The following is a 56,804-nucleotide window of genomic DNA, read 5'->3' on the forward strand; positions in this document are numbered from 1 at the left end:
AAATGATGATGGCTCCAGGCAGTCTTCCCATTCATGTTACAAGTGATAGACAAGTTCGAAACTTGCTGGAGATACTCAAAACCCATAGAGTATGTCTTTGTGTATCAAGCCGCAGCAAGGTCGAAACGGTTTCAGAGAAAAGGGATATTGATGAAGCTGGTGAATGGGAAAAAGATGTTGGTGATAATGATGAAGCTGGTGAATGGGAAGAAGATGTTGGTGATGATGATGAAGCTGGTGAATGGGAAGAAGATGTTGGTGATGATGATGAAGCTGATGAATGTTTTGAAGATGTATGTGATAATGAGTTTGTTGAAGATGAAAATCAAGATGGGGAGGAGGAAAATGGGGAGGAGGATGCTGATAATTCTATTGTTGGTGAAACGGATCAGAATGGTGGGGATTACAGTCTTTATGGAAAGGTTCCAGATGAGGACGAGGAAGATGATGATAATATTTGTTTTGAAGAAATCCAAAAGACATATGCTAAGACAAATGCTATTGAAGGAGGAAAATCGAATGGTACCAGTATCTATGTCAACCAGAGTTTTGTTAGCAAGGGTGCACTGCTTTCAGAGCTGCGGTTGGCAGCAGTGAGGGGTAAGTTTTCTTTCAGATTATACAAATCAACGAAAACTCTCGTTGTGGCAACATGTCGGGTTAGCTATTGTGGATGGAAGGTCAGAGCGAGTGTCAAACATGGGACAAACACGTTTTGGGTAACAAAGTATGTGGAAAAACATTTATGCTCAGCGGGAGACCGAATCGCTCAGCGGAGACACTGTACTCCGAAGTATGTAGGTAGTCTTTTCATTGATCGTGTTGGAATCATTGATGGGATAACTCCGCAGCATATCACTGATGCAATGAGGAACATGTTTGGCATGGCGCTTGATTACACCACTTCATACAGAGCACTGTTATATGCACAAAGATTGGTGAGAGGATCAGCAGAAGAAGGGTATTCGCGTCTGGCATCATATCTCGAGCAAATCTCCATTGCAAATCCTGATTCTATCACGGCGATAGAACTTGATTCTATGAAAAGATTTAAGTATCTATTTCTCTCTTTTGGAGCTTCTATCAAAGGTTTTAAGTATCAGAGAAGGGTCATTGTGGTGGATGGAACTCACCTAAGTGGAAAGTATGGAGGAACTATGTTAGTTGCAGCCGCACAAGATGGCAATTTTCAGATATTCCCATTGGCTTTTGGGATCGTGGATGAGGAAGATGTACCTTCTTGGGAATGGTTTTTCACAAAATTGGCTAGTTGTATATCTCATGACAAGCCTCTGGTGATAGTCTCCGACCGGCACAAGGCCATTAAAAGTGCGTGTGATAAGGTGTTTCCTTGGGCAACCCGAGGAATATGTTATTATCACCTTCAAGATAACATTGTCAAAAAGTTTAAAGGGAAACATCTCATGTACTTGGTGAAAGGGGCTGCTTATGCTCACACGGTTTACGATTTTGACCGGTACATGGCTGAGATACGGAGTGCAAACCCGGAACTTGCAACGTATTTGGAGAAAGCCGACGTCAGGCTATGGTCAAGGGTTTATTGTAAGGGGAACAGGTTCAACATAAAAACAAGCAACATTGCTGAATCTATTAATTCCGCACTGAAGCGAGCAAGAGGATTTCCGATTACGTTCCTGCTGGAGTTCATAAGGCAGAAGTTAGGAAAATGGTATTGGAAAAGGAGACAAGATGCTTTGAGTCTCACAACTGAACATAGCCGGGGTGTTGAATACTTGCTTGCTGTTCGAGAAGAGATAGCGGATACGATGACGGTCGAACCAATTGATGGATGGCATTTCTTTGTCAAAGGTGGCAAAATGGACTGTGTGGTTGATTTGGAACATGCAAAGTGTGATTGTGGTGTCTATGGAGTGGAGAAAATACCTTGCTCTCATGCTATAGCTGCTGGAACACATGCTGGTTTGCATATCTCCACACTTGTATGTCCACTGTACTCAAAGAATTATCTGTATGCAGGATACTCAGAGAATATATATCCTATCGTGTCACAACATATTGAGGAACGAGAATGCTTTCCTCCAGAACTAAAGCGTGGTCGGGGGAGACCGAAGAAATCAAGATGGCAATCTTGGTTGGAGCTATCTAGGATGAGAGGACACAAACCCAGGAAGAAACACAGGGCACGAAGATGCTCAAACTGCAAGGAAACTGGCCATACGAAACCACAATGTACACAACCAGTTGACTAGTTGTCCAGACGACCTAAATTTAAGTCGTCCAGTCTTGATTACCCGTCCAGACGACTAAATTTTTAGTCGTCCAGTGTATTTTATTTTTAGACGACCTTCTACTAAGTCGTCCAGTGTATTTTATTTTTAGAAGTCCAGTGTAAGTCGTCCAGTTGGAAAACCTTCCAGACGACTTATAATAAGTCGTCCAAACCTTCTAGACGACTTATTTGTAAGTCGTCCAGTTGGAAAACCTTCCAGACGACTTATAATAAGTCGTCCAAACCTTCTAGACGACTTATTTGTAAGTCGTCCAGTTGGAAAACCTTCCAGACGACTTATTTCTTCCAGACAACTTATATATTTACAAATCTATACAAAGACAAGCTGAAATACAAATACTTCGCTCGTTAAAAAATCATGTTCAAATACAAAGACAAGTTCAAATACAAACACAAATCTAATCATACATGCCCACGAACTTATCACCATCCACATTTTCTTTCAAATGCTGATCAACAAGCTCCTTCCATATATCCACCGCCATATTATCCCTCATTTTCTTCGCGTTGCACCTAGCAAAGTCTTTAGGGTCAAAGGAGACCCCAAGAGCATGACATTCAATGTACTTTACAGCGTACACGCCACAATCACCATTGTTGGCCGTGGGTACACCTTTCAGCGGTCTCTCATATGTGTATGGCTCCAACCCGTATTTGACCCGTATTTCGTCGGTGGCTGCGCACTCAACAAGCAGATAAGGGACCATCTGGAGAAAAGGCTCCATTATCGCATCCCATGCGTCTGGTACACTAGATGAAGGTATGCTGTCCCAGACGACTATGTGCCTCTTAGGGATCGATATCCAAATAGCAACCCAATGATTGTCGTTCAAGTTCACTGGCGCATAGATATCATCAATGTCCTCCCCCCACTTCTTGTTTGATTGGCAAAATGAAGGTATTGATCCGTCATAAAAATTCGACGCCCCACCAGGTAGAACTCTTCCTAAACCTTTGTGATCAGGTTCCGATGTTTTGAAGAGCTGATACTGCTCTCTCCAAGACTGGGAAAAGTTGTGATCCAGGAAGCACATTCGCTTGCTCCTGAAAGCTTGTGGGTTCTCCTGATACCTCTGCCTTAGCACATTAATCCAAGCATCTATATGCTGCATATTAAATATAACAAGTTAGAAGTTACCAGACGACTTAAATATAACAAGTTAGACGACTTTCCAGACGATTTATCTTTAAGTCGTCTGGAAAGTAGTCTACTTGGACGACTTTGTAGACGACTTAAATCGTGTGCAGAAGACTTACGCAGTCTTCCAGCCATTCTCTGGCTGTCCAAAGGAAGTGGTACCACCTTGTTGGTGATGTACGTGGTTTGTCCTCGGTCTTAGTTGAATAATGACTGCAAACAAAAAAGCAATCAGTTTTGGACGACTAAATCAAGCTATTATGGGTAAAGCAATCACTTACGGATCAGTTTTCAACCAATCAGCGAGTTCCTTCAACTTATCTTTGTTTACTGGCGGAAATGGATTATAGGCTGCCACTATATCTTTTTTTTTCTCTGCCGTATAAGGAGATCTCACAGTGGGAGCAGGTTTCTTCACTCGTTTACTCTTTGCACGCTTGTCCAATACAACCAGGCTCGGTTCTGAAACTGGATCACTTGGCTCGGTGGAAGCGAGGCTCGGTTGTTGATCGGTGGAAGCGAGGCTCGGTTGGTGATCGGTGGAAGTGACAGCAACAATCTCTTTGGAGGTGACACCATCTGCTTTATCCTCCGGCAAGATCTTATATACCGAGTTCGCCTCAGTTGCTGTATCCTCCGGCAACCATCTCTGCAATAAAAGTTGCACACAAGTTAACCCTGGACGACTTAAATAAAAGTTGTCTGGACGACTAGTTGACCCTGGACGACTTAAAATTAAGTCTTCCGTGGTCAACTAGTCGTCCAGACAACTTACGTTTAAGTCGTCCAGGGTCAACTAGTCGTCCAGACAACTTTTACAGTCGTCTGGACAACTAGTTAACCCTGGATTTGATACTAACCTCTTTGATTTGAGGAGGCTGTTTCTTTTGAGGAGGAGGCTGTTTCTTTTGAGGAGGAGGAGGAGGCTGTTTCTTTTGAGGAGGAGGAGGCTGCTATTTGGTTTGATGAGGAGGAGGCTGGTTACTAACCACGGTTTCATTGGCATGAGGGGTAGCTTGTTTGTTACTACCCCGGTTTCTTTGGCAAGAGGGGTAGGCTGTTTATCTTGAGGGGTAGCCTGATTGGTTAGAGGTGGAGGGGTAGCCTGATTGGTGACACCAACCTTCTTCTCCACAGATTCCAATCTATCGGACAACTTCCTAAACTCCCTCATGCACTTCTTAAACCCTTCTTTCATGCAGTCAGCTACGCCCTTGAACATAATTTCCAAATCCTCTCTGGTCACCCCTCTAGCCTCTTCTCTAGCCTCTTCACTAGCCACTTTATGAGCCTCTTAACGAGCTTTCTTCCGAGGTCTTGGATTGTCTTCCTCCTCCTCCTCCTCCTCCTCCAACACAACCATCTCTTTGGCTTTCTTCGATGGAGTCACAACCTTAGGTTTTGTATAGACCTTAGTACCAGTGACTTCCCAGCAATCCATGGTCCACTTCCACGGTCTCCGCTCATACATGACTTTAATGATGTTCTCCGCGGGCAGGTCCTCAACATCAGAGTCCCATTTTGGCCACATTTCACTAATGTCCTTCTCAACAAAGTTGATCACGCGGGTCTGCAGTAAATAGAAGAATCGAGTTAGATAAGTCGTCCAGCTGGACGACCTTCCAGACGACTTATTATAAGTCGTCTGCGCAGTCTTTTGGATTGAAGTAAATACCTGACTCAAGATAGTAGCTTTCATTGATCTGCGGCCTCTGCTGCCCTCGTAAGCCAGTATCGGTGGAGACGGACTGTCTGCTCTGGGACCACCAATACTAGCACCCAATTCCGGCATAGCTGTGTACGCCCAGACCTGAAGAACTTGTATAAACCCATCCACGGTGTAACAGCCAGTAATTTCTTTGTTCCACAAAGAGTCCATCAGCACCTTAAACGCGACTCTCCCCCATGGATAATTCTCAAACCGTTCTAAATCCATCACTAGCCTTGCCAGAGTAGATCGTGTAGCGGTTGAAAACTTTCTCCCTTCAATGAATCCAGTGAAGATGGAGAGGTACGCGAGCCGCTTGTGATCTTCCCTGGACCAATCCCCGCATCTCTTCAGTGCTGCTATTATCTGATCAGTAGTTGGCCCAGCTTCCAGATGAACTCCCAGCATCCCCCAGAAAGAAACCATCTCTTGGGTAACGTCACATTTTGGTGTCTCAAGGTCCTCGATGTACTCGCAGTTTAGACCAGTGAGGTTTTCAAACTCTAACAGTGAAAACCTCAAAGGTTCTGGACCAACGAGAGACCACATCTCATACTTCTTCTTAATGTCCAGCTTGAAACTGAGCATGTAGTGAACCAGCCTTGAAGCCCAACCAAATCCCTGCTCCTTGAACTTGATGAAAACTCCCAAACTCGACTCCTTCAACTCTTCAAATTCGTCATCAGTAAGAGCTTCCCTTAGAGCAGTATGCAACTTGCTGTTATCCGTATGATACGAAATGCTATTGTGGGCTTCTGGCTCTTCCCCTGATGTGTATAACCTACGGGGGAGTTCTGGAATATCCATCCTTTTTGTCTGCAAAATAATCAAAGACAACAATATAAGTCTAGACGACTTAGTAGACGACTTATAATTAAGTCGTCTGGAAAGTCTTCCAAATAGACGACTTATATTTAAGTCATCTACTAAGTCGTCCAGTTGGAAGACTTTCCAGACGACTTAAATTACTTACAAGTCTTCCAGTACAAAGCGGACATGATTAGTCGCAGAAGGAGTTGGAGTACTCGTCATTGCGGTTATAGATCTGAAAAAATAAACGTGAAACGGTGAGAATGAGTAAATTGATAGAGACAACGTTTTATGTTCATCTTTTCCTCGAGATTGATGACTTACCGGCATTAGGGTTTACAGAGAAACGGCGCTAAGGTTTACAGAGAAGAAGCGGCGGCGCTAGGGTTTAGAAGAAGCGGCGGCGCTAGTGTTTAGAGGAAGCGGCGGTGAGAACGTTGGTGACCACGGTGGCGAGGGCGACGGTTTGTTCGGAAATAGTGGAAGCGGTGGCGCTAGGGTTTAGAGGAATCGGCGGCGCTAGGGTTTAGAGGAATCGGCGGCGCTAGGGTTAGAAGAAGCTGCGGCGACAACGGTGAGAATGAAGTGAGATAGATAGCCGACGTTGAGAACGATGGTTTGTTCGGAAATCGTGGGAATTCGAAATCGCCTTTGAGAGAGAACTGTTAGGGTTTCTGAATTTCGCGAAAAATGAAACCAAAAAAAAAAATCACCTTATATATTGGGTAAATAATCTGGTTAGCTTTAAAAGTACATTGGTAAACTTTAAGGTTTGGTCCGGTTTAGACGACTTATTCTGGCTGATAATGTACAACAGACGACTTAATATTTAGTCGTCTGTTTTCAGACGACAAAATATTAAGTCGTCCTAGACCCTAAAATGAACCCCTAAACTAAAATGACTAGATTAACTAACTAACCACGTTATAAAATCAAATTATACTTAAATAGTGTTTACTATACACAGAAATGAACACACATAAGTAATTTTAAAAATTTTCAAAAATGGTTTTAATGCTTTCCAAAATCTAACCCTAAGAACACATACAATACTACAACATATGTTGATGAAACATAAACTAAAGAATATCATGACTCACTACTTTCACTCATCTATGCTGAAAACAATTGAAATTTGTTATATCTTAATTTATACCTCCTAAGACATATGTTAATTACATAATTCCCATTTTTCACTTATCAAAATATTTTTTACAAAATTTTTAAATTATGTTTAAGACTAACTGTCCAGACGACTTAACTGAAAGTCGTCTGGACGACTTATTTTCAAGTCGTCTAAACAGACGACTTTCAGTTAAGTCGTCTGGACGACTTATTTTCAAGTCGTCTAAACAGACGACTTGCGATCAAGTCGTCTAAACAGACGACTTGCGAGGGGTAGAAACGTAAAAAAAATTCCGTTTTTTTGTTTGGTCACAAGGGGATAGTTGTAATTTCAATAGCCTTTTAGGTTACTTTTGCCTTTGACCCAAATTAGGGTATTGTTTTGGGTTTGACTCCAAGTTTTGAGTCACACTTGGCAATTCTCCCAAAAAAGAAATGACATGTGTGTATACATATTGTGTAAATGTTTGTATTAATTATAATATACTTTAAAAGATTAGACACAATTGTATTAATAAACTGTGAAAGATTCAAATTTAATTTATTCATGCTAGATAAACTTACGAAAGTGTGTAGGTTGAAATATAACTATGTTAGTGTATTATGATGTTAGTGTATTACGGATAGTCGATGAATCTTTTTAATTAGAGGAGAAGTTATTTTGTTTAATCTAATAATAGTGAATGTTATATTTTTTTCTAATAAGCAGTGAATAAGTTCAAATTTAAATGACAACTTATTTAAATAGATAAAAAGTAGAATTCTAAAATAGATTAGATATTTCTTGTAATTGATGCACTTTTAGAATCATGAATAGTCGTAGTTCAGTAAACCATACCGGAACTTTTTGTAAACCGTTCGGGATTGTTAGTAAACTGTTCCGGTTGTTGGTAAAATGTATGGGAGGCCCTTCTAGATGATGAAGAGGCTTCTGAAAGAAACCAACGAGAGCGGTAAAACATGAGTAATATAAAATGAAAAGGTTAAAAAACAGCTAAGCAAGTAATCATGTCCACAGTACCAAGACTGTCTCTATAAAATGACCACCGACGTTAAGAGAGACAACATCTCTTCTTCTAACTCCGCCGCTTCATTTTATGATCTCCCACGGCTCTTCTCTGATTCCTTGTGAACTTTGTTGCCTTTGATATGATGATGATGACGTCGCTCGGTGGAGGAGGAGGAGTTGGTGGTGGCGGCGGAGGTAGGTTTATGACGTATTCGTCGTCTCTTTCGGTTCCTCCTTCTGCTCCTCATTCCCCTAGCTACTCCGGTGGTCTACGATCACAGTCTTCTCTGTTCGTTGAACAAGAGAAGTAAATGAATCTCAGCTCTCATCTTCTTCTGTTTTGTTTGTACTTTGCGAATCTTACTTTGGCTGATGAATCTGTTGACGTATTGTTCGACCTTTTTTTTTTTCCTTAGATCTCAATAGTTTTTTTTTTTCAAATCTGAAAAATTTCTTGATCTGGTTTGCTGTGTTTAGGATCCATGTTTCTGTCCCTGATGCTTTTGATTGAGTTTCAATTTTTGGGAACTAAAGTTATGTCCTCTTTAAAGCTAATCTACTTCTGATTTGTCTCAGTTCATTTCACCTTTTCTTGTTGTGTGGTTTGAGCATCAGTTCTAAGTGTCATGTCTGATTTAGAGATCATTGGTTATTCCTTCTCTTATTGTTGATTTCTGTTCTTCACTGATCTGCATCCACTGTACTTAAAATTGTGTATATATGAATCTAGATGCACATATTAACCAAAAAATTATTTGTTTCTTGATCATGGTGTGAGCTTTTTTGAGTGGATCTTTTCTGTGTTGTTGAGGCTTTCTACTGATTTGTATATTTTTGGCAGGTATCTTTCAGAGCTACTTGAAGAGCGTCATAAGCTCACTCCATTCTTTCCCGTTATTCCACATGCACGTCGGCTACTTAACCAGGGTGAGCATTGCTGTTTTTCTTGCTTATTACATGTAGATTTCAGCAAACTGAATATGTCATTTATTACTTCATAATGATGAAGCTCTCATACAGTTAGTTGATTAACACTTAACTCCTGCTGCTTTTATTGCATAGCTGTTGGAAATTATATAACAAATTGATTGAATAACTCCCAACTGTAGATATCTTACTAATCACACAGAGACTACAGGTTACAAGTTAGAACATAATAACATTTGACTTAGAATTTGATATTTTGCTGACTCATTTAACTGTGATGTATCTCCCCATTCATTGGGGGTACTGCTGACTGATTTATTGACTAATTCTAACTGGTGCGTCTTGCTCTTGGAAATTGACATTTTCTTGGAACAGAGATTATGCGTGTAACCACACTGTTGGAGAATGCCACAGTTTTGACTCAGAGCGGGCTTAACCCTCTAGGTAATGGAAGGATATTTCAGAATGCAAGAGCTGACCTTAGCGGATGGGGAGCCTCACAGTTTCCATCAGAAGTATGACTACTAACCACCCCCATTAACATAACTCTTTTCTTCTAATTTTATTTATTGACCTTAAGCGATACTGACATAACATTTAATTACTTTCAGTCGTAGTTTATCATGACAGACACTAAATACCTGTAATGATGTACAGGAGGACCCTGTCTTATTATATCAAAACTAATTAGATACTCCACCTTTTATCCTGTAGAGCAGGAGTTAAATGATGCTGTTATTGCTTATGTTCTCATAAGCTAGCTCATAAGTGTAACCACTCTAGGGCAAAAAATATTAGGATTATAGCAGCTACAGGTCACAGTGCTCAAGAGAGCAAGTTTCTGATATTCTTTTTTGTTATTTGATTATGCAACTCTACGTCGATATATTAACTTGTGTTTATGCTTTGTGGTTGATGATATCTAGAGATCTGTTCCATCTTCTCCGGGACCAAACTGGCTTAACTCACCTGGTAGTCCGTCCGGTCTGATCGCCAAGCGAACCCTAAGAGTCGATATTCCAGTCGACGACTATCCAAATGTATGAGCACGCATTTATATATAAATACATACTATTCGGTCGGAACATATAACTCCATATTTTTTTGTTATAACAGTACAATTTCGTTGGTCGCCTCCTCGGTCCTAGAGGAAACTCCTTGAAGCGAGTTGAAGCAAGCACTGATTGTCGTGTTCTTATAAGAGGAAGAGGCAGCATAAAAGATCCAGTTAAGGTATATATTATTTTCCTTCACATCTTCATTCATTTGTAGTCTATATATATTCCAGTGTTTAATAATTCAGTGAGTAAATATGTTTCTTCGTGTAGGAGGAAATGATGAGAGGAAAACCAGGATTTGAGCACTTAAATGAGCCACTTCATATCTTAGTCGAAGCAGAGTTACCAATTGAGATCGTTGATGCACGTCTCATGCAAGCTCGGGAGATACTCGATGATCTTCTTACTCCTATGGTTTGTTTTAAGCTCTTTCCCCTTTAGTTTCAAAACCGGCTAATGATATGAAGTACCGTTTCATATATTAGAAGTTTTCACACTTGTTTTGTGTTTAAGGAGGAAACGCATGATGTCTACAAGAAACAGCAGCTGCGAGAGCTAGCATTACTCAATGGAACTCTTCGTGATGAAGGATCTCCAATGTCCGGTTCTGTTTCTCCTTTCAATGGCCTTGGAATGAAGAGAGCCAAAACAAGAGAAGATGTGTAGAAATCAAATTCCTCAGATCGCAATTGTTGTTATCTATCACATCTCAAGGAACATTGAAACCGATCCAATTCGATGCAGGAAGGTCATACCCCTCGTGACTACACAGTACTCTTTTCTTCCCTTCTCCCTGTTATAGTCTTGTTGTATATATATATATAGGATTATGCATGTTTTTGTTTTATCTATTTATCATTGTCCTGGAGAGAGATTCAGATGACACAATTTCAAAGAAACACCACGGCATGATGAGTCTCTGACTCTCCTCTCCTAGACTTTGTGTTTGTTTTGTTTTATTTTATTTTACTTGAAAATTTTACCAAAAGAAAAAACATAAGATCATGATGGCATGTGTCTGGTAATGATAATATGTTTTTGGGATACGTAAGCGTTAAAGTAAAGTTTGTTTCGGTATAATGTTCTGTTCTCGAGTATTTTTCACATGTTTATTATTGAAATCGGCATTTTATATGTTACCAGTAAACTCTGATTTCAAAATCGAAAGGATTACTCGTTGGGAGGTTATTTACGATCAATGCCAAAAACTGGGAGATAATGGCTATTAACTTATAAACACACCAACCCCAGTTTCTTGTAATGCAAGACATCTTCTTTCACAATGAATTTACCAAATACTTATTCAAAATACAAATATCAAAAGGGGGTTATTGGGATATATGGAACAAAATTCGTATATCTGATTGTATCATTAACATATTGTATATTGTAAAGCAGCTGAAGCTGAGGAGGAGTTGGGAACCCAGCCTCAAGTGGTATGGAAAGGGTCAAGATTTTGTATATAGTTTGCGGGTTATAACTTATAACACGTTCGAGTATAAGTTTCACTGGTTCGTATTATTTCTTGGTAAACTGCAATACTTTTCCATGTTACTTTATAACTGAAGCCAACGAGGGTTGTACTATTTTGTTGCATACGAGTCTCATGAACTGGCAGACATTTCAATAGGTACTGTATAAGAGCAATACCATGGGTGGGGATGTAACTTGGGCACTGGTTTTCCCACTGTCACCCACAAATTTTGCGTTTCATAGCGGTTGTTGGTGTTTTGTAACAATCATATAAAACGCTATAAATCGTTTCAAATCGTTTTAAACCTTTAAACTTCAAAAGCTGGTTCCACCTAGCGTTTACATGTGCGGGAGGATAATTCTCTTTTATAAAAAACTATATAAAATAAAAATATTTAGTTATAATTTTAAATTGAAATAATAGAAATACTAAAATAGATATATTCTATTTTGATTTATATTCTAAAATTTTCAAACAAAAATATTTTATATACTTTTAAAAAATTTAATAGGATAATTTTATAAATAGAAATTTTACTTTTTTTATAATAATATGATTTTTGATATTTTACAATTATATAAATATAAATATTGATAATTTCTTTTTTCACTTCTACTGGATTTGATAGTTAATTAATCATAAGTATCCCATAAACGCAACAATTTCTAATTGTTGTAGCAGTCGTACAAATTGCTTAATAATTCTTAAAACCACCATTATCCGCATCTGCAAACGCCCGCAACCGCATTTGCAACCGCTGCGGTTATACCAGTCAGACCTTTAATATACCTCATCAATGAAATAATATTATTTTTGATACATATAAATTACATAATGAAAATAATTATATTTAACTTCTCAAAATATACCAAGTAGCAAAAAATATCTAGTGGAAATCTTAAAAATTCTCAAAGAAAATTACTAATTTTAGATAATTTTATTATATTTGGATTTTATTTTATTTTTAATTTGAAATTATATCATCAAAACTCCATCATTTAAGTCTCAACCCTAAATATAGACTAGTTAATCTTAGAATATAAATGTAGTTTACCTTATAATAAAGCTTCTTTTGGTCATTTTGAAAGTTATTTTTTGTGACAAAAACTTAAAAAAAAAAATTTCATATTTGAAGTGGGAAATACATCTATCTATCTATCTATCTATCTATCTATCTATCTATATCTTTATTTATATAAAAGGGTTTGAATCTCTCGTAGGCCATCCAGCTCAGCATCCAGCTAGGAAAGTCGAAGTTCCTGGTTGCGACACGTGTCCAGGCCTCTCTCTCCGCTGCGTTTCATTAAAACGAAGGGGACACGAGTTGGGCTTTGTGTCGTGCCATGGGCTTTTTGTTGGCCCTTCGCTTTGTCAACCTTTTTTAAGGTCGTGGCCGTTATTGCGACAACGGAGTTTCAATTAGGTTAAGGAGGACGACTTTTTCTGGTCAATCTACGGCGTAAGCCGTTGTAGTGTCGAACCGATAGGATTTCTTTTCTCTTGCAATGGAAAATCAGCAACGTAACGGAACTCAAACCGGATTCAATCAATGTCATTAAAGTTTTCCTTAACTTCATCTCCCCCACTCCTTCCATGATTCTTCAGCTCCCACCTAGCTTCCAGTCGGTGAAACTACATATATAAATAGGTGAGTCTTGATTCTGTAAACCTCATCATTTTATTCTTCACATCATATAAACTCTAAAAACTTTTGTAGAGCACAATGGAAAAGTCCTCTCGCCTGTGAGCTCTTGCAGGAAGCCCGAGACTTCACGGCGGAAGATAATCGTCGAAAAGGAGTGTGGCACAGTAGGAGGAAGAAAGCGGCGGCGATGGAGGAGAGAAAGAGGATGAAAGTGGTTAAGAATAAAGAGAAAGCCATTGATGATAGTGAGGAAAGGTATTAATGGTGGGTTGGACGGAGGTTTCTGCATAAAGTAGGCCTTTCTGACCATCTCTCTCTGTTCTTCTCTATTGGTTTCAATTGGTCGATCTATCATAGGAATGCTTTTCTTTTATCCCCTTTCAAGCTAATTGTTATTTTCAGGGATGAATTGAAGTTGGAAGTGCAGGATCTACTGTCCGATCATTTCAGATTGCTTTGTTTGCAATTGGGTATGTGCCTCTTTTTGGGTTTGAAGCGATGTGTCTGTGTGTCACGTTAGGTATTTCGTGATGCTGGTAGCTTTTATTTAAGGAATTCCTTGATTTAAAGGCTGTTTCATTGGCTAGCTTGAAGCATTTTTATTTGTCGGTGGTTTCAGAGTTTACCGGCGTGTTTATAAGTCGGTGGTGAATGTGTCTTTTGCATATGTGTGTTGAGAGTCTTTTTTGGGTTCTTTAGGTTATGCTTGATAGTTGATACTATGGGACCTGATTTGCATGGTATCAACAATTCTGAGAAAGCTATTGCTCTTCTGAAGAAGCCTCTTCTGAAGTCCTTCCCGTTAATTTATTGCCAACGTCCATTCTCTATGAGAATGAGTTGATATTATATATCTAATCAATGGTTTAGTTTGTTTGCTTTTAGTTAGTTTATTTTAAAATTCTTCTTTTTAAGTTTCATATCATGTATATGTAGTTCCTTATTATGTTTAACCAGGGAAGCTTGAAGATCATCAACCACCATCCCTACTTCAAATGGAGTTACAAAACGTAGACATATTCTCAGGTATTGATTCCTTAAACCTCCACATTCTTCATTCATTTCTATTAGCTGAAGAATTTTTATTTGTTTTGTTCCTATTGTCGGAGAGTAGTCGTCGATAGGTGCACAGGAGGTGGTGACGGTGAGAGATCAGCTGGAGAAGAAGGAGCGAGATCCATGATTATCGAGTGAGAGGAGACAGAGCCAGAGATTAACGACGCACAAGCAGGTTAGAATAAACAAACCTTTGAACACTATCTACAATATGACAAACCGTAAGAAGAGCCTATGTAGTTTGTTGGATATAAAACAATAGCTTGATCAATTTCACTGAAACCAAAACAACTAATTTACGACTTAGAGACTTTGGACCTTGGAGTGAAGACCAGATCTCCAATCGAAATCAATGGTCAGAATCGTCTCCGCTTATGAATGACGGGGCCGAGATTCACACGTGTAACTAACCACTGTTCCCGTAAGGATCAAAAGCAAAATCGAGCTTGCAAGAAAATTCATAGCGGTACCAGTGAGAGAGAGAGACCAGAACTCAGAGGTTTGTCCGCTTTGGGTCAAAGATCAGAGAGATAATACAATCATTTTTTGCAATGTGTAATCTTTTTATTCGTGTACAAACGTCAACTTTGCTTAAATGATTATCTTTCCTATGCCATTAGTCGGGTTGTATCAGTGAGGCCCAATTTTTTTTCCTAAAATTACAGGTGAAGCTAGACAAACAATTTTTTTGGTTGATGATATGACACTTACAAGGGAAGAAATTGGTTTTTCAGCTTTTTCTATTATTATTGTATCTACTATCTTATATGCTTCGTGAGAACCATCCAGCTGATGAGGGGCTGTAATCTCTCTGTGGACTCAAACCCAAATTGTAGAAACATTGGTCCCGATAACACCATGTGTGATGCTGCTGCAACACCCGAAGGCTGTTCAGAAGTGTCCAACCAATTCCTCCGCAAACTGATCCACTGGCCAACACGAAGGAGGAACAACGGATGGTGACAAGGATCCAATCTTAAGAAACTACAAGGGGTCCTGATCACTCCAACTATGGAGACAATGAAGCTGGCCAAAAATTTCCCAATTCCATTTCCGGTTGCTAAGTTTTTACCATTCACTGAATAATGGAGTTGTCTTGCAACTTTTTAAATAATCAGTTCTGATTTTTTTTAGGTAAAGTATAATTGGTATACCTGGTAACTTTCGTATATATGTTGTGATTATGAAACTTTTTGGTTAACCAGATTTTTGGTTTCGTACTGTTTTGGTATTATAGTGGAATCAGTTAAAAAAATATATAGCAACAATAAACACCACTATTACAATAAACAGATGTAATTTAAATATCATATATACGAAATAATTGTTCAAACATAATATATAACCCATCCACTAAAAAATTAATTTAAATATTTAACGAAGTTCAATGAACGAACCTAATTCAATTGTAATATTGAAGATTAAAGTAAATAGCAGTAAAGTCTAAATGAATACAAAAATATACTGTATAATAATTTGATAAGAAATAAATAAAAGCAAATAAAATAAAAAAAAACTCTCTTAATAAAATTTCATTATTTTATTCAGATTCTGAATCGTAACTAAGCATGGTATTATGCAATTTAGTCAACCATCTGTGATTCTCAATATTTAAATATCATATAAAAGTAAATAATTTATAAAATAATTGCTCAAACATAATATATAACCATCCACTAAAAAAAGTCAACTTATAAATTAGACAAACCTGTGATTTTTAACAAAAAAAATAAAAAAAATAGTGAACGCTCTAAATACTTAGTATGAGTATTTTAAATGTACGTAAAAGAAATATGTATTATATTGTTTCTTCACTTAATCTAAATATGTATTCTATGGTTTCTTCACTTACACACCCGTCTGTAGGGCGGGTTTACCCTAGTTTTTATATATAAAATAGAGTTTCTTCTCTCTTAGGCGCGCCACATCAGCATCCACCGTCAAAAGTCGGAGGTTGGGAGTGCAACACGTGTCCCGTCGGCATCGTTTCATTTATTTATGTTTGTGTTTCGTTTGGGCTTTGTCATTATATTGGTCCATTAAGCCCATCTTAATAGAGTAGATCGATAAGCTTGGAACGCGTCGTTTTGATTCTATGGTTTAATCCCTTTTTCTTCACCCCGTTGCGATACGGACGATCTCGATCCCGTTGTTTCATCTGCTTCCTCACAATCCAGGAATCCACCAGTTACAGATCCATCTTATTAAAGTCGTTTTTGGATCCATCATCCACGATGCGCGGTGATGAACTCATGTCTGTCGATATGCTCTTGATTGATACGAAGGTGAGTCCGTTTCTAAAATTCTGATTACAGTGATGTTAATTCTTCCGGTGACATTCAATAAGAATTTCATTGAGCATACAAATTCGTTTCTTGATTTTGACAAATTACGTGTGATGTAAAGTAACTGCTTTACATTGAGCTTGAAAAGGTAATTACGCTTAAAGTCTGTTTTGATTATTAATTTGGCACCTGTATTAAAAACGATTCTTGATGGTAGTAGGAGCAAGCAAAGCTTCAGATTTGCGGACACCCCTGTTTCCCTCCTATTCGAAGAGGTCCCTGAGAGCATAAACTTTATCCACAAGGAGCTGTTTCGGTTTCAAGGTTACGAGGAGTTGATGTCAGTAGCTAATACCAACTCTGAGTTGCCTGGTTTTGTTTAATTCACCACGTTCCAACTCCATCTTCTTGATCCTTGATAATCATTTCATACACACCCATAATTCCATATATATGTTCTATTCCAGATATTTTGGTAAGTTATGGGTTTTACTTCCACTTTCAAGAAGAAACACAAAAGACTCAGTGAATTATGGCCAACCTCTGCATCCAGAGGTCATACCAAACTATTCCTTTCATGTTGTTAAACTCTTTACGAAAACTTCTGCTTAACATCATTGTAATCATTTCCTGACTCCTCCACAGGTAGAGGTAGGTGATGACAACCCCGGCCATGATATGCCAGGAGCTGGAGCTGTAACAACAGACCCTTCTCAAAGTGTTGAAAGAGGTATTCATGACAACAGAAACAGACCCAGTAACCATGTGATGGTGGAAAGCCATCCCTGTTTCATCTGACATGTCTTCTGCGGAGTCCCTCGAGGCAGATGGTGTTCACTCTGCGAAGAAGCCACACCATGGTTAAGCTTTAGATTATTGGAGTCCAATTCAAGGGAGCTCAATCTCACGACTGCTTTCTTAACCAGTTTTTTTTAATATTTCATAAACCGGATAAGTATCACTTTAGCTATTTTCCTCAGTGTTTAACTTTTAAATGTATTTCCTCTTCTTTATGAATTCTGCAGCTTCAAAGAAGCTATGTTTGCTTCCTTTTTAAACTATTTTAAACCTTATAACTAGTTTGATGCCCCGTCGTTAAGTGCATTTTGTTAACTTAAAATATTATGTCTACTCCAAGTATTCTATTTTTAGTTATGATTTGAAATTGTGGCCATCGTACTGGCTGGTTACAATGGACAAGATTATTCAAAACAGCTGACAAAAAAAAAAATATTCAACCCCTTCTGATCCTGTCACATACATAAATACTCCGACTCTTCATCGTATATTATCCAAGGTCATAACAAAAAGTGAGATCAAACCACTCAAGTAAAGTTCCACCTCGAAACTGTTTAAGCCATCATGCGAATTTTTATAAGAAAGCAAACATTTCTGATAAGCTTGATTCAAGACGCAAAGCGCTGCTAATGGTTACATTAAACATCACACTTTCTGTGAATAAAATATCTATTTTGGAGAACAGTTTAGAGTTAAGAATCCTTTGTTTCATGCATGTGTAGCTTAAGTACAGTTACTCCGTGGTTACAAAAATGTTAAAGGATTCCCAACAGTTACCGTTACAAAATAAAAACCCCTACAGACACTCATTAGTCATAGCTTTCACGGGAACTGCATAACTCGCACCAAGTTAACGATAGGACAAAAAGCATGGAATTACTAATAGAGCATTGTGACAAAGAATATCGCATCGTGCTTTGTTGAATGCAAAGATGCTGAAATGGCTTTATCATGAACTGAAGAAGAATCAGATTAAGAAGCTGAAGAAATCTGGTAGATAGTAATCCGGATGTAAACCGACTAAAAACATAGTCTATGGATTATTAAATTTTAACTACTATATCATGGAGAAATGAGTTTGTGATTTTTAATTTGGTAAGAAATGAATTCATTAGTTTCACTCTGGAGAGATCTAACCGTAGGTGGATATTTGATTATATATGAAACTATTCATGGAAAATAACATGTTTTCCTTATCTAGACCAATTTTTTTAATACAATATAATCTATCAATTTTATAATTAATTTCACAATGTCAACTAAATAAGTTTATAACATCAGTGTATTTGCAAAAAATAACTTAATTAAACACATAATATAATTCACAATATTATGAAATTATAGAGCAAAATAAAAATTTTACAAAAAAAAAAAACAATACGAACAAAAGTAATGTACATTTTTATTTTTCATGTACCATCACTCAACGGTTAAGCAAATAAAAATTAAGCAATTTTCCATAAAATTTAACATAATGATGGAAAAGTACATCCACAAATTAACTTATAATTAAAACAGTGATTTTCAGAATTTTTTTTTTTATTATGAAAATGAATCAATAATATTTATTTTGAAAATCAAAATCCTTTATTCAGATAACATAGTTTAATAGATTTTCAAATATAATGAATAAAAAAAAATTCAAGCAACACATGAATGTTAATTTTATCATCTGTGTGAAATATATTAATAAACAATCTAATATTAAATAATAATACTATAATTAATTATACATTTTAACTCGAATAAAGTTTCAACAATAATCTATCATAAAATATAGTAAATTTATAAAAAATAATGAATTTTAAGAAATTTAAATTGAAAATTTATATTATAAAATTAGTCAAGTAACATTTTTGTCAACTAATCAGTAACATTTATTTCAAAAATCATAATCATTTATATAAAAAACATGGTTTACTTGATTTTCAAATATGATAAATATAAAAATTTATATCAAACATGTATATATTCTATTATCTGGGTCAATATATTAATTAAATATCTAATATTACATAAATAATTTTATAATTAATTATACATTTTAACTCAACCAAAATTTTAACAATAACCTACAGCAAAAGCTAAATTTAGTGATAAAATTTGATAATTCACTAAAGTATATAAAATTAAACAAAAAGTATGTGAATTTATTTACAAGTTTGTTTCTTTTCTACTAACAACTGTAAAATTTATTTACAATTTTAACAATCCACTGCAAAAACTAAATTTAGTATAAACATTTAATGATGTAATGTCACATCCAATTCTTAATATATAATTAAAACATAGATTATTTAACAAAAAAAATCATCTTAACAAGTAATATTTATTTTTAAAATAACTAATTTTTCAGATAACATGGTTTATTTAGTGTTCATGTACAAAATCTAAATAATATGTATATTTTTTTTTTTTAAAAAAAATATATATATATATATATATATAATATTTACTTTAACTACTTAGACTAGACCCTGATCCGCGCGCCAGTGCGGGTATGAATTTTAGGTTTTTGTTTATTTATTTAACTAAATGATGTATTTGTAATATTTGATGTATTATATTCACCAAGTAAATAATTTTTTTGGCATCTTAAACCATCCATTTATGACGAATATTCGATATCATATAAAAAATTGAACAAATAGACGTAATTAGAGAATTGTAGACGATATATAAAAACAATGGTTATTAATGTAAAATATGAAGAAGTATTATATTATGACTTAGTATGGCATAAAAGATTATAAATTAGTTATACATGTTTAAATAAAATAAAATGATTTTTAAACTTCTATGAAAAATTTAACATATAAAAATGGACGATGAATTAGTCATCAAATTGTAAATAATTTCATAATTTTATTAATAATAAATTATTTATAGTCTTTGTTTTTCATCAAGATAATTATTAAATGTCCATAACATTAATATGTTAAAAGACCATATTATGAAAGCCCATGTTGTAACCCTTTTTTTCGGGAAGTGTAACAAAAAAAAATTACCTTTAACTCTTCGTTTTGTTTAAGTTCTGTGTCGGTAAAAGATTAAAAAAAATCTCTCTATCTTTTTTAATGTTCAATTTGAAGCTTATTATGCGAAAATCATACGCAAATATAGGCAATTTGTTGGAATCTCTATATCTTTATATTCTTATAAATTTTAAATTTATTGTTTCTTCTTCTGCAAGCAAATCAATTACTAAAGTAATAGATCAATTGGTTGGAATCAAATCTATTCTTATAATTAGTGTAATTATGGTTACAGTTTCTATATTTAATAAGTACATTAAATATACGACTTTGAAGAAATTGGATTTGATTAATAGAAGATATTGGATTTTGAGTTTGTGTTTATTGATTTATTTTTTTTTATAAAGCTTAGAAAATCAGTGGGATGATTGGTTGGTTGATACATCTTATAAAGAAAACGAAAACTATAGGTGGTTTGACTATTGTACATCGATCGATGCATGATGTAAGTTGACTATATAAAACTTGAGCATGATCATTTCAAACTAAAGTATAGGTAGGTTATATGCATTTGTTATATTGTAGTTAATATATTTTAAATATTACATAAGTCAAGTGATTCACATTTTCGTAAAAATAAAATTCAAGTTCATTATTGGGCCGTACTCGTCCGTAATAAGCTACATTAAATATGATGTATTTTTAGGTTCATTTAATGACATTAAGTTTAAATTTGATTAAGGAAAACTCATTAATTTAACTGGAAAATACAAGCATTAAAATAAGTAAGTTTATTTAATGACACTAAGTTTAAATTTGATTAAGGAAAACTCATTAATTTAACTGGAAAAGATAAGCATTAAAATAGATAGTTTAATTTAATTCTCAGTGGCACGAAAGTGTAAATAAGTTAGAAAACTTAGTGTATTTTTTAACTGATACTTCTCTTTTAATAATATAGATTATTTGTTAATTTTCATCCTGACGGTACGGTCCTACTTTTAGGTATTCTGATGTGGGCCCATTTCGGAAGCTAAGCTAGCTGCTACGTGGCAAAGCTTCACCACAGGAATGAAGAATCTATTTAAGGCGCATCCGCTGGCTAAACCTCTTCATCTACCAACCAACCAACCAACGAAGAAGCCTCTTGAGATTTCCCAAGATCAAATCTAAAAACCCTTAGTAAGTAAGTTTGGTCAAATTTAGTTCTGAAAAAAAATCATCGATTCGGGGGGGGGTTCTATTATCGTATTTCTAGAATATTCTCGTACCGTAACGTTTCACTGATGCGCAGTTTCTGAATCGTTCGATGCTTTGCCTCTGTAATGCTTGTGCTACTCCTATACTTGTGATTTATTTTATTGATCAGGCTTTGATTGTGTTTGTTTGCAGGTAGCTGACTATTCAAGCTTATGGCATCGAGAAGAATTAACAGCGAGCTTAGGGACCTGCAAAAGGACCCTCCACTGTCTTGCAGTGCCGGTGAGTATTAACTATCAAAGTTTGGATATTTTCTACTACTTTCTAAGACACACCACAATGTAGGCTGATTTCTCTTTTAGGATACTCTCTCTAATTAGATTCTGAAGAAATTGGTGATATGTTGGTTTAGGTCCTGTGGGTGATGATATGTACCACTGGCAAGCAACTATCATGGGTCCAACTGATAGCCCATTCACCGGTGGTGTATTTCTTGTTTCCATTCACTTCCCTCCAGATTACCCCTTCAAGCCACCAAAGGTTAGAGCGAGTGTTCAATCAGTTGCGCTTTTTCTCTGTAACGATCACCATCGATATGATGCAGGTTTCTTTCCGCACCAAGGTCTATCACCCGAATGTCAACAGTAATGGCAGCATCTGTCTTGACATTCTGAAAGAGCAGTGGAGCCCTGCTCTTACCATATCCAAGGTAATCATCAGTCTGTTTCTCTTTCCACACCACACGCTCTTGCGTTCGTGTCTCTCTCTGTTACGGTCATGTCTTTGTACCTATGAACGAGTTGATACTTTTATGGTATTATTAGTTCCAGTAATTCCCTTATGCTATATAATGGGCAATGCCTTCATTACAATATTGACGAAAGTGATATGGAGTTTCAGTTTTATATTTTATACATTAGTGAACTGTTTGAAGATACTTTGGTGTAATAAAAATGTGTGTTATTCTTTAATTTGCATATTCCTCTAAAGTGCTTAAAAGAGGTCGATGTTGCATTTTTCCACAGGTTCTTCTGTCGATATGCTCATTGCTGACAGATCCAAACCCTGATGATCCTCTGGTTCCAGAGATAGCTAACATCTACAAGTCAGACCGTACCAAGTACGAGAACACTGCCCGATCCTGGACCCAGAAGTATGCAATGGGATGATATGATGGTTGGCAATAATGATCCGCACCAGTAAATTGCGCATTTGTCTAAGAATTGGGGAAATAAGAAAAACCTGGATTTGGCTTTTGCTTGGCTGCTTGATTTAATTAGTTTTATTATCTTCTTATTAAGCCATGTGTACATGAGCGCTATTTAAGCCTTATTGAACATTTGATGTCTTTCTTTTAATCCAGTAATTGGCTATTATAACGATCAAGATGAGTCAGTCTCTTGCTTGCTAGTGGTGAATGAAGAACCCACAAAGTTTTCAAATAATAATATATTCAAACATCGGTAGTTACTTATTAGACTAACAGTGAAATCATATTTGAACCAACACGTTTTGATGACCTTGATAGGGTTTAGAGGGTGTGTGATTCCTATTGGATCTTATTGTTTGTCCAACTAGAATAGTCATGACAGTAGAACAACTGCATAAGACTTGTTCCACGATATTGGGTAATATGTACGGTTTTCTCTTTTAAAAAAGTCAATACTGATGTAGGCATTGAAGTATTAAATAGTTCAGCCAATTATTTTTCTTTTCTTTCAAACGTGTATCTGACAAAGATACATGATGTACTCGAAAACTGAAATAAAATTTGAGTTACTTAGATACGTGGGGTATCAATGTATCTGGCATAGATAACATAATATATACAAATGAAGAAGAATAGAGTTCGGTGGTAACTGTTAAGCCACCATTAAAATGAGTGTAGGTTCGGTGAGTTCTGCAACAATAACAATTAAATATTTTTAACCCAAAAAAGAAACAAGAGTGCCATAAAGAAAGGGAAAAGTATTTTTGTTTTTGGGTTGACCGTTTTAGGTTGGTAAACCGAACAAAAACTGAATAAAATCTAAGTAGGTTTGGTTTGTTGTACTTTAAATCTATCTTTGAAAGAGTAGTAGTAAGAGTATGTATGTGAATGTGATCTGCTTACAGGTGTCTCGTTTGGCATAATTTTAATTTAATATTTGTTATATAAGAAAAAAGAAGGTGTGGAAGGGAGTTAAAATGCGAATGAGACATGTCGGCCATGTCATGGTGAGACGATTTAATGAAGAAAGAGGAAACAGAGTCCCAAAACTACATCTAGTTTACTTTTAAAAAGAAGAGAGGAACCCCCACAGAGACAGATAGAGAAAAGTTCACGAAATCCTCTCTGAGAAATTGTGGATTGATAGGAAACTCTTTCCTCTACAAATCTCTCTCTGTATCGAAAAAGAGGTGCGTAACCACCGTTGTCTTTTGTCTATTTTTATTCTGTTTACAGATATCGAATATTCTCTGTTACAACTTTTTTGTTCCTATTTATAGTAATCTCTATCAAAACTTGTCTCTTTTGGAATCTCTCTACAAGGATCTTCCTTGTAGGGTTTTTGTAGCGTTTTATCCACCATTCCTTCCTCTTCTGTTACACAGCCTTCCTCTGCATTGCTTTTTTTTTTTCCGTTTCCTGCGTTTGACTAACGTGTGCGATTCGGTGGCAGAATTTTCAAGTTTTGCTGAATTCTAAAGATCTTGACCGATTCTGAAGATGTCAGGTTAGTCAAAAATGGTTTTGAGTACCAAAAAAAAACCAAAACCTTACCCCTTCTTTCTTAGGCTATCGATTTATATATATATTGTGATAATGAGGAATTTATTTATGTGAAGGTCGGGAACAAACAAGAGATAAGTTATCAGATTCTGAGTGCACAGAGGACGAGCCACGTCGTTCTAGAATCGGGAACTTGAGAAAGAAAGCGATTAATTGTTCTAGTAAACTTACACACCCTTTAAAGAGAAAAGGGAAACGAAAAATAGATTACTCAGTGCCTTTCATTGAAGATGTTAGGGACGAGAATGAGGAGAAGATTGTACTTAAACTTCGTCAAGAGCTTCTCAATAAAGATCTGTTGCCTCCAAGGCATGATGATTATCATATGTTGTTGAGGTAAAACTAAGAAGATCTCAGTATGCTTTTGTTCTTGTCTCTTTAACATGTTTGGTTTGCCACTAGGTTTCTGAAAACAATGGAGTTCAGCATCGAGAAAACTGTCACTGCATGGGAACAAATGCTCAAATGGAGGAAAGAGTTTGGAGCAGATCGCATTATACATGTAAAAAAATTATATATATGGTCCTTAGATGTTACAGTAACGAGTACTAGTAGCCAAGTTAATATAAAGTTTCTTGCTCAAAAACAGGATTTCAACTTCAAAGAGTTGGACAAAGTGGTGAGGCACTATCCACAGGGGTATCATGGAGTTGATAAAGATGGTAGACCAATCTATATCGAGAGACTAGGAAAAGCTCATCCCGGTAAGCTTATGGACGTTACAACTATTGAGCGGTACTTAAAGTACCATGTTCAAGAATTCGAGAGAGCTCTTCAGGAGAAGCTTCCTGCATGTTCCATTGCAGCCAAGCGACGAGTCACTACGACGACTACAATACTTGATGTTGAAGGCCTGGTATGCTCAGTTTTTTTTTTTTTTTTAAATTGATGTATAACATTTATCTGTTGTGGTAACCTCTTCAGGGTATGAAGAACTTTAGTCCTACAGCTGCGAATCTCCTGGCCTCTATTGCTAAAGTAGATTGCAATTATTACCCTGAGGTATCTACCTCTTTTTGAAGGATATGGATCCAATAAGCGCCGAGTGGAACATGGATATCTATCTCTCGGTTGGCTATGAAAGTTTTGTGTGTAATCGTGGTTGTCTGACTCTTGCAGACTTTGCACCGAATGTTCATTGTCAATGCAGGGATTGGATTCAGGACTTTACTTTGGCCTGCCGCTCAGAAGTTACTTGATCCCATGACTATTGCAAAGATACAAGTAATAGCATATTATCTCTCTGGTTTTAATTTTGTTTAGGAGCACACTTCTTATTACTTGGTATTACTCAGGTTTTGGAACCAAAGTCCTTGTCAAAGTTACTTGAAGCAATTGATTCCAGGTGAATATGCTTTATGTCACTTCATAAGTATCCTTTATATACACTTAACTGCATTCAAGTTCAGTCTGTTACTGCATGCTAACATTGTTATCTTTTACTGCTTTTAATTTCTCAGTCAACTTCCAGAATTTTTGGGAGGCTTATGCAAATGCGCTAACGAAGGAGGGTGCTTAAGGTCTAACAAAGGACCATGGAATGATCCTGAAATAATTGAGGCATGTTTCTTGTTTTTTTTTTTTTTTTTTTGCTTTATAAGAATCCATGAGCTGCCATGATAGGTTGAGCTATAATAGTATCAGTGTCTTTTCTTTGCAGCTGGTACATCACATGGAAGTATATCACGTACCACAAACTACAAAAGCTCCTCTTCATATAAGAGATAATGATTCTGCCACTCGCATGATCCCGCCTAATGTGAGCTCCATGCTCCATTGATTTAAAAGGTTTTATTTCTACAATGTTGTAACTTTTAGTTCTTGGCAGGACACTTTAAAAGAAGAGCCAGATTCTGAAGAATATTACCATTCCACTGGGTCAAGATCTCCAATGCACACTTGTTTTGTTTCTCCACACTCTGATAAGGCCAGTACATCAGATGGTGATAAAATCATTACCACTGTAGAATCTATAGAACCGGCTCAAGGGGAACTGTCTCAACCCCAGTCACTAAACACGGACACTGAAAGCTCTTCTTCTGCAACGACATCAAGAAGAGAAGGTGTGTTTTTCTTTCAATCCTTGTTATGGAGTCTACGTTAGTGTTCTGTTTTCCTCAAATGTTATCATTATCACATTTTCAGGTGGTCAGGTTTCACGGTATAGTGCTCTTAGAGAGAAAATCAAAGGCGAGAACATCGTTCACTTGGTGAAAATACTAGTAGCCTTTCCACTGATGAAGCTGTTTGCTCTCTTTGCTTTCTTATTGCATGGATACTGGCAAAGACAGAACTATGTCCCTGTCCTCCATGATTCATCTATAAACAACGAGATGATTCTTCAGTGTTTGGAACGTCTTAAGAAGCTGGAGAAAGACTTCACAGACACTAGTGGAATCCCTCTAAAAATCCCAGAAGCAAACGAAAAGCTATTAACGGAGTCTCTCGAGAGGATCAAGTCTCTTGAACTCGATCTCGACGAAACCAAATCAGTACGTACACTTCTTGATCTTTGACCTTTTTTTTATTACCAAACCTTACTGTTCTCTTTTTTTTTTATTACATAAATATATAGAATTTTACTTCGTATGTGTTTCAGGTATTACATATAACGTTAACAAAACAGCTTCAGATCACAGAAGAGATTGAATCCCGTTACCAAGAAGAAGTAAGCCCCACTCAGTCCTTTTTCTTCTCCTTGCTAATTTTAACAGTATATTTGTAGTTGAGACTCCTTTGTGTATGTTTTGCAGCAAAGAAAGCGATGCTGCTTCTGAAGCTTTGGGGTCATAAAGTCGTTACACAGAGATATTATTGCTGTTTATTTTACAGAAATGGTGGGGGTCAAAAATATTATATACACAGAACTTTGTGAATAATTATTTCTAGTACTTGTATTATTTAAATTTCCGTGTGCGGGAATGAATACGAACGTTTTAAGTTTGTATCTGAAAGTGTCATTAGACAAAGAGAGAACTCATGTTTTTTTTTTTTTGAGCAAAGAGAACTCATGTTTTGAACATTCTTTAGTCAAGCAAATAAAGTTGGAATAATATTGGCATCTTTCATATTTATTAAAAGAGAATAGTCTTTGGTAGATGGCAGGAAGCTGCACAATTATTATTTGATTTGTTGTTTACTTGTATAGCTGATATTTCAAAGTCGAGGTCGTCCTTTATATATCAGGTCTCTTCGGTACTTCTGCAATCACAGAATCATGAATCTTCACTTCCTCTCTAGTTCTCTCTTCTTGTTCCTACTACTCTCAGTATTTTCGAGTTTCATCTCAGGTAACAACTTTCTTGATTTTTTTTCCTTCCCTAAAAGATCTGTAGACATCAACGAGTTTCTTATATTGCAGATAGTGTATTCATCAAATCTGAAACTTTGGTTAATGGAAGAAACCTGCTACAGAAGAAGAAAGGCAACTTCTTTTTAAATCTCTGTTTCTTGAACTTACTGTTCTGTTTCTTTAATTAATATATATATCTTGAACTTACCATTATAATCCTTTAAATCCTTCTAACTGTTGATTTATATTCTCTTAGTATTACGAATATTAGTAAGAGTGTTCCATTGATACATATCCCCAAACTGTTAAAATAGAAAGACGGATTATAGCTAGCTAGTAACGATTCATTGACCAAATCTTTGAATTACAATCTTGAACATTGATTCTTAGAGTTATGATACTCTTCTGTTTATTAAGTTCTATACTTTTGTGTCTGTGTATAACTTGTCCTTATAATGATCTTCAAACCTCTACAGATGATATTTTCAATCATTTATGGCATTAGTCTTAAACATTAGCGATTCTTTGCCTATTTGTTTCATGTGGATGCAACTGTCTCTAGGTGACATAGTTTATCTTTCTTTTTCTGTATGGAACAGCATGTCCAGTGAACTTTGAGTTTATGAACTACACAATCATAACAAGCCAATGCAAGGGTCCAAAATACCCACCCAAGAAATGTTGCTCCGCATTCAAGGAATTTGCTTGTCCATACGCTGATCAGCTGAACGACTTGCGCAATGATTGTGCAACCACTATGTTCAGCTACATCAACCTCTATGGTAAATACCCGCCTGGACTGTTCGCAAACAGCTGCCAAGAAAAAGGAGGTCTCAAGTGTCCGGGTCAAAAATGAAGTCCTGCTCTAGTGAAACCGGGTGGTCCTAGTCTTCCTATCTTCAATAATGTTCTTCTTATCAGCAGCTTTATCAACTTTTTACAAAAAAAAAGAAGACGATGCCGTTTACTTAAAATTCTATTAATAAACAGCTATTTCATATTGTCATTCACCAATGTATCAAATAGTATTAAATTACATAGGCCGAAAGAACAAACTACGTAAGCAAAAAAGAAAGAAATCCAACTGTGTGTTGCAACTAAAAAATATTAAATTGCAACACCCGCAGCATTACCATTCATCCATTCATAAAAACCACAACGCTAAGAGAAGCTATAACCGTGAACATCATGTATAAAGAAGCAAAAGATCAATAAGAAGCCAATCACACTACCAAGATTAAGAAACCATCACAACAATAAGAGAAGAAGACCAAATATACTTGGAACTTAATCACTAGCTCGATCATCATTCATCCATAAAACCGCAAAAATACACTGAGAACATCTTTGTATAAGAAAGCAAAAGATCAAATAAAAAAACTATGGCATAACCAAGAATAAAAAACCATCACAACACTAAAAGAAAAAGACCATATACATGGAACTCAATCAATAACAGGAGATGTTTGTGTTGGCTGACTCTGGCTTGGTCTTTCCCCATCTTGAAGAGAAATTATATCCGCCATAGGCCTTTAGTTTCTTTAAAGCGGCTTTGCAGTCTGCCTTACTGAAAATGTCTGAAATTGCCCAAAACAAATTTTTTTATTTAAGGCTTCTTCAAAATGATCTTTTTGATATTACTAACGATGTGTCTAGCACATATTTTATGCTTCACCGCTGGTAGTTCCAATTCCACTGCCTTAAGCAATCCCTGAAACCGAAAAAGATAGATGATTGGTTGGACAGCTGTAATTAACTAGAGTTTTTTAATGTAGTTATATCCAATGAAGCTGTAAGAATTAAACGAGAAAATAATTAAATGAGAAAAGAATTAAAACAAAAAATATTGCTAAAACAATATTTGTTTGCTTTAGAAAATATGCCTTCTACAACCATTGTTTTTTTTTAGTTTTTAAAACTAAATAAAATATGATTGATAATTTTTATAGTTGTAGATAGAAATTAAAGATGAAGCATTTGCTATAGCTCAACCAATCACTCCTAACATCTCATGAGGAAATCAATCAAACACAAAGTGTGCATACTAAATTTATACTATCTACATTAAGATCGAAACACCCAAAAGCTATATTACCTACAATTCTACCTGTAAGCAACCTAACATTCAATTTCCCTTCCATTAGACCTCAATTTTGTAATAAACTTACCTCTTTCTCAGATGATAGAACTACTTTCGACCTTCAATTTCAATTCAATAGCTTGACTGAAGATGGAATTCGCACCAGATTTTTGAATATTTTGTACTTCCCAGCATATTTCCGGATCACCCAACACTCTTGACATTTTTTTTTCTCCTTCTTCACGCACAACACTTAGGCTGAGAGCCTCGAGGTCGATTTTGGTGATTTTTTATTATAAAATTTTCAAAACACCTCGTTTTTGTTTTGTTAATTAGTCTAATTTAAAAAACATAAATTGCTAATCCACGTCTATATTCCAGGTCATCATTTGCTAGCTGAGAGTTAACGACAATGTATGTATAAACCATTTTTTAATCATTGAGGTATGAATTTCAAATTAAAATGTAGTTGATGCATGTTTTTGTACTGGAAAAACCCTTCAAGTCCGGATCGAGACCGCATAGAAGAATGGAGATAGGAATTGGCCGAATTCATGTAAGTCTCACTATTAAAAGTAATCTATATTATTAAAAGAGAATTAACCATTTGAAAATGTTTTTACTTCGTTAATTAAACTCCCTATTTTTTTGCTTGTCATTTTCAGTTGCATTTATGAAATATCTTAAAATGAATAAAACTACCTAATTTATTACTTATATTTTCAGTTAAATTAATAAAATATGTTTAAATGAATTTAAACTTCCTATTTTATTGTTTGTCTTTTTCAGTTACCTTAATGAAATAACCTTAAATAAATTTGGACGTAATGTAATTTAATAAACCAAAAAAACTCATGAGTTATCCTTACGTGCATAATTTTAATACTCCCTCCGTTCGGATATAAGTGACGTTTTACAATATTGCACACCAATTAAGAAAGCTAATGTAATATCTATTTTAACCTTATTCATTAGTGTTTAATGTTTAATTTATTTCATATCATTATTACTAAAGACCATTATTCAGTCAAAAGGATGTTGATTCCAATTTTTCTTAGTCGTGACATAACAGTTTCACATACAAAATCCTTAAATGCTTAATTAATTTTTTTAGTCAAATACGTATATGTGGTGTTGAATTGAAAATGAAGAAATGCAAGAACAAAGAAGATTTCAGTGTTAAAATTCTCCAAAAAAATTTAAGCATGGAGCCAAAACAAAAGTTTTTAAACTGATAATGGAGCCAAACCAAAAAAATTGCTTATGCTATATATTTACAGAAACAATCGACTGAATCACAATCACTCATGGATTCTAACTTTGATTTGAATCTTCCATATATAGCCAATGAAAATGAGTTTTTATTTGATCTAAATCAAACACCAACAGATGAAGAAGTAGATACACTCGATAACGAAGAAGAAGAAGAAGATGATGATGATGATGATGATGATGATGATGATGATGCACTCGTTAACAGTCACGTCTATGCAAGCGATCTTTTTACTGAAACAGATCAAGGTATGAGTTTATGTTGATTTGTTCTAAAAATTACGTATAGTCATGTTTACGACAATTACAAGTATACAAGTCAATAAAAGTTGCTGGTTTTGTTTGTTTCTGATGCGTTTTCTAAAATAGATTATGTTTGCTTTTTTAAATAAAAATTGTATACAATCAAATTATCGAATTGTGGTTTGTTTCTAATAGAATTTCCACGAATAAACTTATGTGTATATGTGTTGTTAGTATATTTCAGATTTTCAGTTTTAATAAATTATTTTAATTGTCAATATGCAGAGATATATAATGACATAGAGATTCCAAGTGGCAAGAAGAAAAATCTCTCGAACACAGAAAGATGGGCAATCTATAATGCTTTGTTGGAGAGAAGCCATGATGGAAATCTGAAAAAAAATACTACTCGAGAAGTGTCTGAATTGTTTCTGGTATCTATCCGAACCGTGCAACGGATTTGGCAACAAGCAAAAGAAACTTCAAATGGTGAAGCAGTTAACGTCTGCCACAAAAAATCAGGAAATTGTGGTCGCAAGAAAATTCCTCTCAACTTGAATCAAGTTAAGAGTATTCCATTTCACAAGAGAACATCACTTCGATCGCTCTCAAAGAGTTTGGGTATTGCTACTTCAACGTTGCATAAACGTGTCAAAGAAGGTACGCTTCGTCGTCACACTAATGCTATCAAACCAAGTTTAAAGGATGGGAATATAAGAGATAGGTTGAAGTTTTGTTTCTCCATGCTAGAAAAAGACTCTTTGATTCATGAACCAAAATTCGTCAATATGTACAACATTGTACATATTGACGAAAAATGGTTCTACATGACAAAAAAAATGGAGAAGTATTATTTAGTTCCTGATGAAGAGGTACCGCATCGTACATGTCAAAGTAAGAACTACATTGAGAAGGTGATGTTCTTGGCGGCGATGGCTCGACCGAGATTTGACGAGGAAGGAAATGAGACATTTTCTGGCAAAATAGGAGTGTTTCCTTTTGTTACCATGCAACCAGCTAAGAGGCGAAGCAAAAACCGAGACGCTGGAACCGTAGAGCTAAAAGCATCAACTTCTGTGAAACGAGAAGACATAAGAGCATGTTTGATTGAAAAGGTCATTCCAGTAATTCATGAAAGATGGCCAGTTGAAGATCGGGGGAAGACTATTTTCATCCAACAAGACAACGCAAGGACACATGTCCAGTGTGGTGATAAAGAGTTTAAAGAGGCTGCCTGCAAAAATGGGTTTGATATACGTTTGATGTGTCAACCAGCAAATTCACCGGATCTAAACATTTTAGATCTCGGATATTTCAGTGCAATCCAATCATTACAGCACGAGACATGTCCCAGAACCGTAGCAGATCTTGTTCATGTCGTGGAAGAATCATTCGAAGAGTACGCTGCTGAAAAGGTTAATTATATTTTTTTGACCCTTCAATCGTGCATGAAAGAGATCATGAAAACTGGAGGAGACAACAAATATAAAATCCCGCACATGAAGAAAGCTACACTTGATAGAGAGAATCGTCTTCCTCTTCAAATAAGTTGTGATGTCTCCTTGGTTCAAAGCGTAATGGCTACATTAGCATCTTCATAATTTTAGTTTTAAGATTGTTGAACTCATCGTTAGAACTTATTTATTTTTCAGATTTTTTATTTCTCATTTTGTTTTGTTTTTATGAGTTTACTATCTTGAAGTAATTTTTATTTTAAAATTATTGAGTATTATATTGTGTCTATATGATCAAATAGATCTTAAGGTCATTTGATCTAAACAATTTTAAAAAAATTGAATGGAACAAAGAAAATAAGAAAAATAGAAACGTGAAACTATATTTCACATCTTTATTATGATAAAATAACTTGCAATACAAGAAGACATTATTTGATCTTAAAAAGAATGTGGAAGATAAATCTTCAACATTTCAAGTAAAGCTTCTTCAATTGCTTTGTCAGGGTGAAGCTCTCCTTCATCATAAAAGAACAATTTATTCAAATCAAAATCACGATTGACACGAAAACAAACTCTGTCAACTGGTAAATCATCTTTTTCTTTGCTCTCCTCGTTCTCCATTTTAAATTGATAAGTTATACATATTGAAAGAGACAAAGAAGAAGATGTCGTAATATATAGTGGGTGGTATAGTTAATTTTAGTTTATCACTAGTATTACTTTTTCATTGCTTGGAAATATAAATATATTTCTCGTAATACACAACAAAAAAGTCAGCAGTTTGAACTTTTGACTAGAATCTGATGTTAATAATTGTAAGGGTAGAAATAGTCTTTTGTTGTCAGTTTATGCATAGAATTTCGTAAGCGTCATATATTCTGACACAAAAAAAAAGTTGTAGAACGTCACTTATATCCGAACGGAGGGAGTAATAGAGATTTTAAAAAACGTGCATCATTAAAATGTTACCTAAAACATGTAGCACTAATATATAACATACATCAATAAAAGTAAAATTTGACTCATACAATTGTACGGATATTATTTTCAGTTGATTAAATTTAAAAATAATTATTTATTCAAAAAATATTTAAGAATTGCTATGCTTTTAAAAATTATATGGTATTATTTGCTCATAACTCATTTGTCATTTGCTAAATTGTTAGAAAGAAAATTTTAGCATAATATAACTCAGTTGTCATTTGCTAAATTTATGGTTTTTATTTATATTTTTTTATTAATTAATTATAATATTTTCATTTTATATTTGAAAGATAAATGAATTTTCTTTCAAACAATATTTTTGTAAATGTATTTTCTTAAAAATAATCAATTTAAATTGTTATTATCATTGAATATAATTATTTTTGACATAATTTGAGTTTTCGTTTACATCAAAACTTATCATATTTTAGGATAATTTTAATTTAAAATGTTTTGTATTTTTCAAACAAATTCTAAAAATATTTTTTAAATATTTTGTTATAATTTTTTAAAAATATTGAGTTGCATTTCAAATAAAAAGGTAAAGATATTAAAATATTCTAATTAAATATGTAAAATTTAATATAATTTTAAGGATATGGTCAAAATAAAACAAATTACACATATAAAAATCATGATTTTTGTTAACTGGGCGGATCATTATTTATATGATATCGCACACGAATTTTTTTTCTTCTGTTTTTACAATTATCTAATTAACTCTATATACTCATTTTTTTTATATTTTTTATATGATATCACACATTCGTAAAAAAATAGATAGTTTAAGATGCAAAAAAAATATTTACTTAATAAATATAATATGAACGAATATTACAAATACATCATTTAATAAAATAAATAATTAAAAACTGAAAATTCATACCCGCGGGGTCTAGTAATCTATTAAAAGTAATACTGACAAGGGAGTGGACTCAGTCAATCAATCAACAAGATGAAGCCCATGAGCAACAAGGATGTCATCAAGCCCAATGTCTATGTTCTGTCTCCATCGGTTTTGTGCTCACTCTCTATTACAATTTCTACAAAGAGAAGCAACGAGGAAGATGCCTTTACAGCTGTATAACAGATTTGATGCTATTCAACCTAAAGACTAGACACCTGTCAAGTTTGTATTGTGTAAAGGTCTCTCTATATATAGTCATAAGCATCTCTTGTAATAGGCATCCAAAATAGTCATAATAAGAAAGGTATTATTCAGCAGATTCTGCTATGTTTTCGTGTTCTTATTATGGTATCAGAGCCATAAACCTTAACATGTGTTACTATGGCCGATTCTCCAGAAACTTATATTTTTCTTTCTAGTGTTCATGTTGCAAGTTATGTTACCTTGAAGTTCAATGATTCCAAATATCTTTTGTGGAGTCACTCCTTAGCAGTCAGAAGCTCCTTGATTTCATCAATGGAAGATATCCAGCTCCTCCTTTAGTTGTTGAACGTCGTGTTGATGAGGTTGTTCAAGCGGTTCCAAATCCAGCGCATGAAGCGTGGTTCTGTACGGACCAGTTGTGAAATCGTGGATATTTGGCACGTTGTCTGAAGAAGCGCTTGGTGGTGTGTGTGCTCTAAACACCTCTTCTGAGGTATGGATGTCTCTAGCCAACACGTACAATCGAAGCTCTATTGGGAGAGAGTTTGAGCTCAAACGAAAGCTATACCTTTTCACAAAACAGGGTAAAACCTTCTCCGTCTATGCTCGTGACTACTCTTCCATCTGTGACCAGTTGAGCTCTATTGGCAAACCCATTGATGAGTCTATGAAGATCTGTGGCTTTCTGAATGGTCTTGGTCGTGATTATGACCCTATCTCCACGGTTATACAGAGCTCGATGTCTCGTAACACCATCTTTCACCGATGTCTTGTATGACATACAAGGATACGATGCACGTTTTCAAGCGTATGAAGCTGCTTCTTTTGCTCAGGACAGGGCGTTTCAAAGTGCTTCTGCAAACTCACACGAAGCTCATCAAACAGCCCAGCACAACAACAGAGGAAGAGGGATTGTTGTTTTGGCTCAAACAGAGGAAGAGGAGGTTACTCTTCTCGTGGTCGTGGGTTTCATCAGCAAACTACAGCTACTGCTGGCAACAACACTCGCCCTACATGTTAGATTTGTGGCAGAGTGGTCATTCAGCTTTGAAGTGTTGGAATCGTTTTGACAACAACTATCAAAGCAACGATGTTCCCGAAGCATTGGCAGCTTTACAGACAACAGATGCAACATGAAATGAGTGGTATCTTTACTCTGGTGCTACAAGTCACATTACTTCCAACAAGGACAGTCTGTTCCATACCACTGCTTGGAGTCTAACATGGTAGCAGATGGTAATTTTTTACCCATTACGCACGTTGTTTTCACGAATCTCTCAGTCAACACAAGTAGTATTCCTCTTAATGATATATTGGTTTGTCCTTCTGTCAAGAAGCTCTTGTTATCTTTCTCTAAGTTATGTGAGGATTATCTTTGTGGTGTGTTCTTTGATGCACAAAAGGTCTACATTCTGGATCTCAAAACAATGAAGGTCCTGACAAACGGTCCAAGGCATGAGGGTCTTTACGTGTTGGAGAATCAGGATTTCAAAGCATTCTACTCTACAAGACAACAAGCTGTTGATGAGTTGGTTTGGCATCATCAGTTGGGACATGCCAATCCTCTGGTTCTTCAACAACTGCAACGTAGTTTTTTTTATCTCAATGAGAAAAAGCTCAAATAAGCTCGTTTGTGAGCCGTGTCAAATGGACAAAAGTCTTAGTCTTCCTTTCTCAGTTTCAGAGTCATTCACTGTAGAACCACTAGCCAAGATTCATTGTGATCTTTGGGGGCCTTCTCCTATAGAGTTTGTACAAGGTTTCAGATACTATGTGGTGGTTATAGATGCTTTTTCAAGATTTAGTTGGTTTTATCCTCTCAGAATAAAGTCTGATTTCTATGAAATATTTTGTTGTTTCAGAATCTTGTGGAGAATCCGTTCAACAAAAATATCAAAGTGTTTCAGAGTGATAGGGGTGGTGAATTTGTGAGTAATAAGTTCAAGAATCATCTGCAAAAGTCAGGTATCAAGCATCAGATGTCATGTCCACATACGCCTGCTCAGAATGAAGTTGCAGAAAGAAAACACATGCACTTAACTGAGATGAGCTTGGCGATGATGTTTCAAAGTCAGGTTCCACTGAAGTATGAGTATAGTTAATGCACTTGCTTTTAAAATAAAAACATAAAGAAAAATATAAAATTATGACTAGTGAAACTTTATTGGTAAAACTAAAAAGTAACAAACAAAATTATGTATTCACTTTTTCTTAATATGTGTAAAATACTCAAAACGTCAATTATTCATATACATAGGGAGTATATTTTTAAATCTTGTTGATATTTCCTTTTTACATTATATATAAAGATCTGTATATTTTGTATTTATAAGTATTTCCCTTTTATTATTTATGCGAATGTGAATTTGTAAAGAAAAAATTTGAAAGCCTAATTATAGTTTAATAAGTAAAATGGCAACTTTAAGATAAAAAATAATTTTTAAACACAACTTTGTAATTGACAATTGTAAAATTAACTTAAGAGCAACATATATAAAATTGTCTTCTCAAATAAAACTATAGAAATATCCTCCTATTTGTATTTAGTGGCAACTCATCCCCTATATATTAATCCTAGAGTATTACAACACGTTTTCGTAGCCAAGTATCATCACTAGGATGATTCTTAGAATATTTAGAAAAACAAGTTGGTCCATACAAATATATATATATATATATATATATATATATATATATTATAATTTTTATTAAACTAACTATCAAATTGATTAGTAGGGTACACAAGAATATTTTTAGTTCTTTTCTTAAATAAAAGCTATGGAATTACCTAATATGATTAACATATATATGACAATTAATGATTATGAATAATACATATTTGATAACAATTTTCATATCCTCTCTCTCTTTTGTTTAATTTTATATTATTAAAATAAATTAAACAATCACATTAAGCATATAATAAAAAAATTAGATTTTTTTCTTATATGTTATATTTTAATTTTTTTTAAACAACTATAAATTACTAAAAATGGTAAAAGTCCCACATTGAAAATTTTGTGATCAATGGTTTAACTTTTTTTGTTCAAAAAGATACAAATGATCATAAATCGTATGAATATGAAGTATCATTAATATATATTCATATTATATATATATATATATATTAATATAATTTAAATTGAATTATATACTATATACTATATAAAATATAAAATATGTTAATTTCAAAATTTGCATTGAAAAATTATTGAGATCTTAATATTTTAATTTTGAAATTTGTATTGATAAATCTCACATTAAAAGTTTTGTGATTAATGGTTTAAATTTTGTTACAGCAAATATACAAATGTTAATAAAATCATATGAATATGAAGTGTCAATAATAAATATTTAAATTAAAATATACTATTTTATGTCTATGTCAATATCACTAAAGTTTAATTATATGTCATATAAAGTAAATAGAATTTTTTTTATTTATTTACCAAAAACATGATTGTAAATAAACAAAGGGTTTTGGTTTTGATTTATATGCTTTACTCTAATGTATATACTTTTATGTATACAAATTATCTTTTAAATATGTGGTTTCTAATATGTTATTTGATCCTGACAATCTCAGAAATACACTTCTTCAAATCGAAGTGAGTTTTAATATTGGAAGCACTATATATATATATATTATTTCATTCCGATTAAATATTTAAGTCTTGATATTTTTATTCCTAAAAGTATCATGACAAGATTTAATCACCTCCTTCTGAGTTTGTTCAAAGAATGAGAAATTTGATCATTCGTTTAATATTTGTTTCTTCCTAATACTCTGTCTAGTTATTATAATTGTAAGAATGAGAGATTTGAACTATTTATTATAAGTTTTCTAGTTTATCATTTAATAAATCAAAAAGTTATAACTTTATACATAGTTTACATATACTATAATGGTAAAGTATTATGTATATATTTTTTATCGGTATACTCTTAAGTAACTAAACCTCAAAACGTAGGTTAATAAAATAAGTAATTTGTTTTGTTGTTCTAGAATTAGATGATTTTTAGACCGAACTGGTGAATATATACTGGACATACATTTATATTTCGAGTCTGCACCTATATTCTATAACAGCTTGATATATTACATTTGAACACTAATCTGTGAATAGAGTTTGCCGGTGATATTTTTTCAAAATTTTGATTCTTAGATATGTATATGAAGTGGAACTAATTTTTACAGATGTCCATCTTTTTAAATTGACTCTTATGTAATACCGAATTCACAGAAGAAGTTAAAAAAAAAAGAAACATTACTCGTATCAGTGAAACAGAAACGAGAACGAAAGCACAATTTTAAAGAAGTAGAAAATGAATTCATTTATGGAGAGTCAAGATTAAACAAATCGATAGCAGAAAACCTAATCTCTTTCATCATTTTATAAATGATGTTGCATATCTGGTTTTTGTGATTTTTGTAAGCCACAAAACTTAATTTTTTTTGTGCATATGAAGTCTTAAAAATAATTAAAATGAACGTAATACATTAACTTTTCAACAATAATATTACATTTAAGAGACCAATATTTGTATTCGTCATTTTATAATCGATAAATATTATTGTGTTACAAAATGTTTTTTGTAAGCCACAAAACTTAATTTTTTTGTGCATATGAAATCTTAAAAATAATTAAAATGAACGTAATACATTAACTTTTCAACAATAATATTACATTTAAGAGACCAATATTTGTATTCGTCATTTTATAATCGATAAATATTGTTGTGTTACAAAATGTTAAAACCATTTAATAAAAAAACATTAGTATAAAAAATTCACTTCGTGCTTGCGCGTGAGTTATCATCTAGTTTACTTGTACGAGACCAGTTCTACAGCCAAGGTCCTTGTCAAAGCTACTTGAAAGAGTTAGATTCCAAGGTTTATAATTATAGACTGCACGAAAAATTTAAGAGATAAAGAGTATATACGCATGACATTTGTGAAATGTGTTTTTCTTGTTTCATTTATTACAAACTAGATGGGTGTCCGCGCTTCGCGTGGAATATTGTTTTATTGTTGTTAAAAGTATGATTTTTTGGATAATGTAATTAGATGATCATTTTTATTTGTTAAGAACGTTATTTGGTGTTTTTATTGTGTTATGTAGTAGTAATAGTGATATGTTAATATATTTTGTCTTTATTTTTTCAATAATGTGTTTTTTCTAGTATAGTAGTGAAGTGAGCCTCTAATGTAAAAATATATTGAATTTAAATAACTTAAATTTGCATTTATGCATTTGTTGATTTTAAGATTAACAGTTTCAGTGTCAAAATTATCGTTTATTTTTTTCATATTTTTGAACATTATAACTTTCAAGATGTTTTTGTCTTTTTCCCATATTTTGAAATTGAGCCTTCAATATCTATGTATTTTGTTTACCTTTTTGGTATGGAGTGTTTCTCATCATCACCGAAAAAGACTTACCTCATGCTCTTGTTCTTTATCGCCTTCTTCACTTTGAGATTTCTGGTATTTGTTGTAAATCGGGTTTAGGAGTTCCCAGTTGTGCGGTTGTTTCTAGCGTCGTTTTAGGCTGCTCCATTCAATATTGGATGCTCCTCTTCTTCCTTAGATTTTAGCTGATGTTATGAACTGCATCTCTTTGGGTTGGGTCAGAGTTTAGTCGTCTTTAAAGTTGTTTTCCTCGTCTTTGGCTTACCATTGATACTCCCTTCTCGTCTTGGTTTTCAAGATATGATTTTTGGTGATTTGACTTCTATAGCTCGAGGACGGCTCCACGATTTGATGATTTCGTTTTGTCTACCCTTCAATTTATGTTCCCTCATCTCGTTGCAGCTTTCATCGCTGCTTGCGTCTCTGTGACTTTCCCTTTCGCCATGTTTGCCACTCCAGGTTTGGATAATGTTCTCCTCCGAGTATGCTCTTTAGATTTGGAAGATTGTTTCTGGTCTCAAGTCTGGGCTCATGTTTCTCGGGGGTTGGCTTCCGTTCTCCCTCACTCATGTTGTTCTATTCTTCCTTTGCTCCCCTTAGTATAAGTGTGCAGTATTAGTCTCTTGAAGATTTGGTCCCTTCTATCCCGAGCTTTGTGGTTCTTCACCGGCATAGGCGTCTTGTTTGTGCTTGTTTAGTTTGTGAGGTGCTTCTAACCTCTTAGCTGGTGGTTGTACTTATCGTTCATTTTGTATGTCTCTTCCTGCTTCGTGGTGATTTGGCCTTCTGTTGATTATTCTTCCTCTAACCCGCTTTCTTAATTCTTTGCACTGGTCCTTGATCACGCTCATTTGTGTTTGAGGGATTGTTTTATCTCAAGATTATATTTCTACATTTTACTGACTTTTGATTGTTCTGGCCAAGACACTCTATGATAAAGTGGGGTAAGTTAGTTTTCGTTCTTGATCGCCTTTGAGTTCTGGACCTTTATTGAGTTAGTATTACTTTGACATTTTTTTCTCTGTGATTATGAAAGTTTTATGTTTAGATTATGTGTTATATTAAGATAAATATATAGTTGTAAATGAAATAATAGAAAATAGTAAAAAATAATAAAATCGCGAAAGTTTATGCTATTTTTAGCTGTGAATAAATTAAATATTTAAAATACATTTATATTTTTTTACTTATTTATTTATTTATTTATTTGTTTTGCAATTTTTTGAACAATAAAATAGATTAAAATAGATTATCAAACTTCAAATGATGATGGTTAGTGTGAGAAGGATTATATAGTGTATAATTAGAAAATAGTGAACCAAATTGCAATAATCTAAAAGAAGAATGATCTAAAATGTAAAAAAACAAAAAAGTGGACACATGTCAACAAACCCCCCCTTCCACATGTCATAAGAAGAGAGAAAAGTCTATTTTATATATATAGATAGATTACATGTGCGTATACGTAATAATATAGTTAAATCATAAATGCTTCTTGGAGATATGAGACTTGAACCGACGTGAAAACCGTGATGCATATATTTGAATATTGGACAGTTCGCACTTATGTAGATTGCGTATTGAAACAATTTTGTTAAGTATTAGGTAAACTAGGGATCATCAACCCCGCCCAAGCGCGGGGGTCGGTGTTTGGTGTGTTGCAGTTTGTTATGCTTGCAATTGAAAGATAAATGTGTGTAATTTACTGGTTAATTTGTGTACATTTTGGGCTACGATTGATGTATTCATATCTATATATAGTGTTAATGTTTTTTTTTTGTTGCTTATCCATGTCGGTTATTTTTCTCTTGCAAGAAATTATGTTCTGTATGTCATCAAGCATTATACAGTGCTTCTCTAGATTCATCTTTCTGCTTTCTTATTAGTGTAGAAAATATTCTTTCTCAAGAGTTTGTGTTAAAACCAATATGTTGTGCACTTGTGCGTTAAAGCTCAACCACTTGCAAGCAACAACCAAAATATTCTGTAGAAATACTTTTGAATGTATATAACACATTCTTTTCTATCATTTAAATTAAAAAAACAGAAAGCATAAATTAATAGTCCAGTATATTAAGTTAGTACAGAGTAAAAGTTCAATAACTCAGAATTATCGATCACAGTGGTGACTTATAAAACCAACTTTTTAATAGAGGGGGTGTGGTTATTCTGCTGTTCTTCTTCTCTTTGGAAGATCATTTTCTTTATACTTACCAGTTGAGCGTCGCCTCTTCTCTTCCATGCTATTGTCATCTTTGGCCCACTCGGTCATCTGCAATGGTAAATAAACAGTTGATAAAGCATCCAAATGAAGAGGTTTGATAGAGAGAGAGAGAGAGAAAGAGAAGAGAATACAACACAAGGCTTACCAAATGGCGTCTATAGGGATGGGTGCTCGACCATGCATTCTCGCATTTGGAGTCTCTTGCTTTGGCATGAAACCAACAAAACCGTTACTTGAGTACTGTTCCATGTTCCTCTTTGGAAGCTTTGCATACACAAAGAAACATGAATAATTGTGATTGATGTTTCTAAGAATAGTAAATCCAAGACTAATGACACATCTCCTTGTTGTGACTTGCAAGTTGCAACGAAAATCTTTACCCAAAAGGACGCATAAGACCTAAACTTCAGCAGTTATTATTACGTGTTCATTGTGCTGAAAAGCTTTCTTAGCTCTTTCGGTTGCCGCAACAGCAACAACTTTAACATTTAACTTTGTTGGAAATTGGAATATTATCTCAAACCTCCCAGCCGTGTCCCTCCGCTTGTGTTCAGGAAACCTCAACTTGACAGCATGCCCATCCATAGAAATTCCATGAAATTAAACCGAAAAGTGTCACTGTAATTCCTCAAATCCAATTAAAGCGAAGTTTCAAAGAGACAAAGTCACAAACTATTATATATTTGACATCTCTGTACAGTCGGATTCTACATAATCATAACCGCTTGAAACAGTTTTTCCATTCTTTACATGCTTTGTCTATGTTTATAATAGTTTAAAACAAATAAATATTTAAACAGCCGCCTTGTTAAATGTAAATATTCAATGAAGAAAAACTTACCTTCACTTTCAGATTCTTTCCACGCTTCACCATGTCTTTCAGCTGCTTCTCCAAACTCTAATTAGTTGTAGTGAATGACATTTGACTGAAATACAATGGACTGGGGAAAATGTTACAAACATACTAATTCAAAGATGCATATGTAAGATATATGCATATTTCACGTCCCATATGTATTTTACTTGGGAAGCTCAACTTCAAACACAAGCTTTTGTGTTTGTCGTCTGTAAGTTATGAAAACATCAAGATTGTTACTGAAACCTTGACATTATGTTAATTCCCCTAAAGACGGTAGCGAAAGTACAGAAGCTTGGGTTGGAACTGTAGCGAAAGTTGTTGGTTGTCTATATTTAAGTCAGATTTGCGACAAACCTGGCGGTGACCGCTTCGATGGCAGCAATGTTGGTGTGAAAATAGAATTTAGTCGCCGGTGTGGAGTTCAGAAATAGGTTACCTACGGAGGGAAGAATATGTGTTAGGTTATAGAATCAATGAAGACGTATGTGTAGAAGGTGGTGTCTTCCGAGTTAAATTTACACACATCTACATATTATTATTTGAAATATAGATAAGCAAACCTTCAAATTTTCTGGGATTAACCGTGGTGACAACTATAACAGAGTATGCCATATCGTCTGAGCTGTTTAATTTTTCGAACGGAGTGATCAACAGTTCAGCGGAAGAAAAACTCAGATTTTGTGTATAAGATGTTGAATTCTCTACTCAAACCCTAAACTATTTATAGGGACTCACCTCATTTTTACGCTAGCGGTTTTGATAGTAAGAGAGGGAGATGGAAAGCTTTGTGGAGTTAAAAAATTAATGTAACCAGGATGTTGTTGCAGGGTTCAGAGAACAACAGCTCTTCATCCAAGGAGATAAAGAGTGGGATCTGGAGTAAGGGGGAGATAGAGAGTTTAATGGAAAAGGGATTATCACATCGGTCCAGAGAGTGACGGTCCATCGTCGGAAGGAATGAATACTCAATTTGACCTAGTCTCCAACCTTCATCACCGTATAAACTTGTTACGGGCTCCGGAATCCACATACATGCATATCAAGAAAGTACATATAAAGGTGGTTTCTTAATGGGTTTTAGAAATAATAACTGGCCCAACATTCAATATACACGGTTTGCATCAAGCAATTGTAACAAACATCTAATTTACTTATGTAGGTCCCATGAAAACACGTGGATAAGCTTAGAAAAGAGTAGAAAGTCACTCATTATCTATAACATCTATTTATCTACCTATCTATCTATCTATCTATCTATCTATCTATAATAATAAAGTAGACTTACCTCCTTTTTCAAGCCGCCACGTCAGCACGGAGGTATGAGCGTTTTTAGACACGTGTCCTCTTCATTTTTGTTTTCTTGTGATGTTTATGAGCTTTGGTTCAATTACGAGTTTTATAGAATAAATGGGCTTTGGTTCAGTTACGAGTTTCATATAATAAAATAGCTCGAATACACGTAAGAAGTAAAGCCCATATCATACTCAGCCCATACTTCTAACATAGGATTTGATCCCGACGAACTTGGCCGACTCTTTTCTCACTGTAAAATCTTCGCCGTACCCCTCCAGCTCCTCATAGATTCAGAAACGTACACAATTATGGCATTCAATCAACGACGTCCACTACTTGAGCGTCAATGCCTCTTCAATTCCTTAGCAGGTTCAGTGATTGAGTATATATACATACCCTGGGAGAGAATTCACGCACGTCTCTTTGTTCCATCAAAATCGTTAAAATGATTTTTGTGAAAGTTCCAAAAATGGTGAATCAACTTCTTTATTTCTCTGAGCTCAAGGCTGGTTGGTGCAGACAAAGTGTAGTAACGAGGAACTTTCATTTCTGGGAATCTCGGAATGTGAAGAAAGGTGGAGAGCTGATGGGAGTTGATCTTCTACTGGTTGATGGAAAGGTAAGGAGGATTGCATGCTGTTTTTTTCTTTACAATATTGGTATCTGCAATCGTCTTTGAGAGATATTTTTGTTTTGTCTGTTTTGGTACGAAGTTGATTTGTTGCTACAGTGAACAGTGGCTGGTTTTCCTATACAAAGCAATGGTGTTTTAAGCTTTGAGGTGTTTGATCGTGAAACGGTAATAAATAAGATGTGGGCTTAAACAAAGACGTCTTATTAATGGTCGGAGAGAAAACGTTCGATCGGTTACAAGGAAATAAGAGGAGAGTGCGACAGAAAGGAAACCGGTGGCTCGATAAGCTACCGGAGAAGTATAACTAACGGCGAGACGAAGTAAAGGTGAAAACCCTAATCTAGCCGTCAAGTGTTGGTCAGTGATTTCGGATCCTCTTTTCGTTGTCTCTTCTTTCCCTTATATAGACGTCCCGATGCCTCGCTCTTGACCTAATTTTACGCCATCTTGGTGGGCCTCCTTTGCTGGGCCGAGAGGCCCGTAGGTGTTCGAGCAACCGCTGAGCCGAACGCTCTTCAGTCGACGATGGTCAGCTAGAAGTACTCAAGAGTCAAGCCGAGAGACCTGACTCTCGAGCTGACAGATCGAGCCGTCGCTCTTCCTAACTCGGGCCAGGCCTTCCTATTCCTCGGGCCCTGTGGGATGGTCGAATCCATCCTCTACAGTAAGTCCCCCCCTAGTCCATCAGTGAGCGGGTGATTTCCAGCTCGTGATGGATTCTAAGGTTTGAAGGTTTGAGAGAATAGGAGGTCTGTCAGAAGATTTGAACGATCGGTCGGCGAGTCGCACAGCGTTGCCCTCTCGGAAGCGAGCAGCAGAGGCTTTTATCTCTCCTTTTGGTCGTCGTGTCGTAAGAAGGGTTCGTCGCGAAGGTTCGCTGGATATTTGGGAGAGTTTCGAGGCCCATTAAGGCCCGTTTAGGCTTTAATGACGATACCACGAATCCCCCACCCCTTTTTTCTTCTTCTAGATGAATCGAGAAGTCGAAACGCCGCGAGGGTCCGCTGGGTTTTTAGGGCGGATTTCGAGGCCCGTTTAGGCCCGAATAGACCTAATGATGGCGCCTCGAGTTTCCCCCCTCTCTTTTCCTTATAAATACGCGGATCCCCTTCCATTCCTTCAAGTTTTTCTCCGCGATCAAAGGTACTTTCTCTCTCTTTCCCTTATCTCTCTAAGCGTTGTTAGATTTGTTCGAAACGTTCTTCGCTGTTTCGCTCTGCGATGTCGTCGGGTCAGAGGTTATCGGAACAATCGAAAGGAAAGGCAGCCGCAGCGACGTCGAATCCGACGAGGAATCCCGACGGGAGTCGTGTCGTAGATTCGGAGGCGATTCATCGCGAGGCGATGATGGACACGGAAAATCTATCTCGCTCTCATCGACTTCTGGTTGCGGATGCTGCGAGACTCGCGAGAGAAGGATGTCAGAACGTCGTTGCGAGGGATGCAGTGGAATGTTCGAGAGACGGTCAGAGCGGGGCGATGCCCGTTGACTCGGTCACCCTGAGAGCTCGACCTGCGGAGGTTGGTCTCTCGGATGGCGATGATTCTGAGGTTGAGTTCTTCCCGACCACTTTTTACCCCGATGGAATTTTCGAGGAGCTTCCTCAACTTCATCCCGACTTATTGCGTCCTGCCTTCTTGGCCGGTCAGGACTGGGAAGGCGTAGAGGAGACGAGGTCGACTCTTGGAAGCGTGAAGAGGGTTCTTCGGGCTACGGGTGCCGTAGGCGTGACCTTCCTTGTGCCCACGGGAGCGCAGAGACCCTGGTCTCCTCCGATGGGGTACCAGACGGTGTACGAATCCTATTTTCAGGAGGACACTCGTTGCTGGTTCCCCATCCCGCGACTGATCACAGCATACGCCAGACGTCGGGATCTCGCGATCAGTCAGCTGCTGAATGGCTCGCTGCGTCTAGCGGTTACTTTGTCGGTTTTGGCGGAGCAGATCGACATGCCGATGAGCGTTAGGTCGTTCGAGGAGATGACCTCGATAACCGATATGAAAGATGGCACCTACTCGGTGAAGATGCGACCAAACTGCAACATATGTGCCGGTCATCCGAACAAGACGCAGAATTGGCAGCGCTCCTACTTCTTCCTTAAGTCCGACAGCTCGGCCTTCGAGGAGCCTCCCCAAGACGATTACCGAGTTCTTTGGAACCGTTCTTGCGGTAGAATACTCTATCGCGAACCGTAAGCGATTTGTCGATTCTGACCAACCCTTTTTTTTGTATGCAGTCGGCCATCCTACCTCCCCAGCTTATCCCGAAGATTTCTTGAGGAGTGTTCGCGCCGTCGCTCTGCTTCGAGTCTATCGCTGGTCTGAGATATCCGTGGAAAGGATCTGTGGGCTTAAAGATCGAATCGCTCGAAGTACGTTCTCTCGCACCTCTAGACTGTGCTCTTTTAGTCGCAATTTTTTTTTGTCGCGTCCTGACTCTTCTGCCTTATGTTTTCAGGAGGGTGGAGATCCGACCTCCCGACCGTTCTTCCCATTCGTGCTAAGCGACTGGACATCTTCCCGAGAGATATCCAAAAACAAATTACCGAGGCGAAGAAGATGGGCACTCTCCCTGACTTGAGCGTAATAATAGCGGCCCAGCTGGGGCTGGCTAGCGGGGAAGGACCCCCAGCAGCGGTTCCTCATTCTGGCGAGGCTCTCCCTTCCGGCGCCAGAACTGCGGGGAAGGGCAAGAAAAGAAAAAGAGACGATGGTTCGGGAGCCGGGAGGGGCGCCGAGGGGACGAGCGAGGCCCCTCCTTCTATTGAGCCCCGGAAGAAGAGCAAGCCCAAAAAGACAAAGAAGAAGTTCGCCGGCGAGCAGTTGGGAGATGCCGATGAGCAGGTGGAAAATGCCAACGAGCAAATCGAGCAAGAGGAAGAAGATGCTCGAGGAGAAGAAATCCAACCCGAAGAAGGGGGTTCTGAGGTCGAAGCCTCGGAGGGACGGAATAACGAGGAAAGAGTGAGTGAAGGAGGGGAGCGCGAGACTTCTCTTAATGTCGCTTGCTCGGATGATTCCGAAGGGGATAGCGAGGGGTCGCCACTCCTGATAAGGAGGGGAAATAATGAAGGCGACGATGAGAGGCAGTCCCCTGTCCTGACGCTTCCTTGCGAGAGAACTCCGATTCCCGTCGGAGGAGGGGCCGTCCAGATCGGCACTTCTTCCGGTGGCTCTGCTATTCTAAGGAGGGCTCCTGGATTCAACTTTCCCGACAAGGTCGCCTTTCACTACGAGGGACCGGCTCCCTTAGTATATGTTCCGGAGAAATGTGGGGAGTTTCTCCGTCAACTAAGAGGGAGGGCGAAACCTCTTCCTGCTGTGAAGGACCTGATCTTCGGGGGTGAATACGAAGAAGCTGCAAGGGTCAAACTGCTGGTAAACGGCTTGGTCCTAACTTCTCACGATTTTTCTGAATCCTTTGACTCCTAACTTCTCACGATTTCTGTTGTGTCGCGCGTTCAGGGTGATAGCACGATGAATGTCGTGATTGATAAATACGACACGGCCCTTAAAGGAGCCTTGGAGGAGCTCGAGCGGGCCAAAAAAGAGTTCGCTGAGAAGGAAGAGGTGTCTGCTCGTCAACTGAACGAGTCGAGGGCTGATCTGCAGAGGCTCGACGGGGTGATGACCCGCACCGCTGCCGGCGTATTTGTCTTCGTCGGTCAGGTTTGCGCGTCGCATCGCTATGTTGAAAGATGTGACGTGGGTGGAAGGGTCGGAGAGGCCTTTGAAGGTTGGAAGACGGAGTTTGTCCATCTTCTGTAGCCGTACGCCGGTAACTTTTCGCGTGAAGGGTGTACGAAGAGAATCCGCGAGTACATGCTCGATCTGGGGGGCGGACGTCGTCACTTGGTGGATCTTAGAATTGATATCGAGGACCGACTGTTTTAACGCGGCTAGTTCGCTTGCGGTGTGCGCACCGGTGTCGTTACCGGCACTTTGGTTATCGTTATCCCGCGCAGGCGCCAAGTCGGTGGTTCGTTATGTGGCGAACAGGTGTCGACGATACTGCGCTGTTGACGCTTCGGCGTTTGCAGCGAGGGGAGCGAGGATCTTTGCTATCGCCGTGATTTGGTCAACTGCCGCCTTCTGTGCCGCTTCTTGTAGGGCCAGGCGCGCCAGGATAGTTTCCATGGTTGCGGGATGGGGAAGTGGAGTTGCTGGTGTAGGCGTAGGCGTCGCCTCGAGAGCTTCGCGCTCCTCGCCTGAACTATCATTGCTAACGACCATCGTTCTGACGTTACTTTGCTAGGGCCCCACGGTGGGCGCCAACTGTTTGATCTTGAAACGGTAATAAATAAGATGTGGGCTTAAACAAAGACGTCTTATTAATGGTCGGAGAGAAAACGTTCGATCGGTTACAAGGAAATAAGAGGAGAGTGCGACAGAAAGGAAACCGGTGGCTCGATAAGCTACCGGAGAAGTATAACTAACGGCGAGACGAAGTAAAGGTGAAAACCCTAATCTAGCCGTCAAGTGTTGGTCAGTGATTTCGGATCCTCTTCTCGTTGTCTCTTCTTTCCCTTATATAGACGTCCCGATGCCTCGCTCTTGACCTAATTTTACTCCATCTTGGTGGGCCTCCTTTGCTGGGCCGAGAGGCCCGTAGGTGTTCGAGCAACCGCTGAGCCGAACGCTCTTCAGTCGACGATGGTCAGCTAGAAGTACTCAAGAGTCAAGCCGAGAGACCTGACTCTCGAGCCGACAGATCGAGCCGTCGCTCTTCCTAACTCGGGCCAGGCCTTCCTATTCCTCGGGCCCTGTGGGATGGTCGAATCCATCCTCTACATGAGGAATGTTTAACTGATTTACAGAAATGAATTAGTCTGAGAACAAATTTCACATCGTACAAAGCAGAGACATCTTCATCGAAGAACATGCGTAGTGGGCCACAAAGTTGGATGACATAGCCACAAACTCTCTGTTGTTTCCGTTTAAGTTCCCTTTGATGTTTAAAGATCATTGTATAAAGAGCTTCTGAGTTCTCCCAAAGCTCATCCTATAATTCAGAAAACATAAAAAGCATACTAAAACAGATCAGTATGCAATTTATTTCCTTCAAGAGAATTTCGTTATGTGATAACATTAAGTTTTTAGAATATAAACAATCCCTTGATGATCTTTAATCAATAATCCGATCAATCCCATTTTACCTAACAGTTGATTAACCAAAGACAGTGTGGGAAGGGTAAAGCATCTTTTGTTTATAAAGAGGAATCTTTGAATGTCCGGGAAATTTGTAAAAATGTACGAGATAGATAAGAAATGGAGGAAGAGGATGAGTTATTCACAGCATCACTATTTTTCCTTTGAGAATTTTTCTTGCATTTTTCCAAACAAAGAATCAACCGAACCCATCATAACAAACACGAACAGGAGGATGAGGTTCGTCCATATGGTGACATGGAGGACTTGGAGCCATTGGATACATATGCTGATGAGGAGGATGATATTGATCTTGTGGAGCAGAGTATATCACAGTTTCTGGCGGTCCATTGTTCTGCGGAGGAGCACCACCACTAACTCCCCTCCTCCTTCAATCACCACTATCGTGGTCTAAGAGCTTCTTCTTTTTCTGTTTTCTTCTTCGCAGCTCCATCTCCTGACGGACGTTAAGGTAGACCTTTGACAAACGTGGCAAATTGCTTTACCTGATCACATCCTCCAATTTATAATAAAAATAATATTTTAAAAATTTAGATGTAAAGGTTATTTGTCTTAAGAACATAGAAATATTTATACTAATAAAAATACAATTATTTGTTTATAATAATGTTATATAGTAAATTGTTTATATATAATAACTAAAGTATATATAATAGATTCAATGTAAAAGTTTATTATGAAGATTATACAATCACTTCTATGGCAATAATAGTTATTTGGATAACATGGTTTACTTGGTGTTTATATAATAACATATACGCAAATTCAAACAAACATATATATTTTTAAATAACAAAACCTAATTGTATTAGGTTTCTAAGTTTCTTACCTAATTTAACGTAATTTTTATAATAAATAGGCTATTCATTTTTGTATTGTTTAAATCAATACTTACCGGAAACTGTATATAAAAAGTATTACTAAAAATTCAATAAACCAGCATATAAAAAAATTTATGTATTTCGTGTTGAACTCAATCGGCCGTACAACTTTAAGAAATTACATTTTATTTACTACTCTCTTTTTTTTTAGAAGACGCTTTGTGATTATGCATGCATGTAAAAATATTTATATTTATTGTTTTGCTTAATGAACACTTATTAATTATTTGCTTAACCACACTTAACTAATAAACGTCATGTATTAAAAATAGAGGACGTATCAATATCGAAGTAAAAGAAACCTTGAAAACAAAGTTAAACATATATTTTTGTGAAATAATTAAATAGTGAAATAAATATATGATTTGCAACACAATCTGCTATTACGGCAAACAAATAAATTTTCATATGATGTACAGATTGTGTTTAAGTTGATTTTGGTTTGCACAAATTAGTAGTGGGGAAGAGTCTGACATTAATTTTAAAAATAAGTTATGCTTAAGAACTTCAATCTTTCGAAAGTTTCTGTAAATTGGGGAAGTTGCGGTGGATGAGTCTGACATGACTGCAAAGTTTCTCATGAATCAGTTGCTCAAATTTGATGACATCGTTGCAGAAAGATAAGCTCGAGTACAAGAAGTTTAAAATTTGATTGCAACAAGAACATAATTATTGCTTACATGCAACAACAATATTTGGCAGTGAGTAACTTAAACGGAAATAGTAAAATTTGAGCGTATCTGATCCAAAAAATGTTTATTTATTTCAGATATACATTGCATATCCTGAATACAATGAACCAGAAAAGTTTAAAAAAAAAAGTTTAATGAGAAAGACTCATCAAATGGTAGTTAACACATCGTAGAAACAAATTTGATGACCAAACAACATATGTATATTATATATATATAAATAACTGAAATTTAAATTATACAATAGAGAAAATTATTATCGTAACATTTAATGTCAAAAATTCAGAAAGGTTGAAAAGAAAGACTCATCAAGTGGTAATTGACACAGCAGATGATATATAAGAAAAAAAAAATCAGACCAAAACATTTCAATATACAATGAAAAAGCTTAATCCAAACAATAAAACAATTATGGAGTATAACAAACTTAATCAAATAAATATACATCAAAAACTAGAATAAATAAAATATTAAATAAGAATAATTTACATTATTTAGGTATTCTTTAAAAAAAGAAAATCAACAACATAAAATTATTTACTCATAGCAATGAAAAACATAAGGGAAATTTGGACTCATGTCCTTTGTAGAATATAAATTAACGTAATACACATAGCAATGATATGGCTACAATATTCTGTGTAATATTACACTATATGTCCCCGACCAATCACAAAGCTAGTTAACTTGGGTTTCTAATTTTCTTTTTTTTTCATTTTCTCTTTCCCCTCTGATTTTGTTTGATCTGTAGGGCTTCAATTAATTAGTTATAGTTAAGTATTAATAGTAAGAAAACATATATATATTTTTTTTTTCATATATGCCATATCTATTTTTTTTTTAAATGGACATAAAAATTTTCAACAAAATGCGTAAATTGATCTCAGCAAGAAAGATTTTCTATTCTATATTACTTTTATAGAATAGTCCATGTTTATAACAAATTTCATATTTTATGATAAATCTGTATTTTCATTACGAAAACAATGGTTTGTGAAAATTTAAAATTAACATTTGCTTTTTACAATATTTTACATACATTTAAAATGAATATACAATTTCTCTCTTATTGCATTTTTTTCCAACAATCAATACAATCATTTCTAATATATTGTAACTAATATAATAAATCATTCTATTTAAAATATAGTATAATATATTATAACATTCTTTCTCCCTGCTACTTTTTTTTTCTTTCTTCTCACTTCTTTTCACTCTTTTTTACTCTGTCTTCTTCATCCGCTTCCTCTACTCTCTCCCCTCCCTTCACTTCTCCGTCCTCCCTCTCTTCCTCCTCCCCTCTGACCTTTGGCCTCTTTCCTCCTTCCACCCTTCCTCTGTCCTCCTTCGTCCCTCTTTTTCCTCTTTTTTTTTCTTTCGCAGTTGGTAAAATAATAATGTTTTATATCTGTTAATATGTTATTGTTTACCTTTAATAATTGTCTTCTCTTCTGTGTGTCTATATCGCCTCAATCCATGTCATAACATTAGGCCAGTGCAACTTGTTTGAACACATGTATTGAGGATCTGACTTCCTTGCCTAAACTAGACCATATATCGTATAGTATAACTTTGTTTGAGTCACTTCCTACACATGTATTGGAACATTATGCAACATCACATAGAAACGTGGAAACAAAGCGAACTTGGACGTATATGATTTTTACCAAAATGTGGGCATATTACACTGAATATAGGGTAGTCTCGTTCCCGTGCATGGGTATATTGTATAATTTTGGGCCCTTTATGAATACACAGTTACCAATTGTTGTGACTTTGTGTGTGGCAAAACTTAACTAGACTACATAGATTATAGTATAGTATTGCCTCTGCGTTTTTCCATAACCCAACATGCGGATTCAAATTAAGCACATGTGTTTTTAACTTCACTCATCTCCCCCCACGCACACGCGCTTGCAGGGTTATTCCTGGCAATATTGGACGTAACTAGTTCCATCGGAGGCTTTCCACTGTAGAATGGCTATAAGCTTAATATTAGGGTCCAATATGAATATTCACCAAATTCACCCAAAACATAATGGCTAGAAAACCAAAAACAAATAAATAGCATAGTAAAATATGATATAAATATAATGTGATAGTGAACTTAGCACTGGTAATAAAATAATCATGTCAAAAACACATCAAAACAAATGAATCGAGAGACACAAAATTAAAAATAATAGAATGACCAACAACGTGTCAATATACTCATTAAACTATATAAAAATAAAAATACTCATTATGACTGTAAAACTATGGAAGTACACATCTATTGATCTAAAATAAACCTATAATTAGCCCATTATAGTAAATTTACAATCAGCAACAAAACAATATGAAAACTAACGTTGGAAATTTAGAAACATAAATACTTTTGAAGATATTTTACATTAATTTCATAATGCGACTTCTCCTAAAACAAATTACTAATTTACTATTTAGTAGAAACAAACTATATATGCTAATGAACAACGAAAATAAAGAATACCCACAACTACAAAACACAATAACATAATCTATGTTTGCTAAAAACCCGTATCGACCATCAAATGTAACATCTCCCAATAATATCATATGAAGCAGCTAAAAGAACAGACACACACGATGTAAGAGTTTATCTAGAGATACTGGTGATTCCATGATTACAAACAATTTTGAACTCATTATAGAATAAAACGTACGAACCCGGCGCTACCACTAGTAATATAGATTCTATAAAGATCTGTCTATATAAATGATCATTCATTAAATACTTCTTTAGAAAATGAACGATGTAAAGTGGTAACAACGATAAAAAAAATTAAAACAAAACACAAGGCTTCGAAATAATTGTCAAGAATTTAGCATCGGCCTAACCAGGCGATTAAGTAAAAAAGTAGCTTAAAACAAGGTGCACTCTCTGTTTTCAATTTAAAAAACAACATTCCTAACCTCGCAAAAATTGATCGCATTTTTGAAACTATGAAAGAGTAATAATGCGATCAATTTTTTATATATTTATAAATTACATAAAAAAAATAAACAAAAATGTTTATTTGAATTGATATAGTGATTTTATATTCGTATAGAAAGAATTATATTTGTATATAAAGTATCATAATAACTATTAATGTCTAATAATTCAATGCATGCTTTATAAATCATTTATAAAATCATAAATACATTTATAAAATTATTTATATTCGCTTATCAGATGTTTTAAATTATTATAAGAGGTTCTAAGTCATTTATTGAAGCTTATACATTAATTTATAAAATGTATTTTGAAAATTTATCCTCCTATTACAATATTTTTCATTTTTTTATTTTTAATGGTAAAATTCCTCAACTATGTTTACTTAGTGTAGAAACCCGTAAACTAAAGATTTACTGGTAGTAATGGTAATTATGACCTGTTAGAGTTTAATTCATTAAATAAAGTTAGTTTAGGGGTTTTTTCGTTAAATACTTAATTTGGAAAAATTAAACAAAACAAACTTAGTTGAGGGATTTTAATGTTAAAATTCCTTATTCTTTCCTTATTATCTATTATTTAAATCCTTATAGTGAGATTTGTTTTATCAAAAATTAGTTGCAATCAACTGACGCGATATCTTCTTTCCTAATATCATGCATTTAATATTTAAATATATATATAGCAAGATTTGAGTTACCAAAATTATGTATATATTATAACCAGAATATCTTTAAAAATTTATTAGAAGATATTCTATCTCATAGCTGAATTAAAATTTATTAGAGGATATTCTATCTCATAGCTTCTCTTGAAAACTAGGTCATTTAGAAACTTAAACTAATTTGCTATATAGATATCACGCCGCCCCCATTAGTTTCACACATCTATCTTTTAAGTTTTCATATGTTTTTGATCGTTCTAATTAATTTAAATTCTACTTTTGTGATCTTGCGCAGGTGTATGAATCAATAAGTAACTCATAGACGGGAACATCATTATTGGTAATTTTATGGGGGATTCTTCTTCTCCATTTATTTAAGTTCTCTTCCTCTGCATGTTGTATCTCTATCTATATTTTTGCATCAGTAGTGATTCAACTAACAAAAAGAGACGACTCTGTTTATCCAGGAATTGATCATCCCTTTCGAAAAAGGTAATTATTTTCTTATAAAGTTAAATCACTTATCAAGAATATAATATAAGATGTGTATGCTAATCAAGTGCAATTTATTTATTGTGCGTGATCCTCTTCGGTACGTCTGAGAGCCAAAGGTAATTTCAAAGCTTTTTAAAAACCTTGAAACTCATTGACGTTGTCCTATCAATTATATAATTTGTTATCTTTTGGGGATTGTTTACATCTTTAAATATTTTTATTAGAATTACATCTTTTCTGACTCAAGGCTTAGAGAAGGAAACCGAAAATCATCTATAATGTTACAATGAAACCAATGATAATAAATCTCAGGTAATTCAAATCTCTCTTTTATATTTCATGGCTGGTTTTTTTATGTGGTTTATGCGTGAAATATTTGTTTTTTCTCAATTATATTTTTCTGATGTTTTAAGATTGGTGTTAAATGTGATCGTTTGAAGCATAATGCATTCTCAGAACACACCTCCATGATAAACACTTCTATGCAAATTGTGTCAATTATGTTAGTGATTTTGCATCTGAGTATTGCGACTGATGTTCCAAGAGAGAAAGCGTATCATCTCAAACTGAGATTGTTGGGAAAGGTAATTGGTTTATAGATGTAATTAGATAATTGACATCTAAAGGATACATTTTATTAGATAGTACCAAGCATTCCTTTTAAACCTTTTGAACTCTAACTTTTTGAACTAACAGAATAATCATGCTTAACCTATAAGCAGTTCAAAGAGTTATGTATCTAAAGGATACGCTTTATCAGATATAATAGATAGTACCAAGCAGTCCTTTTAAACTCAAACAATGTCATGTTCTGAGTTGTACACATTGTATT

The 56,804-nt window shown here is 35.6% G+C and overlaps 5 protein-coding genes and 2 long non-coding RNA genes across 38 annotated transcripts; 6 read left to right on the top strand and 1 right to left on the bottom strand.

Moving 5' to 3' along the window:
- Positions 1 to 8,058: 8,058 nt before the first annotated feature.
- Positions 8,059 to 11,127, top strand: LOC106383381 (KH domain-containing protein At5g56140). Of its 3 annotated transcripts, none has more exons than XM_048767131.1 (7): positions 8,059 to 8,369; positions 8,904 to 8,989; positions 9,365 to 9,504; positions 9,916 to 10,029; positions 10,106 to 10,222; positions 10,318 to 10,461; positions 10,561 to 11,127. In XM_048767131.1, exons 1-7 carry the CDS (start codon positions 8,203 to 8,205, stop codon positions 10,711 to 10,713), a joined length of 921 nt encoding a protein of 306 aa, XP_048623088.1. In that variant the 5' UTR covers positions 8,059 to 8,202; the 3' UTR covers positions 10,714 to 11,127. The 3 variants fall into 3 exon arrangements, with proteins under 3 accessions (XP_048623088.1, XP_048623087.1, XP_048623089.1); XM_048767130.1 differs by having other exon boundaries at positions 8,071 to 8,369; positions 10,564 to 11,127; XM_048767132.1 differs by having other exon boundaries at positions 8,090 to 8,257.
- A 1,734-nt stretch (positions 11,128 to 12,861) lies between these two features.
- On the top strand, positions 12,862 to 17,597 carry LOC106385058. 24 transcript variants are annotated; one of them, XR_007328142.1, is made up of 9 exons: positions 12,863 to 13,169; positions 13,239 to 13,636; positions 14,124 to 14,192; positions 14,281 to 14,397; positions 14,530 to 16,507; positions 16,629 to 16,655; positions 16,728 to 16,879; positions 16,975 to 17,062; positions 17,153 to 17,597. XR_007328142.1 is itself a non-coding variant. In XM_013825006.3 (5 exons), the coding sequence occupies exons 1-5, from the start codon at positions 13,115 to 13,117 to the stop codon at positions 14,358 to 14,360; spliced, it is 429 nt and encodes a 142-aa protein (XP_013680460.1). In that variant the 5' UTR covers positions 12,917 to 13,114; the 3' UTR covers positions 14,361 to 14,495. The 24 variants fall into 24 exon arrangements, 1 of the variants encoding a protein (XP_013680460.1); XR_007328139.1 differs by having other exon boundaries at positions 12,866 to 13,169; positions 16,728 to 16,847; XR_007328140.1 differs by having other exon boundaries at positions 12,862 to 13,169; positions 16,629 to 16,879.
- A 3,718-nt stretch (positions 17,598 to 21,315) lies between these two features.
- On the top strand, positions 21,316 to 22,862 carry LOC106385060 (ubiquitin-conjugating enzyme E2 30). Of its 3 annotated transcripts, none has more exons than XM_013825010.3 (5): positions 21,316 to 21,466; positions 21,673 to 21,762; positions 21,893 to 22,020; positions 22,085 to 22,189; positions 22,506 to 22,862. In XM_013825010.3, the coding sequence occupies exons 2-5, from the start codon at positions 21,693 to 21,695 to the stop codon at positions 22,647 to 22,649; spliced, it is 447 nt and encodes a 148-aa protein (XP_013680464.1). In that variant the 5' UTR covers positions 21,316 to 21,466; positions 21,673 to 21,692; the 3' UTR covers positions 22,650 to 22,862. The 3 variants fall into 3 exon arrangements, with proteins under 3 accessions (XP_013680464.1, XP_013680465.1, XP_013680467.1); XM_013825011.3 differs by having other exon boundaries at positions 21,328 to 21,462; XM_013825013.3 differs by having other exon boundaries at positions 21,400 to 21,602.
- Positions 22,863 to 23,663: 801 nt separating this feature from the next.
- On the top strand, positions 23,664 to 28,357 carry LOC111209960 (phosphatidylinositol/phosphatidylcholine transfer protein SFH14-like). 2 transcript variants are annotated; one of them, XM_022710082.2, is made up of 15 exons: positions 23,664 to 23,880; positions 24,144 to 24,197; positions 24,310 to 24,589; positions 24,656 to 24,755; positions 24,843 to 25,109; positions 25,178 to 25,255; positions 25,373 to 25,477; positions 25,549 to 25,598; positions 25,714 to 25,813; positions 25,914 to 26,012; positions 26,082 to 26,316; positions 26,399 to 26,745; positions 26,829 to 26,921; positions 27,007 to 27,543; positions 28,145 to 28,357. In XM_022710082.2, the coding sequence occupies exons 2-14, from the start codon at positions 24,191 to 24,193 to the stop codon at positions 27,028 to 27,030; spliced, it is 1,785 nt and encodes a 594-aa protein (XP_022565803.1). In that variant the 5' UTR covers positions 23,664 to 23,880; positions 24,144 to 24,190; the 3' UTR covers positions 27,031 to 27,543; positions 28,145 to 28,357. The 2 variants fall into 2 exon arrangements, with proteins under 2 accessions (XP_022565803.1, XP_022565804.1); XM_022710083.2 differs by having other exon boundaries at positions 26,853 to 26,921.
- Positions 28,358 to 31,979: 3,622 nt separating this feature from the next.
- LOC106383382 lies at positions 31,980 to 32,741 on the top strand. The gene has a single exon (XM_013823495.1). The coding sequence runs from the start codon at positions 31,980 to 31,982 to the stop codon at positions 32,739 to 32,741; it is 762 nt and encodes a 253-aa protein (XP_013678949.1).
- Positions 32,742 to 34,430: 1,689 nt separating this feature from the next.
- LOC106385079 lies at positions 34,431 to 36,649 on the top strand. Its single transcript, XR_001277080.3, has 2 exons — positions 34,431 to 35,928; positions 36,096 to 36,649. It is a non-coding gene; the product is annotated as an uncharacterized LOC106385079 (long non-coding RNA).
- Positions 36,650 to 42,134: 5,485 nt separating this feature from the next.
- On the bottom strand, positions 42,135 to 44,824 carry LOC106385112. 4 transcript variants are annotated; one of them, XR_002661235.2, is made up of 5 exons: positions 43,924 to 44,824; positions 43,749 to 43,810; positions 42,710 to 43,624; positions 42,475 to 42,593; positions 42,135 to 42,377 (listed from the first exon to the last, which is right to left on the bottom strand). It is a non-coding gene; the product is annotated as an uncharacterized LOC106385112 (long non-coding RNA). The 4 variants fall into 4 exon arrangements; XR_001277095.3 differs by having other exon boundaries at positions 42,475 to 43,255; positions 43,543 to 43,624; positions 43,924 to 44,396; XR_007328795.1 differs by having other exon boundaries at positions 42,475 to 43,624; positions 43,749 to 43,805; positions 43,924 to 44,803.
- Positions 44,825 to 56,804: the final 11,980 nt, after the last annotated feature.

This window comes from Brassica napus, chromosome C9 (assembly GCF_020379485.1).
Source record: "Brassica napus cultivar Da-Ae chromosome C9, Da-Ae, whole genome shotgun sequence".
Lineage (NCBI taxonomy): Eukaryota > Viridiplantae > Streptophyta > Magnoliopsida > Brassicales > Brassicaceae > Brassica > Brassica napus.

Coding starts and splice junctions, on each gene's coding strand:
- LOC111209960 (XM_022710082.2), top strand. Junction 24,590..24,655: donor GATTATCATATGTTGTTGAG/GTAAAACTAAGA, acceptor GTTTGCCACTAG/GTTTCTGAAAACAATGGAGT. Junction 25,110..25,177: donor TACTTGATGTTGAAGGCCTG/GTATGCTCAGTT, acceptor TAACCTCTTCAG/GGTATGAAGAACTTTAGTCC.
- LOC106383382 (XM_013823495.1), top strand. CDS start 31,980: ATGGAGAAGTATTATTTAGTTCCTGATGAAGAGGTACCGCATCGTACA.
- LOC106385058 (XM_013825006.3), top strand. CDS start 13,115: ATGATTCTTCAGCTCCCACCTAGCTTCCA. Junction 13,144..13,238: donor CAGCTCCCACCTAGCTTCCA/GTCGGTGAAACT, acceptor AAACTTTTGTAG/AGCACAATGGAAAAGTCCTC. Junction 13,422..13,568: donor ATTGATGATAGTGAGGAAAG/GTATTAATGGTG, acceptor TGTTATTTTCAG/GGATGAATTGAAGTTGGAAG.
- LOC106383381 (XM_048767131.1), top strand. CDS start 8,203: ATGATGATGATGACGTCGCTCGGTGGAGGAGGAGGAGTTGGTGGTGGC. Junction 8,990..9,364: donor ACGTCGGCTACTTAACCAGG/GTGAGCATTGCT, acceptor TTCTTGGAACAG/AGATTATGCGTGTAACCACA. Junction 10,030..10,105: donor CAGTCGACGACTATCCAAAT/GTATGAGCACGC, acceptor TTGTTATAACAG/TACAATTTCGTTGGTCGCCT.
- LOC106385060 (XM_013825010.3), top strand. CDS start 21,693: ATGGCATCGAGAAGAATTAACAGCGAGCTTAGGGACCTGCAAAAGGAC. Junction 21,763..21,892: donor TCCACTGTCTTGCAGTGCCG/GTGAGTATTAAC, acceptor ATGTTGGTTTAG/GTCCTGTGGGTGATGATATG. Junction 22,190..22,505: donor CTGCTCTTACCATATCCAAG/GTAATCATCAGT, acceptor ATTTTTCCACAG/GTTCTTCTGTCGATATGCTC.